Source organism: Nyctereutes procyonoides, unplaced genomic scaffold (genome assembly GCF_905146905.1).
Source record: "Nyctereutes procyonoides isolate TBG_1078 unplaced genomic scaffold, NYPRO_anot_genome, whole genome shotgun sequence".
NCBI lineage: Eukaryota > Metazoa > Chordata > Mammalia > Carnivora > Canidae > Nyctereutes > Nyctereutes procyonoides.
Window position 1 is genome coordinate 833,521 of NW_026575112.1, and position 68,311 is coordinate 901,831.

General features: G+C 35.6%; 5 protein-coding genes and 1 non-coding gene across 6 annotated transcripts in view; 1 reads left to right on the forward strand and 5 right to left on the reverse strand.

The window, feature by feature from the left end:
- LOC129514916 (olfactory receptor 5D13-like) overlaps positions 1 to 1,007 on the reverse strand; it is a gene marked incomplete at its 3' end in the record, with an annotated part of 3,688 nt that extends 2,681 nt beyond the window's left edge. Inside the window, exon 1 of the mRNA XM_055333605.1 lies at positions 85 to 1,007. Coding sequence (XP_055189580.1) covers positions 85 to 1,007 — 923 coding nt within the window. The remainder of the gene's footprint in view (positions 1 to 84) is intronic.
- Positions 1,008 to 5,707: 4,700 nt separating this feature from the next.
- On the reverse strand, positions 5,708 to 5,809 carry LOC129514970 (U6 spliceosomal RNA). The gene has a single exon (XR_008665512.1). It is a non-coding gene; the product is annotated as a U6 spliceosomal RNA (small nuclear RNA).
- Positions 5,810 to 8,450: 2,641 nt separating this feature from the next.
- LOC129514938 (olfactory receptor 5D13-like) lies at positions 8,451 to 9,401 on the reverse strand. The gene has a single exon (XM_055333630.1). The coding sequence runs from the start codon at positions 9,399 to 9,401 to the stop codon at positions 8,451 to 8,453; it is 951 nt and encodes a 316-aa protein (XP_055189605.1).
- An 11,800-nt stretch (positions 9,402 to 21,201) lies between these two features.
- Positions 21,202 to 22,152, reverse strand: LOC129514943 (olfactory receptor 1165). Its single transcript, XM_055333634.1, has one exon. It carries the CDS (start codon positions 22,150 to 22,152, stop codon positions 21,202 to 21,204), a length of 951 nt encoding a protein of 316 aa, XP_055189609.1.
- Positions 22,153 to 30,985: 8,833 nt separating this feature from the next.
- Positions 30,986 to 53,692, reverse strand: LOC129514917 (olfactory receptor 5D13-like). The gene is made up of 3 exons (XM_055333606.1): positions 53,687 to 53,692; positions 50,465 to 50,509; positions 30,986 to 31,975 (listed from the first exon to the last, which is right to left on the reverse strand). Exons 1-3 carry the CDS (start codon positions 53,690 to 53,692, stop codon positions 30,986 to 30,988), a joined length of 1,041 nt encoding a protein of 346 aa, XP_055189581.1.
- Positions 53,693 to 58,057: 4,365 nt separating this feature from the next.
- On the forward strand, positions 58,058 to 59,023 carry LOC129514918 (olfactory receptor 4P4-like). The gene has a single exon (XM_055333607.1). The coding sequence runs from the start codon at positions 58,058 to 58,060 to the stop codon at positions 59,021 to 59,023; it is 966 nt and encodes a 321-aa protein (XP_055189582.1).
- The last annotated feature ends 9,288 nt before the right edge of the window (positions 59,024 to 68,311 follow it).

The following is a 68,311-nucleotide window of genomic DNA, read 5'->3' on the forward strand; positions in this document are numbered from 1 at the left end:
TACAAGAAGCATCAAACAATTCTCAATACAATAAATCAAACCTCTGATGGAAATACAAATCTTCAACAAAATTGTATTGGGTGATTTATTAACTTCCTGACACTCTCCTTCACATCTTTATTTCGGAGGCTATAGATCAGAGGGTTCAGCATAGGAATCACCACTGTATAAAATAAAGAACCTATTTTGACTATGAGCCATGAGTTTTGGGAGTTGGGCACACAATAAAGGAACAGGATAGTCCCATGGAAGATGGTGATGGCAGTCAGGTGGGAGGCACAAGTGGAGAAGGCTTTTTGGCGCCCACCAGCAGAAGACATTTTTATGACAGTGACAAAAATGAAAATATAAGTAGTGAAAATGATGACCAGGCTGCTGACTTCATTGAATATGGCAATGACAAAACAAAGCATTTGGCTGATGTAGGGGTCAGAGCAGGAGACAGAGACAATGACAGAGTGCTCACAGACAAAATTATTTATGACATTAGACCCACAGAAGGATAATGTGAGGAGAAAACAGGTGAGTGTCAGGGAAGAGGCTATACCCCATATGTAGGGCCCCGCCACTAACAACGCACACAGCTTCTGGGACATGACAACCGTGTAGAGTAGAGGGTTACAAACAGCCACAAATCGGTCATAGGCCATCACTGCCAACATGAATGTTTCTGCCACTGCACATACACAAGCCAAGAAGAACTGCATGATGCAGCCTACAAAGGAGATGGTTCTGTCTTCCACAACCAAATTCTCCAACAGTTTGGGTGTAACTGTGGTGGAATAACAGAAATCGACAAAGGACAAGTGGCTGAGGAAAAAGTACATGGGGGTGTGGAGTCGGGGACTGACCCTGATGATCATGATCATGCCCAGGTTCCCTACCACAGTGACTGTGTAGATGGTCAAGAACACCAATAGCAAGGGAACCTGGAAGTCTGGATATTCCGAGAAGCCCAAGAGGGTGAATGTGGCTCCAACACTCTGATTGCCTTCTGCTAACAACATGATGGTTGTCGGAGAAAGACCTGAAATAAAATAAAATAGTAGCAATGATAACAACAATCACACATTTCTATGACATTTGCCTTGTGGCAGGTATTGTGCTAAAATATTAAAATATATTGATTCAGATCTTCCAATAACACTGTGAATTGTAAAACAAGTAGTCTCATGTTTTACTTAAGGACAGGAACTTACTAAAGTTAAGGAACTTGTTTGAGGTTACATGGCTTACGAGCAGGGGTTATGATTTCATAAACTGAGTAACAGAACATGAATTAATTTAGGGACAGAGAGAAAACTACTGTACATTGTTGTAGAAAATATGTATCTCTCACAGTTCTGTCATTCTGAGGATGTGTGCTTTTTCAGTTCACTAACATAACAATGCAAATAAGCTTAGCACTCAAAATTTTAAAAGAAGGGTCAGAAGTAAAACGTTAGAGGCAATAATGCCTCTACAGTCAGGATGTTCAAATGGAAGCTCATAGGGAAGGCAGCCCTTAGAAGCCACCACAAGAATTTTCAAATTTTCAAAAAATACGGGGATATAGACAGAACATAGTCCTGCCTCCTTATGCTCAAGCTTTCCACTGATTCTATCCAAATCTCCTCAGTGTTCCAAAAACAATGTAGTAACCTGGTAAAATAAATAAAATTGCATTTGTGTCATGCAGTCCCCTCACTCCTGTGTTTTCTTTCCTACTTAACTGTATTCTCACGTCACCGATGCTTTCAACACACTCATCTAGATTCTATAATTCTACCTTGTAACTATTAGTATTTAATCTGAAAATGTTATTATTCATAATAATATTAAATACTTGTAGAATATCTGAATTGGAGAACAACTTAAAATGTGTTTTGCTCAAGCCTCTCCAGCTAGAGAATAAGGCAGTAAACACCTATGGTTACATAATCACCCGGAAAATTTCTAGTGGGGACATTGGTTTTGATTAAAGCCACATACATGATTACCTTGTTGTGAGTCATACAGTCTTTGTTTATTTGTACCTGCTATTTTGAGAAACCAAAGCACCTTGTGTTCACAAGCAGTTCATAACCACATAAGTATCTTTAATCATTTAACAGTAATTAAAAAAATAAATTAACCAGTAACAGGCACATGTTTGAAATGTTTAGATTTAAAAAGTCTGTATTAGCATGAGATTTTCATAAATAAAGACACTATTTTAGTTTTTAAAAACTATTACCTCCTTCATCACTAAATGCTATTTGTTGATACTTAAGAAAATGTATTTTCTGTGTGCAGAAAAGGAATGGGTGGGAGAGTGACAAAGAGCTAATGAAAGAAGCATGTGCTTGGAACCTAGATTTAAATTCAATTTGAGGGTTTATCATTTACTATGTAATCTTTGGTGAATTACTCAAATTCTCTGAGCCTCAATTTTGTCAGTAATAATGAAGTGATGATACATATTGTACTAGTGTCTAAGTATTAAATTAGGAAATGATGTTCATGTACTTACCACAGAGTCTGAAAATTATGGAATCCGGGCGATGTGGGTTTATGCACTCTCCCTCTTTAAAAAAAAAAAATTCTTAGTGCTATGACTAATTAATATTATTTTTAAGCTGTTACGCTATTAAAAATAATCTAAGAAACAGATCAAGGGCCAAAGTGGGCAGCAATAGACACGTGGGTATAATTTGAGACTCCACGGGGAAGCCCAGGTTTCCTTCCTGAGTCTCCTCTTCACCCTGTTTCTCTTATTTTTGCCAATTAACGTCCTTCAGTAAGTTCTCTCTGTTTCCCCCTTTGCTTTCTCATTATTGTCTGACACTTTCTTATCCTCCCTCCCTATTCTCAGGTTGGCACCTATGGGAATTTAGCAAACTGTCATCATTGCTCAGGTGGATTATAGCCGCCGAGGCACAGCCAGCCTTCCCGTAGTGCTGCTAGCTTGTGTAGCGAGAACATCAAATTCCTCTTCCCTTGATTACTGTAGCTGTTAGGACCCTCTTTAGCTCTGAAAACTCGGATTTCTTGCCATTAGCTAATTCATCAAATCTAAATGTCTCTGCTCAGTTTTGCCTAAAACCTGACCCTAACCATGCCCTAGCACCCAACCTTGTTTCATGCCAATATGATAACACATGGCCATTTATCTGGCTTACTTGATTTTTCTTTGACCTGACATAACCTCTTTTCTCTGGTGTACTGATGCCCCGCTTGCAACAAATGCAGCGTTAAGTGAAAACTACTATCACAAAGAAACCCTGTTTCCACCTTCTTGGCATACCTACAGACATTACAGAAATCAAAATTTCATGACCTATTGTGTTCACTCTTACGTTATACATATGATTCTTATCTCTTTCTATGAAATCTTGAGATGTTGAGGACAATCTCAGATTTATAATATTTTTCTTAAATTCTCAGTGTGACTATGCTATGCTAGGCACATGGTGGATATCCTCAAGGTGAAAATGGGGGTGATACTCTAGAGAAGAGGCAAGAAATAAAAGCTCAACAATATGAGCTTTCAGAAAGATGAACTCTAGAGATATCATAAAATTTAGACTAATGAGGAGGGTTCCCTGTCTCAAAGGTTGTAGGACTTCAATGTCCTCCATATAAATAAAAGACTACACAAAATAGATCGCCTACCTGAGATCAACTCACCTGAAGATCCTGTCCCTGTTATTAAGAGTATCCAAGAAAGTTTCCACTCAGAATTCAAACATCATTAAAAAATATTGAGAAGTTGGTAAATATTGCAGGAGTAGACAATAATGTTTAATTAATGTGACAGGAATGTTTTTCTTTTTAGTATCCAGAAAAACTAACTCAGAGACAGGTAAGAGGGATGGAGGAAAGGAGAGAGAGGGAGAGAGAGAGGGAGAGAATCTGACTCATAGGAACAAAATGTAGGGTTTATGTATGCCTATATGACCTCAGGGATTCAGACCCTGGAGAATTTGTACTGAACTATTTCTTTTCACATCAAGAAACTCAGAAATTGGATTGAATGCTAGCTTGTGTGGCATTTTACAAGAATGCAATTTCTTCTAAATCACAGGAGACAATGTTTCATCAAGCCTACCTCATAAATTTCCTCTATAAACATAATTATAGAAAATATACAGATTGACTTAGAAAATATGGTGACTACAGTAAACACAAGAAGGATAAACCATCCAATATGAAACCATTCAGCAATAACTACTGTTAACATTTGCTATGTGATTTTTCTCTTTTTCTCTGCATAATGTGTTTGTCTTGAGATGTATAAACAACATAATTTGGATTCTAGCTTTTTCATTTGACATAAAATAATCGTTTTTGTCCATGGAAATTCTTATTTACTCCATTGAAACTAAATTTTTACAATATGGAAAATCTATTCTTCCAAGGTTATATTAATACGATTTTTTGTGTTCATATATTCTTAAAAATCACAAATGTATTTTGAAAGTTTGTTTCTTTCTAAAACCAGTGGGTGTCATCCAATCCATTAGTTCTACTTTACCTATGTAAATGTTACCCTATTAGATCCATTTAACACTTTCCCTGGGCCCCTGACAACCTGACCAACTCTTGGGCCGACTCTACCGGAACCCCAACATAACAGAGGCTATTAATCACAAGGAGTAGAATTATTTACTGTAGATGACATGGCCTTGCTCCAGAATCTCTGAGGTCTTCATTGTTATTCTCCCACTGAGATTGGCATCACTCCTACACTGCCTCTGCTTCCCACCACTGACACCTCTCTGCCCTGGGAATGTGAATTGTTTCTGATTTCCCTTTAAAATTAGAAAGGGGGAGGCACCTGAGTGGCTTAGTCAGTTAAGCATCTGATTCTTGATTTCGGCTCAGGACATGAAATAGAACCTCACATCCTCAATCAATGGGGAGTCTGCTTGGGAGTTCCTGCCCCTCCTCTGCTCACACACATCTCATTCTCTCTCTTTCTAATAAATAAATAAATAAATCATAAAGAATAAAAAATAAATAAAATTAGAAAGGAAAATAATACATTTGGCAAATCAATGATTGCACACAAAGTGTCTTAAGCCATATTTGTCTGCACAAAGGCTACTATTTGATTGTTTTCCATGGTCTGTGGTTATTTTCCAAGATGCATCTGGTTTTGCTCTACTTGAAGAAGTCTTCTTATGACATTTTTTTCCTGACAGTCACCAGCTTTTTCCTTCACATTCAGATTTCTGCTGGTTCTGGGAACAGGCTGAGCAGGTTTGGCCCTTGCAGAGGGACAATACTGAGAAAATAATCTAGCTGTGATGTGTAGACACAAGAGAAATTTATCTAATAAATTTATATAAGAATTTACGATACGTTAAAAACTAAAGAAACCCTAAACTCATGACCAATTTTCCCTACAGGGCATTTATTGTGTTCTAGGATTCTGTGGAAGGCTGGGTATCTGAACCAGAAAGGTAGACTGAAACGCCCTAAAGAAATTTCATGGTGCTTAAGGAAAAAAAAAAATCAAAAAATCTCACTAGAGAATTGAGACCTTCCACAAGGGCTTGACCATCTCACATCTCTCCCTTCATAATGTTTGTTGGGCTATTAAGCTGCATGGGGCAGCAGAAGGAAGAACTACACTCCAATACCAGAAAGATGGAGCACAACTATTGCCCACTTTCAGATCTGAGAGAACTACATACTGCTTAGTTCTCAATCAAAAGCCAACCACACTTGAGGAACAGGGGTGAATCACAGGATGGCTGGTTTTGTGTGTCATCCTTGCACAGGGGCCATGCTAATCCTCTCTGTATTGTTCCAATTTTAGTATATGTGCTGCCGAAGCGAGCACAGGATGGCTGATTTTGATGGTTTCTTTGCTAATCACCAGAAGGCTTCTTTTCCCTTTTATATCAGCAGGCATTCTAGGACTTTTATGACAAATCGTTCTTCTAATTTTCCTCTGTTTAAAGCCAAACATACCTGTTTTGTCTCCCTGACCAATTTACTCTGCCTCTCTCTGTCTTTCATGAATAAATACTGTCTTTTTTTTTAAATCTGTTATAAAATTTCTTAGTGGTAAAAGATACTGCTAAGAAAATAAAAATGTAAGCCACAGGCTGGGATTAAATATTTGCCATATATATATGTTTGCCACATGTACATATATGTATGTGTATATATACATGTTTGCAAAGGTTTTGTTTGTAGAACATATAAAAAACTCTTTATACTCAAAATAATGGACAATCTAGTTAAAAATAAAATATTTAAGCTGACATGTGACAAAACCAGACATACTAATCATCTATAGATGCATGAAAAGATAATAAACATCATTAATCATCAGTGAAATTCTTATTAAAAACACAGTGAGGTACCACTGCTCATCAGTATGAATGGCCAATATAAAGAAGCCTGAAATGTTATATATTGGTGAAAATGTGGAGCAAGTAGTGTGCTCACCCATTTCAGATGGGGGTAAAAGATAGAATGACTTTAAAACAGTGTAGCTGGGATCCCTGGGTGGTGCAGTGGTTTAGCGCCTGCCTTGGCCCAGGGCGCGATCCTGGAGACCCGGGATCGAATCCCACATTGGGCTCCTGGTGCATGGAGCCTGCTTCTCCCTCTGCCTATGTCTCTGCCTCTCTCTCTCTCTCTCTCTGTGTGACTATCATAAATTAATTAATTAATTAATTAATTTAAAAAAAAACAGTGTATCTGTGTCTTCTGAATTTATATGAACACTTCCCACACACTTTAACAATTCACTTTCTAGCTATTCATCCATGAGAAATGAAATCCACTGTATTTAACTGAAGAGAAAATTGTTCTGTCTGGTGTATGCATTAATATATGGAATAGAAGAGTAAGTAAAGCAACGTATAACATATACTTTTGCCCTTTTATAAACTTTTTATTAAAGATTTTATTTATTTATTCATGAGAGACACATATAGGCAGAGGGAGAAGTCTCCCTGTGGGGAACCTGATGAGGGACTCAATCCCAAGACCCTGGGTCATGACCTGAGCCAAAGGCAGATGCTCAACTGCTGAGCCACCCAAGTGTCCCCATGCTTTCATTAATTTTTTTGACTTTGTTCCTTTCAAAAGTGATTTTTATAGAAGGACTAGCTTTTCTTTCATGAAGAGCTGTCTCTATAGACCTCTTAGAGGTAGACAGGAGATGGCAAGAAAGATATGGAATATTTTTGTCACATTAACAGGGAGAAATTTATATTGATTTATGTAAAGAAAATATGGTACTATATAGATACAAGTGCTGAAGTATGTAAATCTCCTGCATTTTACCTTTGATGACCTTCTTATACCAAGATTTTGATAACTGTACTGATGAGGCATAAAAGTATCCATGTAATTATCCTTTTGAGATTCAAAGTAAGGGTGCGGTTTGTTTATAAAAGAGTGATTTTCAAATTGTTATTAATTTTGAAAAAATAAAAGACAGACACTGCACAGACCCAAGTGCCCCTTTACAACAGTTTTTTAGGTTGATGAAGTTTTTTTATCAGTTTTTTGAAGATCCATCAGTTTTGTATTTTATCTAAAAAAATTATCACACCTAATTTCAAAAAATATTTTCTTTGTTTTACTCTAAAATTTTCTAGTTTTAATTTTATGTTCAGAACTTTGATCCATTTCACTGAATTCAAGTTAATCTCTGTGTGTGGTATGAAGTAAGAGTTAAGCCTCCTTGAGACGTCTGGGTGGCTCAGTGGTTGAGCGTCTGTCTTATGCTCAGGGTGTGATCCCGAGGTCCTGGGATGGAGTCCCGCATCAGGCTCCCTGTGAGGAGACTGCTTCTCCCTCTGCCTATATCTCTGGCTCTCTGTGTCCCTCACAAATTAAAAAAAAAAAAAAAAAGAGTGAAGCCTCTTTTATCCTTATGGATATCTAGTCTCTCCACACTGCATGTTGAAAATCATCATTTTTTCCATTGAATTATAATGACCTATCCAAAGAAATTTGAAGCACCAGATATGCTTGGATCCATTTAAATTTTCTCAAATAAAAGTCAGCTTCTACAATTCAATACCACAAATAGCAAAAGTTTGGCTGACATGAGGTGCAGTGAGCTGAAACATTGCTAAAGCCATCTCTAGAATAGGAGCAGCCTGATTGCAATTCTAGGGGAACCATTCTAGATCTGCATATATTTGATGAACTGGCAATTAGTTTTATTTTGGAAACATATATATAAAATTATACAATCTGTTAAAATGTCTTTTAAAATTACAAATATTACATAATACGATCAAATATTTTTATTTTTTAATTTTGGTTTACAAGTCTGGAGATATTTCAGTAAAATTAATATACACAAAAATCAATATTTGTAAAATGTACAACCGTAGACATATTAACTCATAGCCTTAAAAAGTGATTTTAATCAACTACACCATAAGAGTTGGACAATCTCTAGCATCGTAAATTAGGTTTTTTTCAGAAATAGAGTAACGAATCTAACAATATTATATTGAGTGACAAAGCAATTTTGCGACCACTAGTCTTCTGAATGTGTCTTTCACAGCTTTGTTCCTAAGGCTGTAGATCAAGGGATTCAGCATGGGAATCACCACTGTGTAAAACACACATGCCACTTTAACTGTGAGCCAAGAAGTTTTAGGATTAGGGACACAGTAAAGGAAAAGGATGGTCCCATGGAATATGGTGATGGCTGTCAGGTGAGAGGCACAGGTGGAAAAGGTTTTCCGGCGCCCACTTGCAGAAGGCATCCTCATAACAGTGATAAAAATGAGTATATAAGACATCAGAATAATCATCAGGCTGCTCACCTCATTGAATACGGCAATAATAAAACACAGCATCTGGCTGATATAAGGGTCTGAACAGGAGACAGAAACAATTACAGAATGGTCACAGATGAAATTATTTATGATGCTAGACTCACAAAAGGATAATGCAAGAAGAAAATATGTGAGTGTCATGGAACAGACTATACCCCATGAGTAAGACCCAGCTACCAGCAGAGTGCAAAGCTTCTGAGACATAGTAGTGGTATACAGCAAGGGGTTACAAACTGCTACAAAACGGTCATAGGCCATCGCTGCTAACATAAAAGTTTCCGTGACTCCAAATAGGCAAGCAAAGCAAAATTGCATAATACAACCAGAAAAGGAGATGGTTCTGTCTTCCACAATCAAGTTCTCCAACAATTTAGGTGTAACTACAGTGGAATAACAGAAATCTACAAAGGACAAGTGGCTGAGGAAAAAGTACATGACCGTGTGGAATTTAGGATTGATCTTGATAATTATTATCATGCCCAAATTTCCCACAGTAGTGACCATATAGATAGACAAGAAAACTAGGAAGAGAGGAACCCGGAGTGTTGGGTATTCTGAAAAACCCAAGAGAATAAATGTGGGTATGATACTTTGATTTCCTTCAGGTAACATCATGATTCCTGTTGAATAAAGAACCAAAAGTTATTTCTGAAAGGTAGAACTGAATGGGAAGGTGAACCAGAGAGCTAAGAGGCTTCATAACCTCTGTGAAGTTGATATAGGATGGTGACTTTCAAAGTATGGTCAGTCCCCCAAATCAACAGAAGCACGAGCACCTGACAAGTTGTTAGGGCTGCAAATTCTCTAACCCTATCACCACATTCTGAATCAGACACTCTAGGATGGGGCTCGCTATTCTTGATTTAACCAGTTCTCCAGGTGATTTTGATGCCTGCTAAATTATGGGGATCACTGGTATATGAAATATATATATATATATATATATATATATATATATATAATCATTCTATTATTTAAAATTCAGCCCTTGTTAGTATCATTACTGCTGAACTGAAATATAAATTTAGAGCATGAAAGGAATTGTACAAAATGGGAGGGAGAGAGGCAGAAAAGTAGCACAAAATACTTTGTTATGGTTCTAAGAATTATACCAAGGGTCAAGATCACTTGGCACTGCAAATGGTGCCACATAAACCTCAGTATTAATGGTTTTTATCTATTCAGTGTTTTCTAGGCATTATACAGGATTAAATACTCCTGGAATTTAGGAGTTGGAATAAACCTTAAAATGTATCTAGTTTGTACCATCCACCTAATGCTTGACAATCCATTACAGACCTATTCATGAATGAGCATCTGGTTTCCATCAAAACTTCCACTATGGTGTCCTACCTCCAGAAGCAGTTTTGTAGGTCTCCTATTAACATTTTGGTCAGCATATATTCGTTTATTAATTAAATTTAATTCATATTTCATTAACGATTAATGTGCCTTAGGTCATCCGTTCTGTTATACATTTTAAGATCATAAATACATAATTAAATTGTATATACATGCTTTTTTGAGAAACAGAAGTATCTTATATTCAGTAACAATAGCTCCATATAAAATATGTTCTATGACACAATGAAAATTACACATGTTTTTGACCAATAGAAGTAAGCCCTCTCCTATAATGAGGCAAACTTGGGAAAAATTAGGAAGTAAGAGAAGTAGGCACACAAAGTGAAAGGTCCCACGTCTATGTCTTGACAACAGAATTAGGTGAGTTATCTGTGTCATCTTAGTTTGCCTGGAAGAATCAGGTTCCAGACTCAGCAACATGAGTGCCTACCTTTACACGTACCGCAAGAAACCCACACATGGAGTATCCATCATCAGCATATTCTTTCCAGCAGTAGGTGGGACCGGGCAGATATAGTCTAAACATCCATTATTATTCAGGCTATTTTAATAAATGTGTTCCCTTCAACATTTGACCATATTAGCAAAACCCTGGTTTATTAGGGAGATTGCTACTACTGTTTTGGCTTATTGGCAAATTATTAGGTCGCTAACAAAAATGTGTTCAAGAAAAAGAATTGGTATCCCAACCCTAGCAATTTCAAATGATTTTGGTGAAAATCAATGCGTTAAGATTAGGTTTATCTTCAAACTGAGACTAGGCCTGCAGGATTACAAAATCAACAAATACTCCATAATTTTCTGTAACTTCACCATTGCTCACTGCTGCCAGTTTCTGTAATACAGGATTTATTCATCAGGAACACTTTACGGCTTGTAAGTGAACATTAAAATGTCCCTGACCACAAAAAGGGACCGTGTATAATTCTTGGAATAATCTATATGAACTGGAGCCCCATGTTTTCCACATAAATTGAAAGCTACCAAAAAAAGAAATGAACTGACCTGAAACCTGCAGTGCTTATTTAACTTATGGGGAATTTCTTCTTATGATTAATGAATCTCAGGCATTTTTCTTCTTAGTAATAAAACATTCTTTAAAATAGCAACAGGCTTGAGGTTTGACATAAAATAGTAGTATATTTTAATAGGTGTGCCAGTAAAATGACATTTTATTTCCAGGACATAAGAAATCTTAGGAAATATAAAGAAAAAACCTGAAAGCTAAATCCACAATCAAAACTCTTGCCGAACTCTGGTTCTTATATCTGCCTCCATGTCTATGAAGTTAGAGACCACAGAGAATTATAATTGGAGTGTTCCTCAGTGTACTACAAAACATACAATCAGTTAAAACTCTGTCTCTTGTGTCATTGTTGTATATGCATTTTCTTGTAAAGCATTAGGGAAAATTACATGACCACATCTATTCCACTAATTGCCTTTAGAAATCAAATTATTAAAATAATATGTATTAACTGAAGAACACATGGGCTATTGAGCTTGAAATAAGAAAAGAGAAGAACAATCCAGAAATAGCTGTTATTAACTCAACTGCATTTCAAATTCCACATTAGTGTGGAATATTTGGCCAACACTACCTTAAGAAAAAGGATGAAGGTGACCATCATCAGTGATGTATTGAGGATATCATTTACCCCCTGAAGACTTGTGATGACAAAAGCTTCACTTTTTAAATTTTTATTTATTTTTTTTAATTTTTTTGTTTTTTTTAAGCTTCACTTTTTCTCACCTTTTTTCCCCCAAACTCATCATCCCAGCTTAAAGTGAAAAATTCATGATGCAAACTCATATTTGGAAGCATTCTACAGGATATCTAACCAGTATTCATTAGAGTTGTCAGAATCAAGAAACAGAAGAAAAGAGTGAAAACCTATCACAGACCAGAGTAGACTGGGAACACACAATAACTGCATGCAATGTGGTAACCTTGGGTTGGATCTCAGACATGAAAGGGACCATTGATGAGGTAAAAAAATAATCTATATAAAGTTTAGATTTTAGTGACCATAATATACTAGTGCTTTTAAAAAAAAGAGGGACGGTTTTAATTAATTTTTAATTAATTAATAATTAATAATTAATAATTAATTAATTTATTAATTTATGGTGTGTACCAGCAGGGGGAGGGGCAGGATGAGAGGTAGAGAATCTCAAGCAGACTCTGTGCGGAGTGTGGAGCCTGACATGCAGCTCAGTCTCAGTACATTGAGACAAGGACCTGAGCCAAAATCAAGAGTCAGTTGTTCAACTGACTGAGCTGCCCATTTCCCCCAGTGAGGTACAATTCTTCTTTTCAAATTTTTCATTTTATTGTAGTAAGAACACTTGTGAGATCTACCTTACGAGATTTTTAAGAGTACAATACAGTATTGTTGACTACAAATACAATTTTGTATAGCAGATCTCTAGAACTTACTCATCGTTTTTAACTGAAAAATATACCCACTGATTTGTAACTCCCCTTTCTCACTTCCCCTAGTCTCTAGCAACTATCATTCCACTCTGATTCTACAAATTTGATTATTTTAGATACTTCATATAAGTCAAATTTATTTTCTGTGACTAGCTTATTTCACTTACTTAATGTTCTCAGAGTTCATCCATGTGGTCACATATTGTGGAATATCCTTTCTTTTTAAGGCATAATTGTATCCCATTGCATATCTACCACATTCTCTGTATCCACTTATCTGTCCATGGATATTTAGGCTGTTTCTGCATCTTAACTATTGTGAATAGTTCTGCAATGAACATAGGAATGCTAAAATATTTTTGAAATCTTGAGTTCAATTCTTTCAATAAAAATCCAGAAGTAGCATTACTGAATCAAGTATTAGGTAAATTTTTAATTTTGTGTAGAATTTCCATACTGTTTTCTATAGCAACTGCACCATTTTGCATTACTGTCAATAATGAATAAGGGTTCCAACTTCTTCACATCCTAACCAACACTTATACATATACATATGAGAATCTTATTGTTTTGATTATTTCTATTTGCATTTCTCTGATGATTAAGTGACATGGAACATTTTTTAACATATCTGTTGGCTATTTGTGTATCTTAGAAGACATGTCTAAATCAAGTTCTTAGTCAACTTTCAGGTTTGGTTCTTAGCTTTTTGTTTTGTTTTTGTTTTGTTTTGGTTTTGCTATTGAATTTGTGAATTCCTTATTCATAAGAAATATAGATTAATCTTTTATAAAATATATGGCTTCTAAATATTTTCTCCCATTCTTTAAGTTCCCTTTTTATGATTTATTGTTCCCTTTTTTGTGCAGAAGCATTTGAAAATGCATTATGGTAATTGCATAAGATGTTAGCGATGTGGATAATGAATAAGATGTGTATGGAAACTCTGAAGTATCTTTGCAATTTATTTTATAAATTGGAAATTATTAAAAATTTTAAAACGTATTTTTAAAATGTCAACATTCATATTAAATAGGCCCATTTCATTGACTCTCCACCATCACAGCCATTGCTGCTTTATGCCAAGACACTATCACCTTAGACCTGAAATAGTATAAATGTAACAAGTAGCCTCTCAATATCCACATTTGCCTCCACTTTGAATTATTTTGTTATACCATTTGCCACTTCGTTTTTAGTGTCTATGGCCATGGAAATGGGGGTTGGGGGTCAGAGGTGTAAGGGGTAGTAAATAACATTTTCAAATTCTTAATTACTAACAAAATATAGTGAATTCAAATTTACATGCAATTTTCTAATAATACACATGTATCACAAAAAGGTAAACTAAACATAAAAACGTATAATTTTCCAAGTCACAAAATTGGTATGTAGAAGAGTCAGGATTCAAATCCCAGTCCTTCATGTAAAGAGATCCCACAAAATTACAGCTAACTAAGGACACATTTCATTATAGCAATTATCTTAAGGTTGTGTTTTGATTGCTTTTCTTGTATATCTCCTTATTGACACTTTCAACTCCCAGTGCATTTTATTTAGTGTATAGCTCAGTTATATATTCAATATTTGTGAAATGAAAAGAAAATTAATATCTCATAGTGTTGTTTTAGCCATAAACTTGCAAACTAAAATTACAGCTTATAAAGCAATTCTATAAATATCATCTCAGTTGTTTCTTGAAATAAAAAAAAAATGGAATTGTCATGAGATTCTAATGTCTACCTGGTCATAAAATGTGATTTTAATATAGATAATTGGATTCTGGATATTAACAATCTGGTAATTATTGTAAGTACTCCAAGCCTGTGTTGCTAATTAGAAGTAGGAATTGGACCATTCCCCAGACCATTAACTCTCTATAGTATTTGAAACCCCCTATAACTCTTCACACAATAGAGCACAATGGAAAATTTCTGGAAATATAAGCTAATTATAAGTAGTAAAATAACCAAAATCTGAAAACAGATTGAAAGTCCATAATTTCATGAAATAAGCTAAGATTGATATAAAATATCAATATTGCCAGAAATTGTTAAAATAAGTATTGACTCAAAAGTGATGCATCATATTACAGTTCAAGGAAGACAATAACAATTCTTCTAAACTTATGGAATAAAAGAGTGATGATAAATCTTAATGAAATTTTAGTTCAATTTTTACAGGTTCAATATAATCTGGCTCTCAAAGTAATATATGGATATTTGTAATATAATATATTTACAATCTGAAATGCATAGATCAATTATGTAAATATTGAAATACACAAAATACAAATATATTAATGTATATTTATGTCTATTACTTGTATAATGTGTGTTTTTATCTGTGAATATAGGCATTTACCATCAATCTACATAAAGAAAAAACTAGAAGCAGATACCTTGGTGATTGCAAAATTGAGAGACCATGACAACATTTTTAAACATCAATTTCTTTTTTTTAAGATTTTATTTTATTTTTTATAATAAATTTATTTTTATTGGCGTTCAATTTACCAACATACAGAATAACACCTAGTGCTCATCCCATCAAGTGCCCTCCTCAGTGCCCATCACCCATTCACCCCCCCCCCCGCCCTCCTCCCCTTCCACCACCCCTAGTTCATTTCCCAGAGTTAGGAGTCTTTATGTTCTGTCTCCCTTTCTGATATTTCCCACACACTTCTTCTCCCTTCCCTTATATTCACTTTCACTATTATTTATATTCCCCAAATGAATGAGAACATATAATGCTTGTCCTTCTCCGATTGACTTACTTCGCTCAACAATTTCTTTATTAAAACCATTTGTGATAAATTAAATGTAATGGTCCTTCATTAGATAATATTTACCTAAGGTGATTTCAAAGATAGGATAAAAGAAATCTCCCTCATGCTTCTGCCTGTCAACCCATCAGGTTTTCCACATGCTACCTATTTTTGTTTATTTGTTTTGGATCATCAAGAAACAGTGCATTTATATATTCATATATACAGAGATATGCAGATGAACTCCTTACATAAATGAAGTTAAATTAGGACTACTGTGTGGTTCTTGCTCAATTTTTCTGGAACTGTTTATTTTGTCAATATGAGTATATATAAAAATGACAACACTTTTGGGGACCTGGATAGCTCAGTCGTTGAGCATCTGCCTTTGGCTCAAGTGAAAATCCTAGCGTCCTGGGACTGAGTCCCCCTGTGGGGAGCCTGCTTCTCCCTCTGCCTGTGTCTCTGCCTCTGTGTGTGTGTGTGTCATGAATAAATACATAAAATCTTTTTAAAAAAGACAGGATTTTTAATGGTTACACAGTATGTTCTTTTTTTAAAAATACTATAATTTATAAGCCAAACACATATCAATGAGTATTTCAGATTCTTTAGTCTTTTGCTATTATAAATAATGCTTCAAAAGTATCTACATGTATATCTCTCTACTTTCTTTTTCAAAGTATCTCTAGGATAAATTCTCAGAAGTAGTATTGCTATGTATATTTTCTTAGAATAACTATTACCAAACTACTCTTTAAAGTAATTCTGCTAATTTCTACTCTCACCAGCAATGCTTGATCTACCACCCCTCCCCTCTTGCTGTGGTGGGCACAGAAACGCACCATACAAATCCCTCTTCAAGGAGGGACTTATTCTCCCAGCAGTGAACTCCATCAGGACTGACCTCAGCTATACAGAGCCAACGTGCCCACATGATAGTTAAGGCATGGGTATAGGATCTGGCCCAGGGGATATACTCTGGTAAGTGATATGTTTGCTAATATTTATTGGAGTTTTTGTACTTCACTGTAAGTAGGAGCTCTTTCATAATAGTTATTACATGTATCTCTCGTAGATGTTCCAACAATGTTTTCCATTCTATATGAGGTTGATTTTCCATAGTAGCAGACCTTAAAACAAGGATTTGGATGCAAGTAGTTTATTTGGAAAATGATCTTAGGCAGCACCTGGAACTAAGTAGGGAAAAGAGAGACAACATTACATGAACAGGTTATTTGTGAGGACAACTGGGTCAGTCCCAATGAGGACTCCTGGAAGAACATGTAGAACCTAATTTATATTTGCCACCCTGCAAAGGAATGAAGACATTGGGGTATTTATGGACCTACTACCATTTACTACCATTAGTTGAGAGCTATTCTTGGAGATGTTAACTGCTTGGCACTTTCAACCTGGCCTATGTGTGGACTGAAGATACTCCCACAAATAGTAAAAAAAAAAAGAAAAAAAAGAGCCTTCAGATAGAGTCACAAGTATTTTCAGTAAGAAAGCATCTGAAGAAAGAAAAAAAAATTAAAAAGCAAAAACAGAAGAACTTAATAAATAGCGTATATAAAATATAAGGGATAAACAAATCTAAAACTGGTTGTTTAAGAAAACCAATAAAATTAAAGTCTCATATATCTAAACAAGTGAGAGAGAGAGAAGGCATAGATAGCTAATAACTAGTATCAGCAATGAAAACTGATCACAACTATAGCTCTTTCCAACTTTAGAAACTATTATGAAAAAGGTTGTGCTGCTGACTTTGAAAACAGCAAAAATGAATGAATGAACTCCAAAAAGTGAAAACAAAACAATGAAACTGACTCAAGAAGAAATTGGGATTAGATTTTCTTACCACTATTTTTAGAAGGGCATTCATAATTGAAAACTTTCCTATGTGATCAAAAATCCTCTGATGTTTCAGTGAATTCTATTAAGCAATATTTTTCATTGAGTTGAATAAGAAGACATTCTTATCAGTTCATCTGAAGAGGCTAATATGATTTCGATGCCAAAAACTAACAAGGATGGTACAATAAAAGAAAATTACAAAACTATTATACTCATGAACATAGAATTTTTAATTATAAATAAAATATGGACACAAACTAATCAACTAACAGAATATTCTATTATATAACATTTAAATTCATGCTCTCAGTACAAAAACCACTTGATTTAATAGTAGAAAATTCAAAAAAATGTAAGTTTCCACATGAAAATATTAAAGGAACTCAGATGAAGAAAAAGCAACTTAATGATATTCCACATCTATTCATCAAAAACCAAAATATTGCAAAAACACAGAGAAAGCAGATAACTTTGTTAATTTGGAAGGAAGAATGTACAAAAATTTATAGGAAACACCATTTTATTTATTTTTTAAAGATTTTATTTGTTTATTTAGTACAGAGAGAGAAAGAGAGAGCATGAGTGGAGAAGTGGGGCAGAAAGAAAGGGAGAAGCAGACTCCCCACTGAGCAGGGAGCCAGAGCAGGGTTCCATCCTAGGACCCTGAGATCATGATCTGAGACATGACTTGAGCCAAAGGTAGACACTTAACTGACTGAGCCACTCGAGCACACCTAGAAAACATCATTTTAAATATGAAATATTCAATGCCTTCTTTGTGAGGTGAGGAAATTAAGGATGCCCACTTTTACTATATTTATTCAAAATTATGCTGATATTCTTAGACAGTTAGCCAAAACAAAATAAAACAAAAAAGCAATTAAAAAGAATAATATTGGAAACAACAACATCAGAATATGTTTAATTGGAGATTATATGATATGCATGTTGAAAATCCAAACTAATCTACAAAAAAATTATAAAATTATTATAAGATTTTGGTAGAGTGGCCCAAAGTAAAATCATATAACAGTAAATTAGATTCTGATCTAAAAATAACATGTCTTACAAATGAAACTTAAAATAGTATGATAAAGATCACATACTCAGGGCTTAGTTTCACAAAATATATGCAAAAACTTTACAGAAAAACAATGTGGTAAAATGTTTATTGCAAAAAAATGAAGTAAATCTAAACAAACAGAAAGGTATAGCATGCTCATGATTTGGAAAACTTACAGATGCAAATGTGTTATTTCTTTCCAAATGGATCTATACTTTTACTGTAATTCTATCTAAAATCCAAATAGGAATGACTAAAATGTGTTTGGAAAGGTGAGGTTCAAAAGATATCTCGATTAACCTGAAAGAAAAAAAATAACTTTTCAGGAGTGGCTTTACTGGATACCATACATTGTTAGTTATGGATAGGTATGGCTATAAAACAGAGAGAAGCATATAGAAAGCTTGTATGCTAAACATATAGGGACATTTACTTTATGAAATCCTGGCACTATGGGCTAGTGCTAATGGAGTGACTTTGCAATAAAGATTGCTGGGAAAATATACATCCATAGGTTAAAAAATAAAATCAGCTGATTTTCGTATGACACCAAAATTTAATTCCAATTTGATCTTGGAAATAAATTAAAAAATCAGTGTAAAAAGGGAAAAAATAAAATCTAGGATCCAACAGAAGTTAGAATATAATAGAAAAGACATAATAAGGTATGAAATTTTTGGGACAACTTAGCACATAAAATATGGGAATATCTTCATTTAGAGGAAATAAATATATCATGAATAGGATATTAGAAGCACATCTCTGTAAAGGAATAGTTCAATAAACCCTGCTTCAGTAAACATTAGGAAATCTGTGGACCTAAATACATAATCAAGAGAGTGGACAGCCATACACTAGGAGATAATAGTCATGGTACTTTTATCAAACAAAGGATTTTTATTTAAAATGTATTTTAAATGTATTTTATGTAACTTAAACTAAATAAAATGTATTTAAATGTATTTTATTTATTTAAAATGAACTAGATTTTATGATAAAAGACCAACTGCCTAATAGAAAAGTGGGCAAAAAACTTAAATAAGCATCTCACAAAAGAAAAGACCCAAATGACTACAAATAACCATATTTAAAGAAATTCAAGGCATGCCTGGGTGGGTCAGTCAGTTAAGCATTGGACTCTTGATTTCAGCTCATGTTATCATCTCATGGGTCATGAGATGGAGCCCTGTGTCCAGCTCCGCACTCAGCAGGGAGTTTGCTTGAAGAGTATCTCCTTCTGCCCCTCCTCCCACTCTCTGTCACAAATAAATAAATAAATAAATAAATCTTTTTTAAAAAAAGAAATTCAACCACATCAATACTAAGAGGCATTTAAAGTATAACCAAAATGAGATACCACTATTAACCTACCAATGCTGAAGATATTAACATATCTAATGTGACAATATCAAATGTGGGTAACTGGATGACAGGCACTGAGGAGGGCACTTGATAAGATGACCACTAGGTGTTATATTATATATTGGCAAATCGAACTTCAATTAAAAAAATGTTGGCAAGAATGGGCAATAATTAGAAATCACACACTATATAGGGGGGATTTAAATTAATACAACTTTGGGAAATCATTTGATGCAATATTACTCAGCCATTAGAAATGACAAATACCACCATTTGCTTCAACATGAATGGAACTGGAGGGTATTATGCTGAGTGAAATAAGTCAATCGGAGAAGGACAAACATTATATGGTCTCATTCATTTGGGGAATATAAAAAATAGTGAAAGGGAATAAAGGGGAAAGGAGAAAAAATGAGTGGGAAATAACAGAAATGGAGACAGAACATGAGAGACTCCTAACTCTGGGAAATGAACATGGGGTGGTAGAAAGAGTGGTGGGCAGGGGGTGGGGGTGACTGGGTGACGGGCACTGAGGGGGCACTTGATGGGATGAGCACTGGATGTTATGCTCTATGTTGGCAAATTGAACACCAATAAAAAATTAAAAATTAATAAAAAAGCATCTAGTAAAAGAGAAGAAACCAGCTCCCTGCATCCAGAACTTTCAGTCATAGGACATATCCCACAGCATGAATGCTTGCTCATGTGAGGGCAGCAGATGTCTGTGCAAGGATGTTCATAGCATTTTCATAAAACCCAAGAAGAGGAAATAACTAAAAGTCTATTAACAGTATAAATAAACCAATCATGGCATATTTATTTTATGGAACATTCTTCACCAATAGAAATGAACTACTATTACAGCTAATAACTTCAACATCCATTTAAGACAAATGTTGAGCCAAAGAAGCCAGACATAATGGAATATATACTCTAAGATTTCACTTATATGAATTTCAAAAGGAGGCAAGGTTAACATTTATACTCTGATAACCAATTCATAGGGCTTGTAGCTAAACAGAAAGAGTTCTGACTGTCACAAACTCCACAGTGGAGTTTGCCCCTAGGGATGCTGAAGAAGCAATGATTAGAAAATGCTTATTAGTATTTTGAAAGTTGCGGATACTGTTTTGTCTTTACTTTCTTGGAGAAGGTAATGCACAGAAAAATTATTCAAAATTGCTTCTCTATGTGTTGTTTGTCATAGTTCATGATTTGAGAGAGGAAGAGAAGGGAAGAATAAGGAGTGAGGGGAGAAAGGGAACATGGAAGGTAACATATTCACAGGTTCTGGGAGGTAGGACAAGGACTTCTTTAGAGGCCCCTGATTTTGTATACTATGCTTTGGGAGTGGAACTTGAGCAGAATTTTCTTTCTTTCTTTTCTTTTCACCTGCGAGTGATTTTTTTTTTTAAAGTGCAGTGAGACTTAATAATCACAGATGTATATAAATTAACTAATTTCCTGAATAAATTTTCTCCAATTATTTGAAGAAAAAATTAATAACCATCAATGCAATGTATAAAAATATTTAAAGTGTGTATGTGTGTAAAAATCAAAATCACATTGAGTGAGAAAGCAGTTTGGTATGGATTAACTTCCTGGCTGTGTCTTTCACGTCTTTGTTCCTCAGGCTGTAAATAAGGGGGTTCAACATGGGGATCATAACAGTAAAAAACACCGTGGCCACTTTGACCAGGAGCCATGAGCTTTTGGAGTTGGGCACACAGTAGAGAAGAAGGATTATCCCATGGAAGATGGTGATGGCGGTCAAGTGGGAGGCACAGGTGGAGAAGGCCTTCTGGAGTCCACCAGCAGAAGGCATCTTGATGATGGTGACAACTATGAATATATAGGAGGCCAGGATGATCAGGAGGCTGCAAGCCTCGTTGAATGTAGAAATGACCAAACATGTCATCTGACTGAAGTAGGAGTCAGAACAGGATAAAGAGAGGATGGCAGAATACTCACAGCCAAAGTGATTTATGATGTTGGAACCACAGTAGGATAGTTCCAAAAGAGAGTATGTGAGTGTCAAGGAACATATGCCACCCCACGTGTAGGTTCCAGCTACCAAGAGGGCACAGAGTTTCTGAGACATAGCAACTGTGTAGAGCAGAGGGTTACAGACAGCCACAAATCGGTCATAGGCCATTACTGCCAACATGAACATTTCTGTAATTACAAATGCACAAATGAAGAAAAATTGCACCATGCATCCTTTGAAGGAGATACTTCTGTCTTCTGTGACCAAGATTTCTAATAGTTTTGGTGTAAAGACACTGGAATAGCAAATATCCAAAAAGGATAGGTGGCTGAGGAAAAAGTACATGGGGGTGTGGAGTTTGGGATTGATCCTTACGACCATGATTATGCCCAGGTTCCCCACCAGAGTGACTGTGTAGACGGTCAAGAACACCAGGAAGAGGGGCACCTGGAGGTGTGGGTATTCTGAGAAACCCAGGAGAATGAATGTGGTCACAGAGCTCTGATTTCCTTCATCTAGTTCCATGGCTCTTGATTTTAAAAGATGAATAAAGGAGAAGAAAAGAGAACTGAGCAGCAGAACTTGAGAAGGAAGAGTAGAAATAAATTGGGGCAGGTCTGTGTAAGGCAGGGAAGGCAATATGGCCAGCAGGTTCTCATGGGTGCTCTGCTTCACTTTAGAATCTTACTTAACAACTTACTGACTTTTTGCGGAATTAGCTGTATCATTCAGGACTTTAGTTTCTTCATCTAGAAAATAAGGAATAAGAATAGGACTTATCAGTAGTATGTGACATAAATGATCTGTAAATATATATGATCCTGAGCCCCTTGAATGGCCCCATGATAAAATAGAAGTATATGAGTACAAAGCAAACAGAGCAAAATCAGGAAACAATTGAGCATATCATAGAAGTCATGTGACCACAGCAGAAGTGGCTTTAGGAAGATTAAACATTTCTAATGCATAAAGAAAAACAGAATAGTAAATTTTTTTTGGGGGGGATTACATCATTGGATATTCACACATATTTATTGATATATTGAATGTTTATCTATTCTCAGTATATCCTATTATCAGGGACTCACAAAACATCTACTTAAGAGGCTCTATACGTGGTCTGGTAAAAAATTTCAATAATAACTATATTCTGTCAATTACATCCCCATCAGATGGTCATTTTTAAGGCTCAACATGCTTAATCATTTAAAACTGTTTTTAGAAGCAGTGTCTGGGAAATAAGTCTTGAAAGCTTCACATAACTATCTTCTGTTGGTTATGCTGTCAGTAGTACAAACTGTATCAAAGTGGAAAAAAGTCTGCTTATTTACCAGTGATTATAACGTGCACACACACACACACACACATTGTGTGTATATATATACATATATATATATATATTAATATCTCTTACAACAACAACGAAAAGCCTTTTTCCTTTTTCTGATGTGACAAGCCTAAATGGTGAAGAGTGGGAAAAAATGTGTTAGATTAAAAAATATAAGTATTTTGTTTCCATAAACCAGCAGAAGTTTAAACATTACACATTTCGCATGATTAAATTTTTTTAAACTTCACATGATTAAATCTAGAAGTGGACGTGGAGACACAGTGAATATGTTGCTGTCATCTTGAACACATCTGTGAACTTTCACAAAGTTTAGCTTTGTCTGTAACAAGCAACAGCTTATCGTTAAATCTACCACTAATCAGGAGGAAAGCATCAGGTACGTGATCACATTTTCCGTTACATAGAAGATTGGGTTGACCTGTAGTGAACTTCATGCATTTAGTTCTAGGTATCTACTTTAAAAAAAAAAAAATGGCTCTCTAAATTCAGGAGCTTTGATGGCTTTTATCAGGTCACGTTCATGCAGGTTAAAAATTCTGAGATAGAATCTGCTATAACTGCCAAACGCTAGAGGGAACCATTACCATCATGTTTGGCAAAGACTCCAAATTAAATTAAGACAAGACCTGATACAGTTGAAAATTGGAGAATTCCTGAATATTTTCACATGTCTTTAGTTTAGTCTTCTTTAGTAATACTTCCACTGCCCCCTCCTTATATTAAAGCTTCTGTCCTCACATCTAATGATCTCTTTTCAGCATCAGTCAATGGAAATTACCAAAGCAGTAACCACCATAGTCAATCCTCTCTTTGAAAATTTATCCTGAGCAGTATAAATCCTAGTGTATTTTTCTGATGCTTTCCAGATCCCAATGGATCTCTTTCTCTCTTTTTCTCTGGAATTCTCAGAAATTAAAGCTAACCCTCTCTATCAAGAGACTTTTCAAATATTTGAGGACATTAAAAGAAATCTCTTGTTCTCTTACCCTCTGGATAAGCATTTTTAAAGTTTTTGTTTTCTTGTGCTTTGTTTTTCCATTTGCTTCCTCATACTGATTTCTAAATATTCCCGAGGACCTACTCAATATTCTGGGTATCGATAGCATAGACTCTCTGAGCTGATATTGAAACTAAGACTAATCTTTTCAAGGTTACCTTGCCAAGCCAAAGGCAATGAACTCTGGAATCTGCTTCCATATGTTATATATCTAATAATAATGCCTGAGTACTTGTAGTCAAATATTTGAACTGTGTTAGGTCAATTTACTGCCATGTCAAACTGTGTCCAGGATTTACCAGAAAGCAACAAATCTCACATTTGTGCACTTGGAATGTTCAAAGCTGAGGATTGTGCATTTGTTATTCAATTTCATGCACTGTTGACTCCTTTTTCTCTCTGCTGCTTGCATGGCCTTTCAGCCTAACTGAATTGCTGAAGACCACACTACTGCTTGCCTTTTCTCGGGCCATCTGCCTGCCCAGAATGCCTTCACATTCCATTTGTATCACCAATCACTCTCGTTACTATTTGGTCTATTTGTTAAATTTTTGGTAAATATTCTTTTGCTTTCACTTCTGAAGAGTGAACGTGCTGTATTCAACATGTGCCCCACGTCAGCTTTAAATAAAAGAATCACAGGATGTCTTCAGGACTAGAAGAGCTCAAGGCCACTTACAATGAATGTGAGACTTCTTCACCCATTCCAAAATCCTTTTGAAGACCAGGCTTACATAATATATTTGCTAGTTTACAAAGTATGCAGGTACAAAAATGCACAAAGATAATAATTGTTAATATTATCTTAACAATAATGTTATGGTGATGATTTTATCAAAGCAGTTTGAGTATTTTTAACTAACTTAGCCTGGTATCTGGAAATATGATTGGGGTTGAATAAAGAAATTGTATCCATTACACCACAGAAAAAGGAAAATTATCCTACTTACCTTTTTTTTTTAAAGGTTTTATTTATTTATTTATTTGAGATAGAGAGTACAAATGGAGAGAAGCATACTACCCTGTTGAGCAAGGACGTCAACACGGGACTCCATCACAGAACTCTGGATAATGACCTGAGCAGAAGGCAGTCACCCAACCTACTGAGCCACCCAGGCAGCCCCCACTTACCTTTTCTTATCAGAAACTTTTCTTATAAAACTGTACTATCAACCTTTTCTGTTCTCTACATTCAGAAGAGGCTAATTTGAATGAGTGGAGAAAAGGCAGTCTCACATCCTGCTATTTTATAGAGCACTTGGGGTTAGGAAACAGATTCCATTAGTTCATATTCAGCCTATGTCACATTTCACATAAGCTTCTTTAGCAAATTGTTTAATTTTATGAGCCTCAATTCTGTCATCTATAAAACGTGGGTAATAACACTATGCTAGCTCACTTAATGTTTAGCGTGAACATCTTAACTGAGAACTAACTTTAGAATATCTGGGAACAAATCCTGCACTTGGTTAAGGCCTCCACAAAACCAGTTTCCTTCCATCTGAATTTTCTAATGTTAGATTTAATCTCCATGAAATTAGTATGAATTCTGAGTTTTGAAATGTCTTTGCACTGCATATTTGGAAAGTTATTTTTAAAAGGATTATATGGGGGAACCTGGGTGATTCAGTCCATTAAGCATCTGCCTTGGGCTCAGGTCATGATCCCAGGGTCCTGGGAGTAAGCCCCATGTGAGGCTCCCTGCTCAGTGGGGAGTCTGCTTATTCCTCTCCCTCTGTCCATCCCTCTGCTCATGCTCTTTCTCTCACTCACTCACTCACTGACTCACTCTCTCTCAAATAAATAAATAAAGCATTTAAATTTTTTTTTAAGTTTTATGTCCTGGACTCATTTTAATTTTAGATTTTTCACTGAGTGTGGTATTCCCAATGATGTATGTTTCTAATCCAGCAACATATAATCTCAATTTTCCTTTGCTTTCCTAACCCTTTCTGTTCTTTCTGACTCTTCTGCCATCTTGTATCTGTGACTGTGGGAAAGGCAATCAGGAAAGAAGGAAAGAGAGAACAAAGTCACCTTCTTCATTTTTACTATATCTACTATCCACTCATCTGGATATAAGATTTCCAACTGTCAAACTATAGTGCAATCTGTAAGATTAACTTTTGTTGACTCTCACTTAGCCTGGAACGCAGCAGTATAAATATTTTTGAGGGCATTTTATACTAAATGAATCACATTGAAACTCTTCTGCCTAGATGTCTTTAATATCTCCTGGCATCCTGCAGCCACTACAATACTTTTACATTCATAGTAGGTTTTTTTTAAAAAAAGATTTTATTCATTTATTCATGAGACACACACACACAGAGAGAGAGGCAGAGACATAGGCAGAGGAAGAAGCAGGCTCCTTGCAGGGAGCCTGATGTGGAACTTGATCCCAGGACTCCACAATCACACCCTAAGCCAAAGGCAGACACTCAACTGCTGAGCCACCCGGGCATCCCCTTAGTAGGATTTTAAATCTTTATTGTACAAAAACAAGCATTTGTAGTTTCTGATCCACTGTTCATCCCTCTGAAATGGCATCTTTACCCTTGGTTTACATCCTGTCACCATTTCATTAGGTACCACAGAGCTTCCAAGAAAACTGCTGGTTAATCTAAATGTCTTTTCTCTTATTCTATGTTCTTTCCACTCACATTACCACAAAGCTTGTATGATGCCTGGCACATTTGCTTCATATGTGTGCATGAATGCATGTATGTGTGCATCAGCTTTTTCCCTGAAGAATATCACTTCTTAATAATAGGACTCACATTTAACATTTTCTCTATGACCCCCTAATGTGATTAGCTTAACCAGTGGAGACATATTTTCAAGTTCAGGATAATGGTTCTGGGGATAATGCAAGCAGAATGCAGCCAGTTGAGTATAAACATAAACCAAGTAGAGATGGCAATTATTACTCAGTTCAGGTAGGTTGTTCCTCCTGCAATGTGCTGGATTCCTGTGTCTTTCACAGGAGAATGAAAAGGTAATCAGGAGTGCCTGGGTGGCTCAGTGGTTGAGCATCTACCTCTGGCTCAGGTCTTTATCCAGGGTCCTGGGATTGAGCTCTGAATCAGGCTCCCTGCAGGGAGCCTATGTCTCCCTCTGCCTATGTCTCTGCCTCACTCTCTATGTCTCTCATGAATAAATAAGTAAAATCTTTAAAAAAGAAAATATAATCAATCCTAGGTTGTTGAATCAACTCACCAAAAGCCAGATTTTCCTGATGCATTTTAATTGAAGGCTTCCTTGCCAGTATGAATAAACTGTATGACAGTATGTTTTCTGTCTCAAAATTGAAATTTTTGTTCAATAGTTTCAGTTCTTTGATCAGAAGGTTGATAATTTTGGCAAAATATCATTTGAACAAAGATATCAAGAAATGTCATTTTTGTGAAGGTCAAGAAATTTTGGAGGGAGTACAGAGATATACTTCAGGAGTAGACAGACCTGAAAACCATATTCCATGATGGTGTTTGTTTTATTCTAAGTATATAGCCTTGGGGACACAGACTCCAGAGAATCCTGACAGCATGTGCTGCCATTAGCTACAAACAAAATAATTAGAGAGAATTTCTCTTCTTCAACTTGGACTATAATTTCTTCCAAATCATTGACAGGTTGATCTTTACATCTTAAAAAATAGTTTGCCCCTGGGCCTCCTGAGTGGCTCAGTCAGTTAAGCATCCAACTCTTGATTTTAGCTCAGGTCATGATCTCAGGGTTTGGAGATGAACCCCACATGGGGCTCTGTGCTGGGCGTGGAGCCTGCTTAAGATTCTCTCTCTCTCCCTCTCCTTCTGCCCCTCCTGCTTGCACTCTCAAAAATAAAATAAAAATAAAGATTAAAATAAATAAAATAAAATAAATTAATAATTTGCTCCCTATCAATGTTATACTTGTTAAAATTATGAAAAAATTAGAGTCATATCTATCCCAATGACCCCAGCATAATTATGGTTGTTAGGATAACACTACATGTGTTAATACTTGCTAAGTCTCTTAATTTTGCTTATGTGATCCCATTTAGATTTATATAGAAGCGCACTTAACATTATACTATAGATATTTTTACATTCAACCATTAAGGCTTATTTTGCTGATATTTTTGCCCTCGGGGGGTTGGGAGAGTGGAGACACGTTAATTATCCTGATCTTGGCTATAGATCCAGCTGCAGTCTTCAGTTCAGTCACAGAGGTCACAGTGTTGATATTTTAAATCTATTTGTACCTGTTTTGTCACAGGTCTTAGAGAAGAAAAAGTCACACTTATGCCTACTACATCCAAAATTTTAAAGGAAGAATAATATATAAATCCATTGGTAGAAAAAAAAAATAGCCCATAACTATCACTGAACACAATCATTAGTGAACTAGCATATTACCTAACATCCATTTAGCTTCATGATTAGAATGTCAACTTTCAGGTTGAAAGTACAACCTGATGCTTTTTGAAAAGAATTATAAGCATTATAAGCATTATATTTGTGTCAATAAAGCTGCATATGCAAGAGCACTTACCAAATTAGAGGAACATCATGTTTTAAAGGATTCTGCAAACCCCTTACTTTTTCTTGTTTTATTTTCCACTAAAAGACAGAAAACTAAAGTATCAAACTCCAAGTTACATAACTTCAAAGTCAGTATTTAAAAATAATATATTCAGAGGATCCTTGAGTGGCTCAGTGGGTTTAGCACCTGCCTTCGGCCCAGGGCATGATCCTGGAGTCCCGGGATCGAGTCCCACGTCAGGCTCCCTGCATGGAGCCTGCTTCTCCCTCTGCCTGTGTCTCTGCCTGTCTTGCTCTCTCCCTGTGTCTCTCGTGAATAAATAAATAAAATCTTTAAAAAAAATCTTTAAAAATAATATATTCTAATTTTTTTAAGATTTTATTTATTTACTCACAAGAGACACAGAAAGAGAGATGCAGAGACATAGGCAGAGGGAGAAGCAGGCTCTATGCAGGGAGCCTGATGTGAGACTCGATTCCAGACCCTAGAATCACACCCTGAGGCCAAGGCAGGCACTCAACCACTGAGCCACCCAGGTGTCCCAATATATTCTAATTTTTAATCTTAGAAAACATACTGAATATACCAAATATTCAATAATATATGCTCAAGCTTCCTAACTTATTTTTGTGTTTCAGAAAGATCCTTCTTAAGCTACATACACACATACACACACACACACACACACACACACACACCCAGAGGCATACACATTTTAAAGGTATCTGAAAGGATCATTTACTTATGATCACTGGTTGACAATTAAAAATTAAACTAAATCCTTTGTTACTGTTGCAATATACCATGAGTATTGATAATTTTTATATATTCTTAATTACATGAGATATTTGATTCAGCATAAAGCATTATGGGAAAGAGCATATAATTTTTAAATGAAAATAAAACTCTAAATTATGGAAAGAAATAAGTAATGATTAAATGGTTGAATTAGACCAACCACACAAGAACATCTCCCTAGTCTTTGCTTGTAAACCTTAATCGTGATTAGTAAGACACAAAAGAAAAGGTGAGTTCTTATATTTAATATCAACCTGTCATTTCCTTAAAGCAGTCCAGTGACCTGTCAACTGTTAGAAAACCTGGGTGAAACCTACCCTAGTCATGGGTTATCTGTTATTGGCCATAAAATTACCTGTCATTATCAAGGAGGAATGTGTTCAATGAGGTAAATGCTTTCATCAATCTTTGGTAGATTTTGAACCAGATTCTTCACATCTCCCTATACCGTGACTGTTGACTTATAACTTAACAGTTTCACAAGAGGCAGATACATTTCTCACACCTTGACTTTAGGCTTAGCCATATGATTTGCTTTAACTCATAAAATGTTAACAGGTAAGACACAAACAGGTGCTTAAAATATGCTTTTCTTTTTGCCTACTTTATTGTGACTCTACTTACAACAGAGATCATTAGTTGAATAGTCCAATAAAGATGACCTACAAACAGGCCAAAGGCTGAAGGTTAGCTGATATGGTCAGCTCAGTATTGACACCCAAGTGACCCAGGTGGTATAAGCAGAGCTACTTTAGTCAAATCACTAGTTCTAAAGGATTGCTTTTGTTATGACCCTCTGGAATTTGAGATTTTTTTTGTTAATAAAATATTGATGCACAAGTAAGATCTGTACATTGTATCATTATTAATATCCTGGTTGTTGTATTATATGATCAGAGGGGAAACTGGGTAAAAAATAATTGGAATCTCTTTATATCACTTCTTATATTTTCAAATCTACAATTATTCCAATAAAATTTTGAATAAATGAGTAAAGGACAACCACATTGTCATAAATAGAAAAACTAGAGTAATGGATATATATTTTCAAAATGTATATTATTTTCTTGTGCTAGTACATAGAAAATATTTTATATTTGATTATACTACCAATTATAATTTACATTGTATTATGGACTTTTTAAGGGAGACATATTCCTTATTTATTTTTGTTTTCCTGGGAGTCTTCTAATACCAAAATGGTTCTCGTGGAATTAAATATATATATTTAATTATGTAATATATATAACATATAAATATATTAGAAATTTAGGAATTATAATATATAATATGTATATTAGAAATTTTGAATTTTGTGTTAAACAGCTTTTAATGTTCTACTTTTATAAACGCTAACTCCCTTATAAGCCATAACTCTTCAGATCATCTCAAAAATATCACACTTCACATGACATGAACTAAACTGAAATTTGGCCTAGGCAATTAAAAAGTCATGTACACTGACATAGAAACTTTTGTATTCCAATTTATGAATCAAAAACTTCGAGTTTAAGTAGCTTAGTCTTTTATCCCTAATATCATATGTAGTATTAAAGTTACTTTAGTAAATATTAGAGTGAACAGATAATGGACTCTCAATGGCAAGATTATCATACACTTATGTACTGACAGAGCCTTGAACAACTCTTACCAATACTCTCCAAAAGAACTAATTAATATTTCTGGCTTTATATTTTATCACAGAACAATTTAACATTAATTAGCTTCTTGACTGTCTCCTTCACATCTTTGTTCCTGAGGCTGTAGATCAGTGGGTTCAGCATGGGGATGACCACAGTGTAAAACACAGAAGCCACCTTGACCATGAGCCATGAACTTCTGGAGTCAGGTACACAGTAGAGGAATAGGATAGTCCCATGGAAGATTGTAATAGCAGTCAGATGAGAGGCACATGTTGAGAAGACTTTGTGGCGACCCCCAGTTGAAGGCATCTTCATGACAGTGATAAAGATGAAAACATAGGAGGTAAGAATGATCATCAAGCTGCTTATTTCATTGAACGTGGCAGAGACTAAAATGATCTTCTGGCTAATGTAGGGGTCAGAGCAGGACACAGAGACAATGGCAGCATGCTCACAGACAAAGTTATTTATGAAGTTAGTCCCACAAAAGGATAAGGTCAACAAAAAGTATGTGTATGTTAAAGAGCAGGCTATACCCCAGGAGTATGATGCACTCACCAATAAGAAGCAAAGCTTCTGAGACATGACAACTGTGTAGAGAAGTGGGTTACAAACTGCCACAAATCGATCATAGGCCATCACTGCCAACATGAATGTTTCTGTCACCACAAATATGCATGCAAAGAAGAATTGCATAATGCATCCTATAAAGGAGATGGTTCTGTCTTCCACCACCAAGTTTTCTAATAGTTTGGGTGTAACTACTGTAGAGTAACAGAAATCAACAAAAGAAAGATGGCTGAGGAAGAAGTACATGGGGGTATGGAGTTTGGGATTGATCTGGATAATCATGACCATGCCCAGATTTCCCAAAACAGTAACTGTGTAGATGGTAAAGAATAAAAAGAACAGGGGCATCTGGAGTTCTGGATATTCTGAAAAGCCCAATAGAATGAAAGTGACTTCAGCACTCTGGTTTTCTTGATTCCTGTGGACAATACAAGAAATCTGATTTAGAGAAGTGAGATGCAAAATCTGGATAAAACAAGTTAAAATAAGGAAATGATAAGAAATTTAGTGATTATCCAGAAATACTATCATAGAAAATATTTGATTTTGACCTCTATTTTTAAAGGTGGAAATGACATATCTGCTAAAGGTTAGTATCCAAAATATATAAAGAACTTACAAAACTCACTACACAAAAAACAAGCAATCCATTTAAAGAAAATGGGCAGAAGACATGGACATTTCTCCAAAGAAGAAATAAAGATGGCCAATAGACACATGAAAAGATCCTCAACATCATTGATCATCAGAGAAATATAAATCAAAACTACAATGATATATCACCTCACATCAGTCAGAATGGCTAAAATTAGCAACACAGGAAACAATAGGTATTGGCAAGGATGCAGAAATAAAAGGGAACCCTTTTACACCTTCCACTATTGGTGGAAATGCAACCTGGTGCAACCACTATCAAAAACAATATGGAAGTTCCAAAAAAATTAAAAATAGGACCACCCTCCAATTCAGCAATTGTGATTGGGAACAAAGGGCTAGCTGAGGACAAAACACATCAACAAGTCCTTGAAACAGGCAGAGGGACATTCCTCTATGAACTCAGCTGGCTTGATGTTAATACTCTGCTAAGGGCAAAAGGCAATCTTAGCTTGACCCCCAGGATCCTGTAAGTCTACTTTAACATACACAAATTCCTTTAGAACTTTCCTTTATCTCTAAACCCCTTCAAGTTACGTGTTGGCAATCATCCCCCAAGCACATGGCCCACTGATATATATCTGAAGATCTCATGATTAAGATTTTATTAGACAATAATAAGTGAACTTTTGCAAACAATAGCTAGCCCTTCAAGGTCATGGAAACCTTGCTTCCAAAATTCCTTAGAAAGTATGCTATCCTCAAACCCTTCCCAACTCCTAAGTGTATAATCATCCACTCCTCAAAGCCTAGGCAGTAACACTTCTTGCCCATGGGTTCTGTCCCCATGCTTTAATAAAACCATGATTTTGCACCGAATTCTTTCTGGGTTGTCAGCTCCAGACCTCACCCGACCAAACCTCACCTATATTCCAAAACTTCATCAACATCACTATTAGATATTTACCCAAATGATAAAAATACTAACTCAAAGGGATACACGTACCCTCATGTTTATAGCAGCATTATAACAATAGCCAAATTATGGAAAGAACTCAAATATCCATTGAGTGATGAATGAATAAAAAAAAAGTGATCTATATACAATGAAATATTACTCAGCCATAAAAAAGAATGAAATTTTGCCATTTACAACATCATGGATGAAGGCAGAGGGTATTATGCTAAGTCAAATAAGTCAGAGAAAGACAAATGATTTCACTTATATGTGGGATTTAGGAAGCAGAACATATGTTCATGGGGATTAAAAAACAGAGAAACAAACCAAGAAAACAGACTCTTAACGACAGACAACAAACGTGATTACAGGAGGGGAGGTGGGTGGGAGGATGAGTTAAATAAAACAGACTCTTAATGACAGACTGCAAACTGGTGATTACCAGAGGGGAGGTAGGTGGGAGGATGGGTTAAATAGGTGATGGGGATTAAGGAGGGCATTTGTTGTGATGAGCACAGAGTGTGGTATGTAAGTGTTGAATCACTAAATAATAAACCTCAAACTAACATTACACTGTTTGTTAACTAACTGGAATTTAAATAAAAAATAAAAGAGCTAGAATTTACTAATATCTAACATTGCCATTACAAGGAGAATATGAAATTTGTGCAAATAGAATAATAAAAGAAGGCAGTCAAGAGAGGAAGAACAAAAATAGAATTGTTGCTGATATATTTAAAATGATCATACTCCATATCCTCATAGTCAGCTGACTTTGAATAAGGGACAGGCAGGCCTAGGTAGGGAGAGATAGATAGGGGGCCATGGAATCAGGCTCACAAAAAAATCCCAAAATGTGAAGATGAAGGAAAACTAGAGATAAACCAGACTATCCTGTCCCAGGTGCCAGAGGTGGGGTCTTATTATAATAGCTACTTGTGACCAATGAAGAATTATTTGACCCTAACAAAAGAAGTAAGCCATTAAAGATGTCCTCACAAGTCATTACTCAATGATAATATCAATAGAGATGTTAAAAGGATTTACGTTCCCAGGTTAGCTTTCAATAAAAGACCAACCCTCAGTGGCAACCCTATCAGGACCCCTCTCACTTCTGAGAGCTTCCTCTGTATCTTCACTTAAAAGACTTCTATCATTTTACTCACTCTCCTTTGTCCACGAGACAAAGTCCTCCTTTGACTCTGTGAGACAAGAACCTACCTCTTCTGCTTCCACTTCATGAGAAGGACAAGTGCAGCTTTTCTCATGAAGCAGAGTGTAGTTAAAATGCTTGTCTTTTTTTTTTTTTTACTTTTTTTTAATAATTTTTATTGGTGTTCAATTTACCAACATACAGAAAAAAAAATGCTTGCCTTGAAGAAAATACATATCATAAATTTCCATAATCTCTTCCCTGCCTAACCTGGTTAAGCATGAGAATTTAGAACTTGAAAAAAAAAATTAATGACCCAGAGAAATGACCAATTACTTCTTCTTTTTTTTTTTTACTATTATTGCTGTAATTATTTTTGAATATCTTTTCCAGTGGACTTATACTCAATCACATATTTCTCTCCCCATATTTTAGCTATGTCCTGCAGATGAATAATGCACTTATCAGCCATACTTACCTAATTATGAAATATTGTAAAAATCTACTGTCCTTTCTTGGTGTATTGCAGTATTAAGTATATATAGCAAGACGTGTGGTAGAAACAAACTTAATTATGGTATGTACAGACTATTTTTATTGTGTTGGAGATCCTTCTGTTACACTATCATCAAAATCTCTGAATAAGGGCCACTGCTTCCTAAAGTATACAGTGTGTTTGTTATTTGACTAGGGAATTTTATTTTATTTTTTTGGCATTGAGCTGGTTTCATAAACGTAAAGTTAATCCTTCCAATACTTTATTTTCTCAACTTCTTGATGTCTTACAATAACTTTGCCTCCACTTGATCCTTTACTCATGGCCACAGTCATACTCTTCCTGCTATTATCAAAAAGTGTAAGCCCTCAAAAATACAGATTTCACCCACATCTGTAACATACTCATATTTTACTTATTTTTAAATCAATTGCCATTTTATCATTGCCTGTTCCACAGCAAAATAAAATTCGTGAAAGTAAATTTGGGATATTAAAAAAAGAGTGAGTACTCAATAATATTTACTGAATGAATAAAATATGAGCATGTGAATGAGTAAACTCTAGGCATATAATATACACATATTGGGGCAAAAGCTTATAATAATGCTAAAATTAGGCTTGCCTATTAAATCAGCCCCACACATAATGCACTGAGACACAGCTTGAGTCCTACAAAACAAGTAGAAAGGGATCCCTGGGTGGCGCAGTGGTTTAGTGCCTGCCTTTGGCCCAGGGCGCGATCCTGGAGACCCGGGATCAAATCCCACGTCGGGCTCCCGGTGCATGGAGCCTGCTTCTCCCTCTGCCTGTGTCTCTGCCTCTCTCTCTCTCTCTCTCTCTCTCTCTCTCTCTCTCTCTGTGTGTGTGTGTGTGTGTGTGTGTGTGTGTGTGTGTGTGACTATCATAAATAAATAAAAATTAAAAAAAAAACAAGTAGAAATAATGAAAAGCCAAGGCACGTAAACTTCCTGAATTTGCATGAAATGAAGACATTTGAAGGAATAAAGGAAGCATTGAATTCTTTTCTTGAATTGTCCCATATGCCTTCAAAATGCCTGAACTACCTTCTTCTACCAATGTAATTCGTTATTCTAAAAGCCACTTCCTGATCTCTTATTGAAATCTAATGTAGTACAAGGAGGGGGACCTGGGTAGCTCAGTAGTTGAGTGTCTCCAATTGCTCTTAAGAGTCCTTTGATACATGTGACTTAATTTCCCACCACATTTATCATAATTTCCTGAAAATAGTTTCTTATCTTGATGAAGTCCAATAGTTCATTTTTGCTTTTGTTTCTTTGCTTCATGGATGTATCTTGCAAGAAGTTACTGTCTCACATTTATATCTTTCATCCGTTTTGAGTTTATCTTTGTGTATGGTGAAAGAGAGTGGTCTAGTTTCATTCTTCTGCATGTGGATGTCCAATTTTCCCAGCACCACTTATTGAAGAGACTGTCTTTCTTCCAGTGGATAGTCTTTCCTCCTTTATCGTATATTAGTTGACCATAAAGTTCAGGGTCCACTTCTGGGTTCTCTATTCCTTTCCATTGATCTATGTGTCTGTTTTTGTGCCAGTACCACACTGTCTTGATGACCACAGCTTTGTAGTACAACCTGAAATCTGGCTTTGTGATGCTCCCAGCTATGGTTTTCTTTTTTTAAAATTCCCCTGGCTATTCGGGGTCTTTTCTGATTCCACACAAATCTTAAAATAATTTGTTCTAACTCTCTGAAGAAAGTCCATGGTATTTTGATAGGGATTGCATTAAACATGTAAATTGCCCTGGGTAACATTGGCATTTTCACAATATTAATTCTGCCAATCCATGAGCATGGAATATTTTTCCATCTCTTTGTGTCTTCCTCAATTTCTTTCAGAAGTGTTCTATAGTTTTTAGGGTATATTTTGAGAACCATTTGAATGGTAAATGGTTCTCCAACCTTTTATTTTCAGGTTGTAGGTGTCCTTCTGTCTAAAATGAGTCTCTTGTAGACAGCAAATAGATGGGTCCTGCTTTTTTATCCAGTCTGAAACCCTGCGCCTTTTGATGGGGTCATTAAGCCCGTTCACGTTCAGAGTTACTATTGACAGATATGAGTTTAGTGTCATCATGATATCTATTTAGTCCTTGTTTTTGTGGATTGTTCCACTGAACTTCTTCTTAAAGGGGAATTTTAAGAGTCCCCCTTAAAATTTCTTGCAGAGCTGGTTTGGAGGTCACATATTCTTTCAGTTCCTGCCTGTCTTGGAAGCTCTTTATCTCTCCTTCCATTTTGAATGAGAGCCTTGCTGGATAAAGTATTCTTGGTTGCATGTTCTTCTCATTTAGGACCCTGAATATATCCTGCCAGCCCTTTCTGGCCTGCCAGGTCTCTGTGGAGAGGTCTGCTGTTACCCTAATATTCCTCCCCATGAAAGTCAGGGACTTCTTGTCTCTTGCTGCTTTAAGGATCTTCTCTTTATCTTTGGAATTTGCAAGCTTCACTATTAGATGTCGAGGTGTTGAACGGTTTTTATTGATTTTAGGGGGGGATCTCTCTATTTCCTGGATCTGAATGCCTGTTTCCCTTCCCAGATTGGGAAAGTTTTCAGCTAGGATTTGTTCAAATACATATTCTGGCCCTCTGTCCCTTTCGGCGCCCTCGGGAACCCCAATTAAACTTAGGCTTTTCTTCCTTAGGCTGTCATTTATTTCCCTTAATCTGTCTTCATGGTCCCTTAATTGTCTCTTTTTTCCTCAGTTTCCCTCTTTGCCATTAACTTGTCTTCTATGTCACTCACTCGTTCTTCCACCTCGTTAACCCTCGTCGTTAGGACCTCTAGTTTGGATTGCATCTCATTGAATTGATTTTTAATTTCTGCCTGATTGGATCTAAATTCTGCAGTCATGAAGTCTCGTGAGTCCTTAATGCTTTTTTCTAGAGCCACCAGTAGCTGTAGAATAGTGCTTCTGAATTGGCTTTCTGACATTGAAGTGTAATCCAGATTTTGTAACTCTGTGGGAGAGAGGGCTGTTTCTGATTCTTTCTTTTGAGGTGAGGTTTTCCTTCTAGTCATTTTGCTCAGTGCAGAGTGGCCAAAAACAAGTTGTATTGGAACACGGGGGAGTATCACTGGTCCCTCTAGCTGGTCTTCTGGGGGAGGGGCCTGCTGCGCTGATTCTCAGGTGTTAGCACTTGGGGGAGCTGCTCTGCCCCTGCCTGCTGCAGGGCTCAGCGGGGGTTGTTTACCCCGTGGGGCCCCAGGAGGAACAGCCGCAGTTGCTATGGCTACTCTGGAAGCCTGGATTCAGCCCCCGCAGGAACTCCGGGGCTCGGGGCTCTCGGTTCTCCGTCTTTAGGGCCTGGAGGCTCCGGGGCGGGGCCGCTGATCTGCTCAGCTCGGGGCAGGAGCGTCCTCGCTGTCCTGGGCCCTCCCGGCCTCTGCCTGTCCCGGGGGAGGCCGGATCCTGGGCTGTGTCCCGGCGCCCTGTGCTCCGGGGCCTGCGCTGTTGGCTTCGCGCTCCCGCCCCGCAGCCCCCTCCGCGGAGCCGCCGCCCGAGCCCCTCCGAGCTGCTCCGGCCCCGCCGTGCGCGCTGCAGCCCTTAGGGAGCTCGGCGCACTCTCCCGGGGCGCAGGTGTCTGTTAGTGTCCCCGGGAGCCCGAGGGCATCCCCGCCCTCCTGGGTCCTGCTCCAACTCCCTGCGAGCCCCTTTCCGCCCGCCCGGGAAGGTTGGTGCAGCTCCTGCTCCTCCGGGACGGGGACGGGGCTCTCCTGTCCTGGGGACACTCGCTTTCAATTTAATAGAAAACTCATTAAGTGCCAATTCCATAACTGAACATGCTTTTTCCAAAATCTGTATTAGTTCTATATGGCTATGGTAAGAAAGTCTGAGCAACTCAGAATTGAGGGAGAAACCATCATCATGAAAGAGAACTATAACTGGACGTCGTCTGTATCTCCCATTCCCATCATCCATTTTGTCCATACCTTTCCCTCTGGCAACCATCACTTTGTTCTCTTCATTTATGCGTCTGATTCTGCTTTTTGTTTGTTTACTCATTTTTGGTTTTTGGATTCCACATATCAATGACATCATATGTTATTTGTCTTTCTCAGTTTGACTTATTTTACTTAGAATAATACCTTCTAGGTGCATCCATGTAACTGTGATAGCATTGTATGGTGACAGATAGTAGCTACACTGTGGTGAGCGCAGCATAACATATAGAGATGTAGACTCTGTTGTACAAGTGAAGCTATGCCAATGGAACATTGTGTGTCAACTAGACTCAAATAAAAATATTAAATAGACAAATATAATTTCTGATGTATATTTAGCTCATTCTTACCCACATATCTTTTCCACACATGTAGCTTTCCACTCCACCTCCCACACTCTGTATTTATACCAACAGACTTGGGGTCAAAGTTCACAGCCCCCCATTCAGCTAGCTGACAGTACAACATGCTGTGTGCAATCTCTCCCTCCTTTCCAATGACATGTCATGCTTTCTCATTGCATCACCACTACATACTTAGCACTGTAAGGGACAATTTAGAAACTATAAAAATATAAAATGTGGGCCTCATCCTCATAATTGTTTTCCTTCTGAGAATCATTCTGAGGAATGATACATATTACAAATGATATATTACAACATATAATTCTTATTGGTATTAAAATTTAATTTGTGCTTATCAAGACAGAAAATTATGTGATCCACAAAACTGAAAATACTCCCTAGTGATAAAGTTTAGTGAATAATAATAAATGTGGTTAAAAATAAAGAACTGAGTATTTCTAGTTAGCTGAACTGAGTCTCAGGACTGTTCGATTTACACATATGTTTGTCTCCTGTAAAGAATATTGGGACACATTATTTTCTTTCTAACATAAAATTAAATAAGAATGGAATCAACTCACCTGAGCACAGAATAACTTGGCCTATTCATTTACTGAAGCTTCTCTGTTCTAATTAAGGGGTTCTAGGAAACTTTCTGCTGAGAATTCAACTTAAAAAAATAGTAACAAACCTGAGAAAAATAGTTAAAGAAGTCTACAGTATATTGCAATGAATATTTCAGGGAAATGATTTTTTTTATCTAATCTATTAAAAATAAACTCAGAGATGACAGAGAGACAGGGAGAGCAAAAAGCTGAATCCTAACACCAAACTTACCCTACATATACTCCACCAAGACCTTAGGGATGTCAACCCTTGAGAATATCATTGAAGTATTTATTGCCTTCGAGGACATAAACATAGCAATTAGATGAAGTAATGTTCCAGGTGCTATTTTGGTTGTATATGATTTCTTCTGAAGACTAGGGAGCTATTTCATCATGAGCCTTAATCCATTGTTTGTTTGTTTGTTTGTTTGTTTTTAAAGTAGTTTCCATGCCCAGCATGGAGCCCAATGTGGGACTTGAACTCATGACTTTGAGATCAAAACACTTAACAGGTTAAGCCACCCCAGTGCTCCTCCATTGGTCTTTTTAAAATGTTGAGCCAGACAATATATTTTGCCCTTAAATATTTATAAAATACAGAAATGTACAAAAGTAAAATCAGCTGCTGTGCAACAATCCAGAGATAACCACTCTTAAATCTTTGTTGTATTTGTGGATTTCCCTCTCTATAATGTTATCTATTTATCAGTGTGTGTCTTGATATAAAATGTATGCAATCAGTATCATATTATATCATTATTCATTATCCTTTTAAAAATGTAACAATATATCGTGAGCTCATTTTCTATGAAAACCATTGATTTTCTTAGGCTAATACAGTTTGCATCACTCTTCCAAATCACAGTACTTTTCAATGTTTACATTTATTATTAAAATTGAAAAGAAAAAGCTATTACTCTATTTTTCATCTTGTAATCTTGGGTTTATGGAAAGAGTAATATATCTATTATTTAAGAAGTTGACATGTCTTAGCATATAAACCTCTTAATCTCAGTGACTTGATATAACAGAACAAGTGTCAGCAAATTTTTTTCTGTAAAGAGCTAAACAGTTAATAATTTAGGCTTCATGGGCCATATAGTCCTAAGCCGCACTAATCAGTGTTGTAGCATGGATGCAGCCATAAATTATACATAAATTCAATAGGTCTGACTCTGTTTCAATAAAATTTTATACATTTATTTATTTTATATTTTATTTTTAGGTAATCTCTATACCCAGTGTGGGGCTCCAACACTCAACCCAAGACCAAGAGTCATACACTCCACTGACTGAGCCAGTCTGGCACCCCGAAAATTTTATTTATAAATAAAAACAGTAAATCAGGTTCGATTTGTGGGACATAGTTTACAAAACCATGCAACAGAAATTTATTTCTAGCTTATGTAAGTTCCAAAATTATTTCCAGATCAGTAAGCAAATTTCCTCTCCATAGTGGTAGACCTACGCTGCTTCTAGATTGTGGTTTATAATATTGTAATTATAATATAATGAAATAAACAGTAATTTACTTGAAAAGATACTGCATTTTTCTATTGTTACTATGCATAAGGTTTTTATGTTTTGTTTTGGTTTGCTTTGGTTTTTATTTTAAGCTTTTGTTGAGCACATTAGAGATATTCTTCAGAAGCTGAGATAACTGAATAATTCCAAGATTTTTCTGATTGGCAAAATCATAATAGGACTTTGAACTTCAGTCTAAACTATAATGTTAGGATGAGATTGCAGAGAAAAGAAAAACAAAAAACTTTTTAAGCAGAAGAGGTAGTCTGAACCAAGGTAGGAATTTGGATGTTTGTGTTTCCATCATTTAGAAATAGAATTTATTCAAGTAGCAGTACAAGATAAGATTGGAACATCAGAGGAGCCAGATTGTGTTAAGAATGCAATTGGGATTAGTGTGAGTTGTTGAACCTTGCAATAGGGTTCCATGCCAATAGGACAAGAATGGAAAAATGAAGAGCTTGGCATTGAAGGTAGAGACATTGTGAATGAAACTGATTCCGTTCTAACATTATAATCACAGCAATTTGGCTGCATTGATAGATTATGTAGACAGATAGAGGTAACTCCTGTTTTCATCTTAGTTTGAAAGGGAAACTTATGTTCTTGGCAACATCTCATTGAGGAAAAGCCAACATTTCCCAATAATTATTGGTGTAGGTCCCATGCAATGTCAAGTAATTTACAATATATATAATAAATATACATATATTTTATATATATATATATATATATATATATATAATGTATAATAGGAACTTTAGCATCTCATAAACCAGTCAAGGGCCTAAAGATGTCTAGAATACAGAAGAAAAACAAAATAGGACTCTGACCAATGATCTTTAAGTATATCAAGGCAAAGATGTAATTTTTAAAAATTGGCCTTGTTTTCTGTGTCTTCAAGAGAGAAAACTAATTCCATTAATTTGAAGAACACAGAAAACACAATTTTGGAACCAAAAAAAGAACTTTATCTCCATACTGTCCAAAAACAGAATAGTACAAATGACTCTTAGAGTCCCTGGGTTGCTAAATTCACTAATAGGGTATTGGTAGGGGCTATAAAGATAAAAATTTTGACGTAAAGAGAAGGAAAGGAGTGTTTCTTGAGAAAGAATGCTGATAAACTCCACAATGTCTTTCTGTATTTTCCATTATCTGTGACTTATCCTCATATTGGTGTAGAGATCTCTCTCACTAAGGCCACTTAATTTTTGCTGTTCAATAGAATAGAAAATATTCTATTGTTTTTAAATTACCATTATGCTTCTCAAAACCCAGAACTTATATAAATTTAACAGGTTGGTTTAACTGCCCATCCAATAAAAGTAACTATTACAGTAACTACATAGGCATCCTCTGATCTCGCTAACATAAGGATGTGGTTCAATTCAAGCTTTGTTAATTGTTGTCTGTAAACGAGAAGACCATTCATACAAATGCAAATAAGTATATAAATATAGAATATTATAAGAAGTAAGAAATTCAATTCAAAATATCCTCCTGAATTCATCTATGTTATATAGATATATAAATGATATAGATATATAGATGCAGACATAAATAGGATAACTCTTAATTAATTTAATTGAAGGCAATTTCTTTATCTTTCCGTGATCTAAGCTGGATCTCCAGCACGGCATATATTTCAGAAAAGATTAAAGAGTTAAGGCAACCTTGATAATGAATCTTTTAAATTCCAATCCAGTATTATTTCTTACTACAAGGGAGGAATTTTTTTTTTAAGTTTATCCTAGTTTGACATAATGAGAAGGAAGAAAAAGAAATATTTCAATTTCCTCCAACATCTCAGATTTGATTCTCACCTATTTGTGTTCTAATTTACAGTCAAATTACATTGTAATTGGTATTTATATATATATAAATATATTTATAAATAAATATATGTTATACATATATAAATTGGTATATATATATATATATATATATATATATAGTCAAAATAACGGAGTTTCTTTTCCTTACAAGTGAAACAAATGAAATATCCACTAGATGGCAGGGTGATACCATAATTTAAATCAAGACACTAGCATCTTCGTGTATTTATTGCTTTAAGGAGACTAAGAGAAACAAATAGAAAATATGTTCATAGCTTGAATATTAAAGATTGTTCAATCCACATACTTTACTTTCAGAAATAAGGGAACAAATGATCAAAGATGGTAAATCGCTTGACCCCCATTCAAGCATTAATTCATTCATCTTTGTTTTCAAAACAGTTATTAATTTTGAGCTAGAAGAAATGTGTGTTGACTTTTGGTCACTTACACAATCACAGAGTTTGGGGATTAAAGAACATTAACAGTTTATTACAATTTAGTTGTAATGAGTAAATACAAAAGGCATAAGGGGGTTAGTAATATATAAGAATTTTAGTGTAAAGACAAAAATCCTTATAAAAAAATAAACTTCCTAAAGGGAGAAAGCAAACAAAACAAATTAAGGGTGAAGAAACATTTATCTATTTCTATATATACATGTGTGTCATATCTACATACATATATATACATGTAAAATATCATGTCTGACATAAAATATTACAGAATGGAAATAGAACATATTGCTTATATTAATAGATTTCATGACAAAGTTAAATCTGACACTGGGCTACATACATGAGAAACTCATAAGCAAAGAGATTCAGTAAAGTTAAAATTAAGGATTAAATTAGTGATTTCTAAATTAGTTTCATTGTTCTCACAGAAAATCTTCTGACTTATTTGAGCCCTTTGAAATTTGTTGTGGTTTATTATAGAAATCAACAAATGCTCAATTGTGATAAATTTTCTATGTGCACTGAGAAACATGTGTGTTCTCTTTGTTGGGAGTCACAGTCTATAAAAGTTAACTAGGACAAATATGCAAATAATTCCATTAATATATGTATATATTTTTAGACAACATATTGCTTATTATTCATCAATTGAAAAAAATATGTTAAAATTCCACACAATGATGAAGGACTTGTCTACTTCTTCTTACAGCCCTGGATTTTTTTTTCTTTACTCATTTTGAAGACCTATTGCTGACTGCATGGACATTCAATTGTTATCTCTTCCTATTAGGTCAATCCCTGTATCACTGTGAAATAATCCTCTATCTTTAGTAGTTTTATTTTACTGAAAACCTATAATATCTTACATTATTATAACTTCATGACCTTTCTTTAGACAGTTTGCTTGGTATGTATTTTTATAATATCTAAGATGAACACATGCAAAATTTACCAGAAAATTTACCCAGGTATATAACTCAGAAATATTTATTTATTTTCACCAAACAATACGACAAGATTCTTCATAATATCATTATTTATAATATCTTAAAAGTAAAAAAATAGAACAAAACAAAACTTAGAAAGACACCAACATTTTTATGTATAAAATTTAGGGAATATTTATTCAGTATACAGCAAAGAGAATACAAGAATTTGCAAACAAGATGAATAAATGTTATAAACAATGCTGATCAAAAGAAGCCAGGTACAAAAAATGAAAATTAAATTAAACTAAATTAGAAAGACATGTTATATATAGTTTGATTTATGTACAGTTAAAAACAGGTAAAATATTGGTATTATAAATTTGAATTTTATTTTTATGAAAGGAAGACTAATGAATGAAAAAAGATAGGTTATTTTTTTTTCTGAGTTTTGTTAACATCCTACTTTTTTATCTCTGTTGGTTACAGATGTGTGCTCAGTTTGTTAAAATTCTTGGTGTTATTTGTGGCCTTTTCTATGTATTTGCTAAAATAAGAAAATATTAAAAACTGAATAATAGATATTGGACAAAGAAAAGGAAAAAGAAAAAAAGTGCCAAAGTGATGATCTGTGAAAAAGGAGAATGCAGACCATAAAGTTTTAACTGTATTGAAAGAAACACTATGTTACAAAAGCTAGAATTCACAATGCAGTTATAGTACTTATTAATATGTTTACATGTAATGACCAAAGCAATAATTTCAATAAAGCAGAAAGTAAAAGAGTTGAGAGGAGAAATAAACAAAGGGTCTCAATTCAAGATAAAAGAAAAACAACAATGACTAACCAATCCTACAGTCCCAAAAAATACAATCTCATATATCTTACGGAATTCCAGCAGGAGAGAATATAATTCTTTTCAATTGCCCATGAGCAGTTATAAAAATTGACTATATTTTAACCTATGAGTAGAACACAATAAATTCAACAAAATAATAAAAATATAAATAGCATTCCTTGAACACTAGCAAAGTATAAATTAATAAAAATAAATAAATTAATAAAAGTGCTTATCAAAAAATAAGGCATTCCATTAAAAAATGTAAAAGCATGTCATTAAAAGTTAACAAGGGAAAAACCTAGGCCATAACTGCAAAACCACCATATGGGATATATGTAAAGAGTTAGTTATAAGAAAAAATTACATGGCATTGCATGTCATATCAATAAAATGAAAACAAGTATAATATTCCACTCAACAGGCCTTAAAAGGTATTTAAGATAATGACAAATTTAATCTTTCCACTCATTGTCCCAAAAACCATTCAGTCCAAGAAAATCCCTCACTTTGAGGAATAAAATCTTATGAAATGGAAGTTGCCTGGAAGTAGAACAATGTCAAAAGTTAAGAACTATCTTTGGACCTCACATTACCATAATTCCATGTGTGTACAGTGGAGAGTCTGAAGCATCAGATTAGAAAACAAGAAAAGGAAGTGGAGGTTCTACTAGTAGGATAATAGTAGGATAATACAAATAAAATCAATAATAAACTCCTGCTCACATAACCAAAATTTGCAAACAGTTCCAAAGTCTGATAAGAAATAGCACTGGCTATAGGAGATAGACTAACAATTTACATGGGAGTTGAGGTGAACAATATGGGGGGAAGTCTTCATAAGGGAAAGAGGGAAGGAAAAAGAGGACAGTATCCTTATAGTTGTGATGGTTAAGAGAAAGAGGGAGCATGATAAGTAAATTAAACTAAGAATCCCCTAAAAACAAGATAGAAGAAATGTATACACACACACACACACACACAAATCCATAAAACATTAGGTAAACTGACAAAGTATACACAAAACAACTAAAATCAGAGATGAAAGAAGGAACTGAGTGCCTGGGTGGCTTAGTGGGTTGCTGAGTGGCTCAGACTCCTGATTTCAGCTCTGGTCATGACATCAGGGTGGTAATATCAAGCCCTGTGTTTGGCTCTGCATTGAGCATGGAACCTGATTAAGATTCTCTCTCTCCTTCTCCCTCTGCCCATCCTCCTCACTCACTTACACATTTTCTCTCTCATTAAAGAAAAAGAAAGAAAGAAAAGAAGAAAAGAAAAGAAAGAAAAGAAAAGAAAGAAAGAAAGAAAGAAAGAAAGAAAGAGAAAAAAGAAAGAAGAAAGAAAGAAGAAAGAAAGAAAGAAAGAAAGAAAGAAAGAAAGAAAGAAAGAAAAAAAAAAAGAAAGGAGAGAAAGTAGGGAGGTTGGGGCAAAACACAAAAATCAGTTGTGTTTCCCTATACCAGCAGAGAAGAATTGAAAAAAAAAAAAAAGTATAGGGATAAATTTAAACAGCAAGGTGAGGGCAGCCCGGGTGGCTCAGCAGTTTAGCACCACCTTCCACCCAGGCCCTGATCCTGGAGACTCTGGATGGATTCCGATGTCGGGGTCCCTGCATGGAGCTTGCTTCTCCCTCTGCCTGTGTCTCTGCCTCTCTCTCTCTCTCTCTCTGTCTCTAATAAATAAATAAAATCTTAAAAAAAAAAAGAAGGTGACTTATATGTTGAAAACTGTAAAACATTGCTAGAAGAAATTAAGGAATATTTAAATAAATGAAAAATATAGCCACTTTTGAAGAACTGGAAGATTTGATACTGCTAAGATGGCAAAACTATCCAAGATGATCTACAGACATAGTGCAATCGCTATCAAAAATCCAATAGTTTATTTTTTAAACAGAAATTGACAACCTGATTCTTAATTACATGTAAAATTGCAAGGAGCCTCAAGTAACTAAAGTGATCTTGAAAGAGAAACAAAGTTTGATGACTCACACTCCTCAAATTCAAAACACACTACAAAGCTATAGTAATCAAAACTCTATGATATGGCATCATGTTAGACACATGGTCCAACAGAGGATAAATTTGAGACCAGAAATAATTCCATAAATCTATGACTTATTAATTTTTAACAAGGGTAGCATTTCTATTCAATGAGAAAAGACTTATCCCTTCAATAATAGACGATGTTGGGAAAATTGCATTTCCATTAGGTAAAAGAATGACTTTGGATCCTTGCATCATACCATATACAGTAATGAACACAAAATGAATTAATGACCCAAATACAAATACTAAAACTGAAAATCTTAGAGGAAAACATGAGGAGGGTAAATTTTCATGATCTTGGATTTGACAATGGATTTTAGAAAAAAAAAATAAAGACACAGCAGCAGAAAAGAAAAAAATAGATAAATTGGGCTCCATCAAAATTAAAAACTGTTGTGTGTTAAAAGATAGTGTCAAAAAAATAAAAAGACAGTCTATAAAATTGGTAAAAACATTTATGAATTATTTATGATAGATGACCAATATTCGGAAGATATAAAGAACTCCTATAACTCAACAACAAAAGACAAACAATCCAATTAAAAAAATAGGTAAAGGTCTTGAATAGACATTTCTCCAGAGAAGATCTGTAAATGGAAAATAAGTACATGAAATGGTGTTCACCATCATTATTCACTAGAGGGATACAGATTAAAACCATAATAATAAACCATTTCATACTCACTAAAAAGGCAAGAAAAAGCAGAAAGAGGAGGAGCAAGAAAAAGAACAGGTGTGGTCCAAGATGTCTAGAATTTGGCTGGAACCCTTGTACAGTGCTGGTGGGAATGTAACTGGTGCAGCCACCATACTAGGGTTGGTGGTTTCTCAAAATGCTGTAAGTGAAATTACCATATAGCACTAATAGTTACGTACCTAAAATGATTAAAATTAGGGGCTCAAAGAGATGTTTGTATATCAATGTTCATGGTAGCATGATTCACAATAGCCAAAAGGTGATGACAATCCAAGTGTCCATCCACGGACAATGGATAATGAAATGTGCTATATGCATACAATCATACAATGGACTACTATTCTTCCATTTAAAGGCATGAAGTTCTGACACATGCTGCAACATGGATAAACCTTGAAAATATGCTAAGTGAAATAAGCCATTTGCAAGAAGATAAATACTCTATGATTCCACTTACTTGAAATACCTAGATGAGGCAATTTCATTGAGACAAATAGATCAGAGGATACTAGGGGCAGAAGGAAGGGTGATGAGCACATAGTTTCTGTTTGAGATGATGAAAAAGTTTTGCAAATAACCTGTAGGGATCACACAACAGTGTAAGTGAAATTAATGCCACTGAATTACGCACTGAAATGTGTTGAACTGCCAGATTGCATATGCAAATAAATTTGAAGAATATGGCCCATGGCTCCTGAGGAAAATTACATCAGAGAAGATACAGTTACTGAGAAATCAGTTATAAGACAAAAATAAATCACAAAGGGGCACCAGGTTTCTCAGTATAAGTGCCTGCCTTCAGCTCAGGTAATGATCTCAGGGTCCTGGGGTTGAGCCCTGAGTGAGGCTCCCTGCTCAGGGAGGAGTTTGCTTCTCCCTCTGCCTGCTGATCCCCCTGTTTGTGTTCTTTCTCTCTCTATCTCAAATACATACATACATACATACATACATACAATAACATACAATCTTAAAAAAATAAACCACAAAAAAAGACTTGGAATATCTTCCATTCTGGGGATGAGGTGTATAAAGGAATTGCTTGGATGAATTTTTGACAGAAAAGTCAACAGCCAAGGACCTTGAGAAGGAAAGGACAACAGATTGTGGTAGTTTATTAAAAACTTTTTAGTGGGGTCCCAGGGTGGCTCAGTGGGTTGTGTCTGACTTCAGCCCAGGCTACAATCTTGAGGTCCTAGGATCAAGTCCTGCATTAGGCTTCCTACTCAGCAGGGTCTCTGCTTCTCCCTCTCCATTTGCCTATCACACCACTTGTGCTTGCTTGCTCTCTCTCTCTCAAGTGAATAAATAAAATCTTTAAAAAATAATAAAAATAAATGGAAGTTCTTAAATTAATTTTCAATTAGCCAAGATATAGTACATCATTAGTGTGAGATATAGAGTTCAGTAATTCATCAATTGCATATAACATCCAGTGCTCATCACATCACATGACCTCCTGAATGCCCATCACCATTACCCCATTCCCTGCCCACCTCCCCTCCAGCGACACTTAGTTTGTTCCCTAGAGTTGAGTCTCATGATTTGTCTCTTTCTGTCTGATTTCTTCTCATTCAGTTTTCCCTTCCTTCCCTATAATCCATTGCACTGAATTGTCTTTTTCTGATTGATTTATTTCACTCAGCCTAATACCCTCCAGTTCCTCCAACCATGTTGATGTTAAATGGTAAGTGTTCATCCTTTCTCATGGCTGAGCAATATTCCATTGTGTATATATAACATATCTTCTTTATCCATTCATCTGTTGATGGGCATCTGGGCTTTTTCCACAGTTTGGCTATTGTGGACTTTGCTGCTATAAACATTGGGGTACAAGTGCCCCTTTGGATCACTACATTTGTGTCTTTGGTAAATAACTAGTAAAAAGTTTTTACTAGATAATAGGGGATGCCTGTTGGAATATTCAGCATCACCACAAACTGCAAATTGAGGCAACATTAATGCTTTATTTTTATCTATAACTCAGTTTTCTCCTCTTTCTGATTTTTTTCTGAAGTGCCAGTTTTATGACCTTTCTTTGAGATCATCACAGTTCCCCTATAACTGTTCCCATAGTAAATGGAATCTGATCCGATCTTAGTTTCCATATATGTATAGGAAAAATCTGACTTGATAGAATAGCTTTTAGGACTTGGGATAAAGTTAAAAAATTTTTTGAAATTAAAAAATATTTCAGCATAACATAGGTCAAATTATCCTAATGGGAATTTCTAAACTCACAGATATTCTGCAATACATTTCTGCAAGTTAAATATCTCTCAGGTAAAGTTGTTTGGGAATCAGAAAAGAACCATGGATTGTCTTTGTTTTCATTTCCCCTAGAGAATGTCATAAATTGCTATTTGGGGAGCAATAAGAAATACCTGCCAACATAAATGCTGAAGATATCAGCTTATCCCTCTATTGAATATTAAAACACAACTGGGAAGACTCTTGAATTTGCTTTAGCAGAAAACTGGACACCTTACCTCAGAGAACAGGTAAGTTCTAGCTTTAGGAGTCTTCCCAACCATCTGCAAAGTGAAATTTATTAAGACATATTCACTGACTTTATTCCTTAATTCTAAGTGTGGTAGTTTTGAATCATGGCATGTACCCTACTTATAAGACAAATATTTGGTGACTTGGACACACATTAAGTTTTATTTAACCAACTCACAATTAGTCACTGTCCTTAGATCAATAAGAAATATTATTTTAGAATTTATTGTTAAAATATTAATTTAATGATTATTTATGCCTTGGCTAATGTTTATTGGGAAACTTCAGCTATAATTTACATACAATAGTCTTTTGAAACTATTGCTTCATCTATTTGGTAATACAGAACATCTCTTGTGTTTACATATTTTTATACAACCATATATGATAATTTATCCTTTCTGTGTCAATTGCCTAAAAGAATTCAAAACATGATAGTGTTCAATTATTTTTTCATGACAAGTTCAGGGGAAATAAATAAAACAGAAAGTTAATGATTTGTATTTTGTTGAATGATACAGAGAAAATCTGAAAAGGAAAATTCAAGAAATACAGAGTGTATCAAGTGACTATTCCTATTTGTTAGTCATCTGACTGTGTCATATTCATAGTTTGCATCTAAACACCACGTATTCTGATTCTGCTAAATCCGGGCTATCTGTTAAAATAGGAAATGAATAAAGTTGATCTTAATATGCCTCCAGTGTGGGTGAAAGAGGGAAGAATAAAGCAAGGCTGGCTTTATAACTGGCTTGGGGGACCATTAGCGCAGGGGACCATGGGTTTGGGGGAAAGTGCCATGAATGTTAACCTGTAAGACTACACTCAAGAGTGTCATCTCCACAGTAAGCCAATGGACTGAGTAAGGAATGAGAGAATGTTACAGGGATGAGATTTATGTGACTACCAAATAATTCTTACTAACATGATACTGGTGGAAATCAAAAAGACCTTTCTAAATGGCTACTTTTGTATCTCTTATCATTCAGAAGTAAATTTGATTATTAACATTCTGTATTTTGTATCTCTCCAATATAAGACAAAACATGATAATGATAATTGATACATAATTAAAATGAACTTCCATTCCATTTTTTTAAACATTGAAAGTAAACTTTTTCATTAATTGGTAAATACATACTAATTACTTAAAATGATCAAAATATAATGTGTGGCTATAATAAGGAAAGAAATGGAATCAAAAAAATTTTAAAGATTTTATTTATTTATTCATGGGAGGCACAGAGAGAGAGAGAGAGGCAGAGACACAGGCAGAGGGAGAAGCAGGCTCCATGCAGGGAGCCTGACGCAGGACTTGATCCCTGGTCTCCAGGATCACTCCCTGGGCCGAAGGCAGGCACTAAAATGCTGAGGCACCCAGGGATCCCCAGGAATTAATATTTTAATACATGCTGGGGCCAGCTGTCATCTAGTTGATTAAATTATGAGTGTATTGTCATTTTCATCAAATCCTTCACAATTCATGATTTAATTATCCAATCACAGTCTTACCATGGAAGAACCAGATAGTTATCTTACTATATAAGAACTTCAATGAACCAGAAGTGACTTTAGGTTTTTGCCCATAAAGCACAATGCCTAGCACGTAGTAAGCATGATTCATTCACTCATGTGGCTTTTTCCAAGTTGACAGGAGATGAAATTTATTTTCCTTACCTGATAGATAAAAAAATAAGGTTCAGAGAGTTCACATAATTTGTCCAGAAAGGTATATTTTTTTTCTTTGTGTTATTTTTACTCTGGGTCCATTTATGTACTGGTACTAACACCTACCAAGATTCCTTTAGAGAGAAAAGCTGAAGCATTTAACAATCAGACAAAAAAATACAATATGAAACAATGTAGTTCTAAGTAGGAAGGATTTAAAATATTGGAATGTGCATTGCATTGCATTACCGGCTACAGGAGTCTGTGAAATCTCTGTGGAAATAAGAGGAGCTCAACTGACCCTGACAGGATTGAACAGCCTGATAGGGAATTTTAAAGGTCGCATCCTGGTGCTGCAGAGAGCCCTCAGGAGTTCTAGGGAAGGATACTTAAGTTTAAGCCTATAGGCACTGCTAAAGATTTCTGCCTACCCAGTACATAAAGGCAAAAGTGTTTAGGGAGTGTAAAGTAGCAGGCTATGAAGGATCCATGGAAAGGGATCCTGCTTTTGTTGGGAGAAAGACCATTTTTTTTGAGATTGTGCAATTAACTCAGGTGACCTTAAAAGAGATAAGAGAAATAATTACCTTGAAGCCGTAGTTGTGAAATTAATCTGGTGTGTTTGGAAGAAAGGCAACCAGGCATCAACAGCCAGAGACTGACTCAAATTTAGGTCAGAATCCCAGATAAGACAGGCCCAGAAGTTTCCTTAAAGATCTAATTTAACACCCACAGTCCAGGGGCACCTGGCTGGCTCAGTGGTTGAGCATCCACCTTTGGCTCAGGTTATGATCCTGGGGTCCTGGGATCAAGTCCAGAATCAGGCTCCCAGCAGGGAACCTGTTTCTGCCAATGTCTCTGCCTCTCTCTGTGTGTCTCTCATGAATAAATAGTCTTTAAAAAAAACACACAGTTCACTTAGAGTTAAACTGAATACATAGAAGGAATACAATGAAAATCATCAGTTAAGAAGTAATAAAGTTGGATGAAGGAGATAATGTTTTGTTCAGCCCAGTGTTTTAAGGGATTGCTACTGATACAGTGATACTATTATTTATGCTTTAAAAATATGAAATGAATCTTGTCTTATATAAGAGTCATTCTTTCTTAGCTTTCTATAGAAATACTTGAAAATATGAGAAATAATACTTTATAGTGATTCAGGAACAGAGATTATAGTTTTTGAGTCATGTGCTACATAGATTTTGTATTTCTAGAAGTAAATTAAATAATATGTCTTTTTCACATCTCTCCCCCCCCGCATCTTTCTAACAAAGTAGATTGGGTGCATTCACGTGATCATAGTTTTTAAAAGAATAGTATATTTTGTCTGAAATATCTGAGTATTTGCTAAAACAAACTGATCTGTATTTTTTTTAAGTGTTGCTTATTTTCCTGATCAACCCAAATCATTCCATGTAGTTTCCACTTTAGGTCTGAAACAGACTCCACAAATTAAACGTGCACTGTATTTTTCAAATGAGATTTAATTTGTTCCCTGACAAAAAGTCCCCTGCAGATTAGATCTAGCAGAATTTTACCGCCATTAAGGGGAAAAATCAAGGAAAACTTAAGCTAATTGATCAGCTCATGCAGCAAGTCAATCATGAAGTAAAGACAGAATTTTAATTAAAACTTTAACTTGCATTTCCTTTCCCTAAATCGCAGAAAAGAATTTTTAGGAGAAGTTATACTAGAGCACTCAATTCTTTTAAGTTATTGGGAATAATTTTAAAAGCCTAAAAGGCAATTATTAATTAAGTGAGATGGCTTATTTGACCACTATCAATATCTTTTCTTCATTTTTTTGGCATAAAGGATAGCAAAATATCAATTCATGTCATTTGATGTTAACTCTCATACCCTGGGTAGATTTATATGATTTTCTTTTCAAAACTCTACTTTAAAAGAGTTATGTACATAAATATGAATGGTAGCTCCACTGAAAGGCAAAAGGGGAAGGAAAGTGTTATAGTTTTGAAAATCCATTGTAAATATATTGGATTATGAATATTTAACATAAGATATTTTAAATACTAAGGCTCAGTGTTCTATGTAGCTAAAGCAGGGAATTGGCAGTATAATAGAGTGGAAAGTTGAAAGCTTCTTTCTCAAAAATTCTTCCCTAGTCTATCGATGACACTTGAAAGTCTACCAGCACAAAGATATTTCTCTGTGCTGACGTTTAACAGTATTTACTAAAGACATATTGATAGAGCTGGTTGTACATTATTATAGTGACAGGGGTTAAATTCAATGGGAATGAAAGAGAAAAGAAGGAAAGAAATGTTAAGACAGGCAATGTGCTAAGTGAAGGGAGCACACACTTCCAGGATATAGTTAGGAAAAGGTGAACAATTCTTGTACATCAATTAAAAAGAAGCCAATTTATGTGAGTAACACATTATGGGAGACTCTAAAATCCAAGCTATACTTAACACCATTATCTTCAATGCCTTGATGAGTGTCAAAGACATTTGAGATCATAATGTTTTGAAAAATAGAGATAATCGTATTTCTCTTGCTATCCATTTATTGACTATGAAATATAATCAATTCTTCATTTGTAAATTAAGCATATTTACAAATTAAGCATAAGACAAATATAACTGATTATACTTATTTATAAATATTTCATGGTTCTGAGGCAGCACAGGTGGCTCAGCAGTTTGGCACCACCTTCAGCCCAGGTTGTGATCCTGGAGAACCGGGATGGAGTCCCATGTCAGGCTCCCTGCATGGAGCCTGCTTCTCCTTCTGCCTGTGTCTCTACCTCTCTCTCTCTCTCTCTGTCTCTCATGAATAAATAAATAAAATCTTTAAAAATAAATAAATAAACACTAAATAAATAAATAAATAATAAATATTTCATGGTTCTAAATACATTGGTTGATTTTTCTATTTGTTTCCTTTCCACGTGGGACATATGGCAGGAAATTTCTCACATATAACTTTATCCACTTATTGTACTACATAAATTTTCAGTTTTTTCTGTTTTCTCTCAAAGTATTTTCTCAATAATAAAGAATAAGAACAGCAAAGACACATTTTTCCTTGCCTAAAAACACCATTTTTGTAATACTTTTGGGGCATAATATTCGGTCATGTTTTATACTATATGTTAATAGAATGATTACATAAATACACTGTATTTTACAGTGTTAGTCTTCATTTCAGGCACCCAAGATGTTTATCACTAATTAATATTTTCAGGAAAGGAATAAAAAGATCTGCAGAAAAGCCTTCATCAATTAAATACAAATTTCTGTTTTATTTGACCTTTGAACACTTTTCATTATAATCGGCCCCTTATTGAATATTAGTTGACCATAAAGTTTGGGGTCCACTTCTGGGTTCTCTATTCTGTTCCATTGATTTATGTGTCTGTTTTTGTGCCAGTACCACACTGTCTTGATGACCACAGCTTTGTAGTACAACCTGAAATCTGGCATTGTGATGCCCCCAGCTATGGTTTTCTTTTTTAAAATTCCCTTGGCTATTCAGGTTCTTTCTGATTCCACACAAATCTTAAAATAATTTGTTCTAACTCTCTGAAGAAAGTCCATAGTATTTTGATAGGGATTGCATTAAATGTGTAAATTGCCCTGGGTAACATTGACATTTTCACAATATTAATTCTGCCAATCCATGAGCATGGAATATTTTTCCATCTCTTTGTGTCTTCCTCAATTTCTTTCAGAAGTGTTCTATAGTTTTTAGTTAGGTTTATTCCTAGGTATCTTATGCTTTTGGGTGCAATTGTAAATGGGATTGACTCCTTAATTTCTCTTTCTTCAGTCTCATTGTTAGTGTATAGAAATGCCACTGATTTCTGGGCATTGATTTTGTATCCTGCCACGCTACCAAATTGCTGTATGAGTTCTAGCAATCTTGGGGTGGAGGCTTTTGGGTTTTCTATGTAGAGTATCATGTCATCGGCGAAAAGGGAGAGTTTGACTTCTTCTTTGCCAATTTGAATGCCTTTAATGTCTTTTTGTTGTCTGATTGCTGAGGCTAGGACTTTCAATACTATGTTGAATAGCAGTGGTGAGAGCGGACATCCCTGTCTTGTGCCTGATCTTAGGGGAAAGGCTCCCGGTGCTTCCCCATTGAGAATGATATTTGCTGTGGGCTTTTCATAGATGGCTTTTAAGATGTCGAGGAAAGTTCCCTCTATCCCTACACTCTGAAGAGTTTTGATCAGGAATGGATGCTGTATTTTGTCAAATGCTTTCTCTGCATCTAATGAGAGGATCATAGGGTTCTTGGTTTTTCTCTTGTGGATATGATGAATCACATTGATTGCTTTATGAGTGTTGAACCAGCCTTGTGTCCCGGGGATAAATCCTACTTGGTCATGGTGAATAATTTTCTTAATGTATTGTTGGATCCTATTGGCTAGTATCTTGTTGAGAATTTTTGCATCCATGTTCATCAGGGATATTGGTCTGTAATTCTCCTTTTTGGTGGGGTCTTTGTCTGGTTTTGGAATTAAGGTGATACTATCCACTGGAAGAAAGACAGTCTCTTCAAAAAATGGTGGTGGGAAAATTGGACATCCACATGCAGAAGAATGAAACTAGACCACTCTCTTTCACCATACACAAAGATAAACTCAAAATGGATGAAAGATATAAATGTGTGACAAGAGTCCATCAAAATCCCAGAGGAGAACACAGGCAACACCCTTTTTGAACTCAGCCACAGTAACTTCTTGCAAGATACATCCACGAAGGCAAAAGAAACAAAAGCAAAAATGAACTATTGGGACTTCATCAAGATAAGAAGCTTTTGCACAGCAAAGGATACAGTCAACAAAACTAAAAGACAACCTACAGAATGGGAGAAGATATTTGCAAATGACATCAGATAAAGGGCTAGTTTCCAAGATCTATAAAGAATTTATTAAACTCAACACCAAAGAATCAAACAATCCAATCATGAAATGGGCAAAGGACATGAAGAGAAATCTCACAGAGGAAGACATAGACATGGCCAACATGCACATGAGAAAATGCTCTGCATCACTTGCCATCAGGGAAATACAAATCAAAACCACAATGAGATCCCACCTCACACCAGTGAGAATGGGGAAAATTAACAAGGCAGGAAACCACAAATGTTGGAGAGGATGCGGGGAAAAGGGAACCCTCTTACACTGTTGGTGGGAATGTGAACTGGTGCAGCCACTCTGGAAAACTGTGTGGAGGTTCCTCAAAGAGTTAAAAATAGACCTGCCCTACGACCCAGCAATTGCACTGCTGGGGATTTACCCCAAAGATACAGATGCAATGAAATGCCGGGACACCTGCACCCCGATGTTTCTAGCAGCAATGTCCACAATAGCCAAACTGTGGAAGGAGCCTCGGTGCCCATCGAAAGATGAATGGATAAAGAAGATGTGGTTTATGTATACAATGGAATATTACTCAGCCATTAGAAACGACAAATACCCACCATTTGCTCCAACGTGGATTGAACTGGAAGGTATTATGCTGAGTGAAGTAAGTCAGTCGGAGAAGGACAAACATTGTATGTTCTCACTCATTTGGGGAATATAAAAATAGTGAAAGGGAATATAAGGGAAGGGAGAAGAAATGTGTGGGAAATATCAGAAAGGGAGACAGAACATAAAGACTCCTAACTCTGGGAAACGAACTAGGGGTGGTGGAAGGGGAGGAGGGCAGGGGGTGCGGGTGAATGGGTGACGGGCACTGAGAGGGGCACTTGACGGGACGAGCACTGGGTGTTATTCTGTATGTTGGTAAATTGAACACCAATAAAAAATAAATTTATTATATAAAAAAATCTGCCCCTTACCAACAAAAGGTATATGTATCTCCATATAGAAATATATATCATAAGAATTCATAATTTATCTAATTTCAGGTAGCCACAAACTGCTCTGGATCATGGAAAATAGAAATAACATCACAGAATTTATTCTTTTAGGACTTTCTCAGAAAAAGGAAATAGAAGTCCTCTGCTTTTTACTGTTCTTACTCTGTTACATTGCAATTTTGATGGGAAACCTGCTTGTCATGATTTCTATCATCTGCAGTCAACTTATTAACCACCCAATGTATTTCTTCTTGAGTTTCCTATCCCTGGCAGACCTTTGTTACACCTCCACTGTGACCCCGAAGTTAATCATTGACTTGCTGTCTGAAAAGAAGGTCATTTCCTACAATGGCTGCATGACACAGCTCTTTACCATGCACTTCTTTGGAGGAATTGAGGTCTTCATCCTCACCGGGATGGCCTATGACCGTTATGTGGCCATCTGCAAACCCCTGCACTACACCCTCATCATGAGCCGGTGGAAATGTGATGCCATTCTTGCAGCTTCCTGTATTGGTGGATTCCTTCATTCCTTTGGTCAGTTTCTCCTTGCCATCGTTTTACCCTACTGTGGCCCCAATGAAATAGATCACTTCTTCTGCGATGTGTACCCTTTGCTGAAGCTGGTCTGCAAGGATACAAGCAGAATCGGTCTTCTGGTCGTTGCCAATTCGGGACTGATGGGTCTGGTGACTTTTGTCGTCTTGCTGGTATCGTATGCTGTGATCCTATATACTATCAGGTCCTACCCTGCAGAGAATCGTCATAAAGCTCTTTCCACATGCAGTTCCCACATCACTGTGGTGGTTCTCTTTTTTGCTCCTTTACTCTTTATTTATATTCGACCAGCAACTACATTACCAGAAGACAAAGTGTTTGCTCTTTTTTATACTGTCTTTGCCCCTATGCTCAACCCTCTCATATACACACTAAGAAACATGGAGATGAAGAATGCCATAAGGAAATTTTGGTGCCACGTCATGGGAGTAAGGACATACACTGAAAGGCATCCCTATTTCCCCCACAGAGCTTGTTGAATATATGACTTCTCTACTCTGAAACCTTTAAAATCATAATGCTTGCCTCTGTGTCTTGTATGTAACATGGATAGCCCTAAATATGAGCAAAAGATTAAGATTCCCCATATTTACCCAGACTCCTCTCTGCTATACTTTTTCTAGTTTTCTTATTTATATCTCTTCTACCCCATTGATCCCTTGTCTGTGCAACTAACTTAGAATATTTATCAGCAGACAACTCAAGGCATCGTGCCACACAGATTAACAATGCAAGCCCATGTAGCTCATTTTGGGGTATTGGCTACATTCAATGAAGCCAATTCTAGCCACCAAACTGTGGAGGCCGAGAAAATTAAGGCCATTCCACTTTAAGTTCAGCGTTATCACAAGTATAGCCATCCCAGGCCCCGTGAATAAGAGCTGAACTTTACCTTACTTCAGTTACAGGAAGAAAACAGCTTGCAGCTTACCGTCTTAGAAAGCCCCTATTAGAATGAGAACAGAGCCCAAGCCAGTGGCAGGAAGCCCCTATTAGAATGAGAACAGAGCTCAATGCCCTTGAAAGCCCCATATCAAAATGTAAACAGAACTTGAGAAATTCCTCCACCCCTTCTGAAGATCCCCTAGACCAGCCTATAAAAACTAAGCTGAAACCCACCTCGGGGTCCAAGTCCCTGCTCCGCTATGTCGGGTATACTTGGACCCAAGCTCGAGCTTGTAAATAAACCCTCGTGTGTTTGCATCTGTGTCGGCTCCTTGGTGGATTCTCGGATTCGCAATCTTGGGCACAACACAAACAATGCTAAAAAAATTCTGAACTTTTGCCTGCATCTATTAAAGAATATCCTAACAGTTCTAATTTATATGCCATGATATTTCTCAACAAATTCAGCTTCTACTCTGGTCATTTTTATAGCCAGTGGCATTCTGGGCACACATCTCACATGCCCAACACTAGCATATCATCCCAAGCCCCACAACAAAACCTTTACTTTTGCTCCAAGGCACTTATTCTTCCAACTCTGTTCATATATAAACAAATTGTACCTCTCCAGCTAATTCTAGCACCTTTCCCTGGAAAAGTGAGATATAAGGATGGAAAAAATTAAGGGACACTACAGTAATGTCACATTCCTGTTATTGGTGAGCTTACATTTTTCTTAGAATGAGCAAGTGAAAAATATCACTTAAACTCAATGGTGCATTTTTTAGCACTGTAGGATTGAAAGGAAGGTTTTGTTTTGTTCAGGGTTTGTTTTGTTTTGTTTTTGTTTTTTAATAAAGATTTTTATTATTTATTTATTTATTTATTTATTTATTTATTTATTTATTTATTTATTTATGAGAGACACACAGAGAGAGAGAAGAGAGAGAGAGAGAGGCAGAGATATAGGCAGAGGGAGAAGCAGGCTCCTCGAGAGGAGCCTGATGTGGGACTCTATCCCAGGGCCTGGGGATCATGCCCTGAGCCAAAGGCTGATGCTCAACCACTGAGCCATGCAGGCATCCCTTGTTTTTGTTTTTAGTGGTAATTTAAAGTCACCTTGGAGAAATTTAAAATTTACCCCAAATCAGAAACATCTAGGATTAAAATCATGCCATTGAATAATTGATTAGAACAGAAGAGAAACTTGAAAATTCATTGTAAACTCTTTGAACATGAAATGCTTGCAGAAGAATTTGTTTCAAGTTGATACGGAAACATACTGAATAAAGATGGGTTACTGTTGCTGAGGCTTTCCTAAAATGGGTGGAGAGCGTAAAGAGAAAAATAGCAGTGTTGTGACTCAGTTTTTTGTTTTGTTTTGTTTTTGTGACTCAGTTTAAAATAGCCAACAAGTGGAAGTGAAAATATCGACTGCAAAAATTCTTGAAAAATACACTGATATACTTTAAGTTGTTCTTTGTCTTTCAACAGCTATATCAGAGGCCTCAAGAAAGGCTTAAACAGGTACAAGTCAGAGAACAGCCGTAGAGCAGAAATGTGAAAGATCACTTTCTGCTGTACAATGAGCAGAGGCTCTGGGAAAGGCCAGCAAAACTGTGAACTTTGACACTGGTTCAGAAGCTTTGTCCTCCAGTCCAGTCAGATTTGTATTATTGAAAACTAAAACTTCTCACCTTCTCAAGAACATCTTTGTCATCACTTCTTTGATTCTCCTTTCTTTCTCAGCAAGAGCAATTATCCTCTCTCCAACGGAATCATTGATATCTACATAAAACTCTAGGGAAAAATGATGAGGTTCTTTGCAATTTAGTGAATGTCCTTACTTCCATTCAGATTATTCTCCTTTCATTGTCTTTGATTAGGATATTTTACAATGCTACAGATAAAGAAGTTAACTCATAGAAAATAATAGCAATGCCAAGAATGCCTGTCCATAGAAATGCAAAACAGGTCCAATGAAATGCAATTGATTGGAGCCTTGTGGATATTTTGCTAGTTTTGCATCTACTTACAAATTCATTTCAGCATTCCTTACCAGACTATAAATGTGTGGAACATATTGTGGTGGTCTGAACCAATGGTAACATCTTATTGGTTTCTGCATTCAAACTGAGTTAAATAAAACCTTTGATGTGTTGGTTCATTATTTACATAAAAATCATGATTATATCCTCTTTTAAAATTTATCCTTTAACAAAATAAACTTTCTTTCATCCAAAATAAAACAAACAGGGGCACCTGGCTAGATGAGTGGGTAAAATCTCAGAGTCCTGAGTTCAAGCTCCATGCTGGGCATGAAGCCTATTAGAATAAAAATACAAATAAATAATTAAACCAAAAAATTCCCTTTTGTTCCTTGTTTTCCAATCCAATTCCCCGTTCTGATTTTTTTCATCTTACACTGTATGTAATTTTCCTTCTCCCAGATTTACTTAATTTCTCAAATCAGATTATCTCCTCTCCCACTTCACTGAAGCTGCTCTTTTCAGGATTGTCAATGGTTTCTGCATTGATGTATCTGGAATTTCACAGAGTTGAACCCTCTTTTTACCTTGAGACATTTTGATTTGGCTTTGGGGTCACCATACTCTGCTGGTTTTCCTCTTACTGAAAATCTTTTCATTACACTTGGTTGTCTCACTAAACTCTATGTTGGACTATCACAGGGTTTGGGGCTTAAAACTCTTTTTCTATTTTCATCATTTCACACAATCTAGTGGTTTTAAATAGTCTTTATGTGTGGATGAGCACAAAATTTTAATCTTGCAACACTGACCTCTCCCTTGAACCCCTCCTTCTCTCCATGTACCCATCCATGCTCATTGAATTATTGTAATAAACCCCGATCTGGTCTGCTTTCTTCTGTACTTGCTCTCACTTTTTATTGTCAACTGGGTAACATTATGAAAAGTCAAAAAGCTAAGTTCTAGGCACTCCAAATAATTTGGACCCCTTACTTCTCTAATGACATCTCCTGCTTGTTCTATCCACCTTCATTGGCCTATTATCATGAACTTCCTCCGCATGGCCGGTCCTGGGAAGTATCCCTATTCAGGTATTTGTACAGCTAGTCAACTTATTTTCCTGACTCATTATTCAGAAGTCAACTTCTCTGTGAATTCTTTCCTGGCCAACCTCTTTTTTAAAGTTTTTATTTAAATTTCAGTTAGTTAATATAGAGTGTAGTATTAGCTTCAGGTGTGCAACATAGTGATTTAACACTTCCATATAATACCCAGTTCTCATCACAACAAGTGTACTGCTTAATCCCCATCACCTATTTCATCCCTCCCCCCACCTGCCTCTTCCCATCTGGTAATCATCAGTTTGTTCTTTACAGTTAAGAGTCTATTTCTTGGTTTGCCTCCTTCTCTCTCTTCTTTTCCCTTTGCTTGTTTGTTTTGTTACTTAAACTCTACAGATGAGTAAAATCACATGGTATTTGTCTTTCTCTGACTAATTTTACTTAGTGTTATACTCTCTAGCTCTATCCATGTCATTGCAAATGGCAAGATTTCATTCTTTTTTATGGCTTAGTAATATTCCATTATAGATATATACCACATCTTCTTTATCCATTCATAAGTTGATAGACTGCTCAATCTCTTTAGAATGTCCATATACACATTCACATCCATACCCGGATTCTTTTGATCTCTCTTCATTGTTTTATTTTATCCTTATACTTAAAAGTATTTAACCTGTTATATTTTGTATGTATTTACCTTAATCAGTGACTGTATCAATTAAATGCAAGCTCAAGGAAGGCATGGTATCTGTGGGTTTTTTTCACTATGTTTCTGGAATAATAGCTAGTGTATAATAACTAATAAATATGTGTGGAATGAATAAATACTAAATACATATATTGAGAAAAATTGCTAATGACAGAGAATACCTAAAAAAGGGAGTATATTAATAAAACTATATATTTACCACCTAATACATTCTTTAGATATATTCAGAAATATCTCTGGGTTCCAAATTCTCTCCCCCCAAAATTTTTTGTCCTTTCCAAAATGAATTCCTTATTGAATTAATGCCTGAGAAAGCAAATGTACTTTCATGGTTCTTATTTTGCATACTATTTCAGATGTTGCCTACCTAGATTTCTTATTTACTGTCCTGACAGGCCACTGTACCCTGCTGGAAAAAGTGTAAACATTGCTTTTAAAGAGGCCATAGTTTGCCAAGATCATTGTTCTAAAGAAGATAACTCTAAGGGACTATTAAGTGGGAGAAAGCCTACACTTTTGGAGCATTATGAGTATCTTCATGTCTCATATTCAGATGATATGATGATGTGATCATCATATGTGATGTTATGTGATATGAAACACATTAACTTCTCTTCCCTAGATGCATTATATATTTGTTCATTGGTAAGTCTGTACAATGTATATACTTCATTTGGTTTTGCTCTTTATAAATGTTTTATTTTAGCTATTGTTCATTTATGGGTTATTTTGGGTGGTTTTAATATGTATATCACCCTGTTAATTTGTAGTGGAAATGTACTTCTGCAGTGTATATTGTTACTGATATTAAAATACTTTGTAGCATAATGTTATCCCCAAGCAAAAGCTAGTATTTAATTGTACAACTGAATAAGCAAGCTGCATGTTATTGGTTGCTTCTGACAGGCTAAGCTTCTTAAAAGAAAAATGTTTTTCCCCTATGCATTCCACCTGCACCAAATACATATCCCAGACATGACATGATATCTGCAAGATTAACTTTATTTATTTATTTATTTATTTTTAAAGATTTTATTTATTTATTCATGAGAGACACAGAGAGAGAGGTAGAAACACAGGCACAGGGAGAAGCAGGCCCTATGCAGGAAACCCGATGTGGGACTTGATCCCGGGTCTCCAGGATCACGCCCTGGGCTGAAGGCAGGTGCTAAACCGCTGAACCACCCAGAGATCCCCTGCAAGCTAAATTTTAGCCACTGTATTCATTTAGCAAAAAAAAAATTCCATCGTAGCATATCTGAAAGCGTTGTTTTTTTTTTCTGTGACTTAACACCATGTTAGTCTTATTTTTTTTTAAAGATTTTATTTATTTATTCATGAGAGACGCAGAGAGGAGAGAGAGAGACACACACACAGGCAGAGGGAGAAGCAGGCTCCATGCAGGGAGCCAACATGGGACTCCATCTCGGGTCTCCAAGATCAGGCCCTGGGTCGAAGGTGGTGCTAAACTGCTGAGTCACCCAGCTGCCCCTTAGTTTTCAAAAAAAAAAAAAAAAAAAAAAAAAAAAAACACAGCCAGCAGATGGGATGACCATGGCATTTTTTTTTTTTCTTCAGAGAATATCCTTTACGAGACAGAAGCCTTTGGAAATAATTGCTAAAACTTTTTGATTTTCAAGAACAATCTAATAAATCCACGAAGAGTCTTTGAACAGCCTTGAATTGGCATTTCTATGAAGATGCTGTGTAATATGGATTGTATGAGGTGGTTATGATGTTAGCAGGTTTCAATGACTGAAAAGCAGAAGGAAAATTTTTCTGGGTAGTTTAAAATTGTACAAATCACTTTGCTCCTCATTCCTGCTTAACCTTGGTCTGCAAAGTCTACACAAGAGCACTCTTGCTCAGATGCTACTGTGAGCTTCCTGGCAGGTGTTTAGAAGTACACAAGAGATGAATGGATAAGAAGATGTGGTCTATATGTACAATGGAATATTAGCCATCAGAAAGGATGAATACTTTGCAGAAACTGGAAGTATTATGCTGGGTGAAATAAGTCAATCAGAGAAAGACGATTTTCATGGTTTCACTCAAATGGAATATAAGAAGCACTGCAAAAGATCATAGAGGAAGGGGGGGGAAATTGAATGGGAAGGAATCAGAGAGACAAACCATGAGAGTCTCTTAACTCTGGGAAACAAACTATTACTGGAGGGGTAATGGATGGGGGGGTGGGGTAACTGGGAAATGGACATTAAGGAGGGTATGTGATGTGATGAGCAGAGAGTGTTCATAACATTTGGTTATGAGGCTGGTAAAACAAGTTTAAGAGAGATGAAAATGTTGTGAGTCTTGTTAATTATAACTGAATGGTTGTCAAAAGTTAACACAGCTTGTCCTTGGTCCTGGTTTTATTCCCTACACAGTGCCTTATTTTGTTTTCATGTTCAGAAACAAAATATAGAGATTTACGTATAAGTTGCATGTTATTTGACATCCTTATTATGTAACCCACTCTTCACCTATTCAGTCTTCCACTTAGGGTTGGCCTCACAACTATAGGATTTATGACAAATGTAATATATCTAGTTGAATTTAATATTTTTTATTAGTCTATAAATAAAGATGGCATCATCTACATTAAACAAACAAACAAAAAAATGACTGAGGCACCTGGGTGGTTTGGTTGGTTAAGTGTCTGACTTTTGATCTCAGCTCAAGTCTTGATCTCAAGCACCTAAGTTCAAACCCCACCTTGGGCTCCACAGTGTGTTTGGAGCCTACTTAAAAAGAAAAAGAAAAAGGCTAGAGGTAGAGCATCCACTTTGCAATAATAATGGCAAGTGTTTGTGAAAAACATGGTAGAACAAAAACCTGGAAACACTGAGTCCCAGCTATATCAGCAACTACATCATTCAATCAACTGTATCATGGTTTTAAATACTATCATTGTATACATAACTCTATTTTTATGGACTTATTGTTACATCAGAATAGATTTGCTTAAGTTCCTAAACTGTTTCTCATTAAATATGATTGAAGACAATCTCAATTAATATAGATTTGGGTTTTGTTTTTGTTTTTGTTTTGCCTCTTCTTGAGCACTGATTTTTTATAAACCTTAGGATTATGTTATTAAAAAGGAAAACAAAAATCTCTTTGGATCTGAATTGAAAATAAAATTACAATTATATATTAATTCAGGAAATTACTGTTTTTATGACACTATTTCTGATCTAAATATTTGAGATATGATTCTGTCAGTGTTTATTTTATTGTTTTAATTAAGGTCATACAATTTCCTATTGATCTAGAGTTTCTCTTAGTAAAATATATTTGTAAATAACTTATTGTTTTCTTATTATTATAAATTGAACCTCATATTGCCTATTCTACTTTTTATTCCTAGGTTAAATACAGTCTATTTATTTGGTATATATATATATATATATATATATATATATATATATATATATATTAGATCCAGCTCCCTTAGCAATTTTCTTAATAATTTTAGATAGTTTACCACTTTTTCCACTTTATGGAATTACAATATACCCTATATACCCTATTTTATAAAAGAATAAAGCTGTTTCACAGAATTTTAGTGTCTTTCTGACTAAATGAATATCCAAAAATTTATCTCTAACTCCCAGGTCAGGGCATGCTTCACCAAATCATTGCAGCCATTGGCTGATTTAAATAAAGTTAATATGAGGCAAACTGTTTATAGGCTAAAAGCATAATATTGTAACTTTATGCATTATTTATTTAAGGAGCATTTAAACATTAAAAAGCTCACCAGAAAAATTTTAGCTTGAAAGGAAGAGACCGCATGCTAAATTGGGAAACAAGGAAGGAGTTTTAACAATGCAACACCTGGTAAAGTTAGAGCATTGAGATAAAGTTAAGGAAACATAGATTTTAATGCTTTGGTCAAGGAACTGAGGAAATGGGGTCTGGAATAATATAAATGTAGTCTGTGTTTACCATCCTTTTTATCAGGTCTCTTGAACACGATTTCAAAAAATATGAAAACCAAAAACAAATGTTAGTTTAAAAATGAACAAATCATACTCATTTCTCTCTTCCAAAAAGGACAGGAGATTGAGATTCAAATCTTTCCGAATTGCTTTGTATTCAGAATACAGATGGCTTAAATTGATGAAAATTTAGTGAGCAAAAGTAGACACAGAAGAGAGTAGAGGGTAGTTCATTGAAGGAAGTATATTGAAGAAAACAGAACAAAATGGTAAAGGTAAGGTACTTGCAGGAAACACCTCAATACTGAAGAGTTTTAAAATATTTTACTATGATGTAAAATCCCTTTATTACATTAAGACTAAAGTCTATTGGAACAGTAGTACAGTTGTTTGAAACCAGAAAGTCTGGATTTAGAGCTCCCTCCCCATCGCCCTACACACACCTGTTGCCTACATAGATTACAATTAATATTTCTTTCAAAGAAGTTGAGATATACTATAAGAATTCTAAGTCTTCCTGTTAGTACATTCAGAAAACAAATAAAGGAAATTCCCTTTATAAGTTCTCTATATAATAAAGGAAATTAAAGATAACTTTCTTGAAATGAGGAATAAAACACAAAAATTAAAAATCTAAGCATGCAGAAGTCTTAAAATATTGTGGAAATTTACCAAGAAACTATTAAAATAGATGCATTCATGGACATCTGCTGTTTAAGACAATTTCAATAATAAATGAAAAGGTCTAACAAACTTTCAGGTACACAATAAGGAAAAAGTAATTTTTTTAAAAGTTAAATCATATAGTGGCAGTTTTAGATTAAATATGAAGGCAAGACTTTTTAGGTATAAAAAAGACAAAATACTAATTCAAGAGATCATCAAGTAGCGATACCTGTACAACATAAAAAAGTCAAAGGCTTACTATTTAATAAAATTTCCATAAATTAAAAGAAAAAAGGACTAACAGTACCCTTGTTCTTTGCTTTTGAATATGCTGCTTGTAATATATTTGTTTGTTTTGTTTATTATCTTTCTCCTCCTTCAGTCTCCAGCCTCATTGAAGCAGAGACTGTTTTGTCCACCTAATGCATTCTCTACACTGTATTTTATCCAACTGACTCTTTTAATTTTGATTTTTTTTTAAGATTTTCTTATTTATTTTGGGAGTTGGGGA

Coding starts and splice junctions, on each gene's coding strand:
- LOC129514938 (XM_055333630.1), bottom strand. CDS start 9,401: ATGATGTTACCTGAAGGAAATCAAAGTATCATACCCACATTTATTCTC.
- LOC129514943 (XM_055333634.1), bottom strand. CDS start 22,152: ATGGAACTAGATGAAGGAAATCAGAGCTCTGTGACCACATTCATTCTC.
- LOC129514917 (XM_055333606.1), bottom strand. Junction 31,976..50,464: donor GAACTTACCTGTTCTCTGAG/GTAAGGTGTCCA, acceptor TGTTTTATCCAG/ATTTTGCATCTCACTTCTCT.
- LOC129514918 (XM_055333607.1), top strand. CDS start 58,058: ATGGAAAATAGAAATAACATCACAGAATTTATTCTTTTAGGACTTTCT.